This window comes from Ursus arctos, unplaced genomic scaffold, assembly GCF_023065955.2.
Source record: "Ursus arctos isolate Adak ecotype North America unplaced genomic scaffold, UrsArc2.0 scaffold_24, whole genome shotgun sequence".
Lineage (NCBI taxonomy): Eukaryota > Metazoa > Chordata > Mammalia > Carnivora > Ursidae > Ursus > Ursus arctos.
Window position 1 is genome coordinate 823,705 of NW_026622919.1, and position 68,564 is coordinate 892,268.

The 68,564-nt window shown below is 58.2% G+C and overlaps 3 protein-coding genes across 7 annotated transcripts; all 3 read left to right on the plus strand.

Moving 5' to 3' along the window:
* Positions 1–3,700: 3,700 nt before the first annotated feature.
* On the plus strand, positions 3,701–5,051 carry LOC113249807 (testis-expressed protein 19.2). Its single transcript, XM_026491251.4, has one exon. It carries the CDS (start codon positions 3,739–3,741, stop codon positions 4,828–4,830), a length of 1,092 nt encoding a protein of 363 aa, XP_026347036.1. The 5' UTR covers positions 3,701–3,738; the 3' UTR covers positions 4,831–5,051.
* A 20,110-nt stretch (positions 5,052–25,161) lies between these two features.
* SECTM1 (secreted and transmembrane 1) lies at positions 25,162–41,204 on the plus strand. 5 transcript variants are annotated; one of them, XM_044378768.3, is made up of 8 exons: positions 25,202–25,267; positions 26,443–26,516; positions 35,254–35,405; positions 37,563–37,664; positions 37,996–38,307; positions 39,070–39,126; positions 39,342–39,505; positions 40,508–41,204. In XM_044378768.3, the coding sequence occupies exons 3-8, from the start codon at positions 35,321–35,323 to the stop codon at positions 40,739–40,741; spliced, it is 954 nt and encodes a 317-aa protein (XP_044234703.1). In that variant the 5' UTR covers positions 25,202–25,267; positions 26,443–26,516; positions 35,254–35,320; the 3' UTR covers positions 40,742–41,204. The 5 variants fall into 5 exon arrangements, with proteins under 5 accessions (XP_026339608.1, XP_026339605.1, XP_044234704.1 ...); XM_048211729.2 differs by having other exon boundaries at positions 25,212–25,267; positions 39,851–41,204; XM_026483823.4 differs by lacking the exon at positions 26,443–26,516 and having other exon boundaries at positions 25,162–25,267; positions 39,851–41,204.
* Positions 41,205–41,616: 412 nt separating this feature from the next.
* Positions 41,617–45,324, plus strand: CD7 (CD7 molecule). The gene is made up of 4 exons (XM_026483826.4): positions 41,617–42,369; positions 43,353–43,667; positions 43,909–44,039; positions 44,827–45,324. The coding sequence occupies exons 1-4, from the start codon at positions 42,294–42,296 to the stop codon at positions 44,932–44,934; spliced, it is 630 nt and encodes a 209-aa protein (XP_026339611.1). The 5' UTR covers positions 41,617–42,293; the 3' UTR covers positions 44,935–45,324.
* The last annotated feature ends 23,240 nt before the right edge of the window (positions 45,325–68,564 follow it).

A 68,564-nucleotide genomic window follows, 5' to 3' on the forward strand; every position in this document is an offset into this window, starting at 1 on the left:
ATTTGTTCCATTTGCTCCACTTCTGACGTCTGTGCACCCTGTGAGGGCGGCGAGCATGCTGTCCTTGCTCCTTGTCGAGCCTTCGGGGCCCCAGGAGTGCTCAGTTAGTACCCGTTGAACAGATGCGTGGATGGATCAGTAGAAAAGGAGGGAGCAGATGGTGCTGGCTCTGCCCTCTGGGCGATGGGACTGTGGGCCCGTGTGGGCCAGAGTGCAGGAAGGGGAAGGGGGCTGCCCCTTCTGGGGTCTCAGTGTCTTCCCTCTTCCCGGGGTGATACACTCCCCTCACAGCCAAGCCAGCAGGGATGGGCAGTCCATCCGCACCCACACCCAGGATGTCATCTCGAATGGTCAAATCCTCGAGAACTCATGACTGAGAACAGGCCCCTCGACACATGAGCCCCAGGGTGAGATAGCCGAGGGGGACCTGGGCACATGGGTGGTAGTTCAGACCTGCCAGGTTCAGATAGCAGCTCTGCTAGACCTCGCGGTGGGGTACAAGGCAAAGTTTGCAGGCACAGCTTTCCTAGTCCTCAGCACTGCTCATCCGCTGGAGGGGGGCAGGGGTGCAGGTAAAGGGCGGAGGCATGGGCTGTGCTACAAAGGTGTTCCTGGTGGGCAGAAGCCTGATGATCCCGGGTATTGAGAAGGGAAATGAAAAGATGTCTACCCAGATTATTCCTTTTTGTGCCCTGAGTTTCTCTCTGTGTCAAATCGAGACCTGAGTCTTATGCTCTGGTCATCGGTCAGAGGGGAGCTAGAAAAACAAAGGAATGACACGTGGTGATAGAGGCAATGATAAACGCGTATATCGACAGCAGAGCAATGCAGGGAGCTGATGGCTGGCTAGGTTAGCAGACAAGCAAGAATGCACCAGAAGGGCCACTGTTGTTCGTTAGTGCCCCAGCCCTGAGAAGAGCCAGACAGGGGGACGTTGCATCCCTGCAGGTCATGGAACGTCCCCCTACCCCACTCTCCCAAGGCAGCCACCCGCCCCTTCCAGTCACTGACCAAAGGCTCCGATCTCTACCCAGTGTACACAGCCTGGTTCTTTCCTTCTTCAGGGCCGGAAGGCAGAGCAAGAATAAGTCGGCTTGGAGTATGTTTATGTATGTGTGTGCGTATAGGTCTGCGCACATGTACGTGATGTGCTAATGTATAAAAATAAATCAATATGTGATACTGTATGTACATAGAACATAACGTAATCGTAAATTATGTACTATAAAAGCAATAATGTTTGCAAATATAATGTAATCAAGAGGGTGACATCCATCAACTTTGCTACTTCTATTGGTAAGAAACAAGTTAGTTTCCACCTTCAATCACAGGGAGGGGATGACTGACTGGGGGTCACTCGGGGTGTCTGCCACATAGTGTGACATGGACACTGGGGCTTCTCAAATGCCTGAGACAATTTGAATTGCAGCAAATTGAGAAAATGATCCAAGGAACTTTGCTGTCGGCTAATGACAGAAGCAGGTTGTGTCTACTCCTGCAGGCGCTGCCCAGTCCAGGCCCAGCTGCGGACTTGTTCATCTGGGAACACTCATCAGATGTCCTGGGGGAGATGTGCCCGGTGCAGCTGGGTGCCCTGACTGGAATTTTGGAAGAAAGGGACGAATGACCTGATTAATTTAGTAAATTATTTAAAAAGTCATCTATTTCTACTCTTGTATTATACATATATATTTTTAATATGTATATATTAAAATATACATATATTTTTTTTTTACAAAAGCAACTTATGTTTAAATAAAAAATTATGAAGAAAAGGAAACAAGCAAAAAAGTGAAAGAATAAGGTGAAAAATATAAGAAACTGACCTACGGTCTTGGGGAACTAAGGATATTCTGTATAAAGACCAAAAACATCTTTTTTCAGAGAGGAGACTGACACATCAGATCATATCTACTGAGTCTAAACAAGTGAGATAATCCACAAATGGGGGAAATGTGTTTAAAACGTAAGCAACTGAGACTCGATCAGTTTCCAGAATTCATAAAGAAACTTTAGTCAAAAGACAACAAGAAAGAATCCACTTTCAGCCGCAGGACGGGACCCGTGACCAGGCAGGTCCCCCACGAAGGGACAAGGGCCATCAGAGAGACACTTTCAGAAACCTGCAGATGGGAAGCACCCTGAGGACAGGTTTGCGGGGGGCGGAGGCACACAGGGGAAGGCACGATGGTGCTGGGGGGGCAGAGGGGGACAGGCTGCCCCCCCTGGGGGGCCACACAGGGCTCTCCTGGGAGGGAGGTGGTGACTCAGCAGTTTCATTTCCTGGTGGGCTGAGGCTCATGGGAGATATGCAGATGAGCCCAGAGCACCATGGGAAAGGGCCCTTTATATTCCCAGGTGGGCTGCTTCCCCTCCTTTCTGGGGGGCGCCCGCAGGAGGGTGCCAGGCAGGGTGAGAACCCCTTGGGCTGAGGAGAGGGTCTGGGGGACACGGGCTGGGGGGCGGGGAGGGGTGAGAGGCTGACACGCCCAGGTGGTCCAGTGTGGCCTCAGGCCAGGTGGTCAGCTCGGTGGGGGGGGTGGGGCTCTGGGGGCGGGGGCGGTTCCATGAGCTTCCCTCAGCTTCTTCAGTCAGCTTCCCTCAGGTTCCCTCAGCTTCTTCAGTCAGCTTCCCTCAGGTTCCCTCAGCTTCTTCAGTCAGCTTCCCTCAGGTTCCCTCAGCTTCTTCAGTCAGCTTCCCTCAGGTTCCCTCAGCTTCAGTCAGCTTCCCTCAGGTTCCCTCAGCTTCAGTCAGCTTCCCTCAGGTTCCCTCAGCTTCAGTCAGTCAGCTTCCCTCAGGTTCCCTCAGCTTCTTCAGTCAGCTTCCCTCAGGTTCCCTCAGCTTCTTCAGTCAGCTTCCCTCAGGTTCCCTCAGCTTCTTCAGTCAGCTTCCCTCAGGTTCCCTCAGCTTCTTCAGTCAGCTTCCCTCAGGTTCCCTCAGCTTCTTCAGTCAGCTTCCCTCAGGTTCCCTCAGCTTCAGTCAGCTTCCCTCAGGTTCCCTCAGCTTCAGTCAGTCAGCTTCCCTCAGGTTCCCTCAGCTTCAGTCAGCTTCCCTCAGGTTCCCTCAGCTTCAGTCAGTCAGCTTCCCTCAGGTTCCCTCAGCTTCCGTCAGCTTCCCTCGTCGGCTTCCACCAGCTCCCGCCAGGTTGTCTCAGCTTCTGCCGCGGAGGCTGACTGGGTGTCGGGGCCTCGGGGAGGCTGGGTGGGGAGCGCCCGTGTGCCCCACAGTCCCCATGAGCCTGGGAGCAGCTACACGGAGCAGGGCAGGGCTGGAAGGGCCAGGCCTCAACCCATCAGCCCCTGCCCCTGCCCCTTCCGGTGACGGTGAGTGACCGTGAGTGACCGTGAGTGACGGTGAGTGACCGTGACCGTCCACCCTGCCGGCTGGGGGACACCTACCCGCACTTGCTTGTCCTTTGCAGCTTCCCGGAGAACAGAGCCATCGCATGAGCTGAAGAGTTTTCCAGAAGTCCGACCCTCCCGACCTCTGCGGGTCCCTGTTGAATTGGGACCCGGCTCCTCCACTGCACCCCAAATACCCGCACAAGGAACCCCTTTCTTTCTGTCCCCGGTCCCCGCATCCTCGCCCTTCCTGCTCCTCCTCCAGGTCCTTCTCCTTCAGCCCTCCCGCCCCCGCCCCCAGCCCCGGCCCCGCCCGTGGGCCAGACCACCCGAACCCCCCCCCCCCCGCACGTCCCAGTCTCGCTGCCCACCCCGGCCGGAGGCAGGCGGCGTGGCCATGTGCCCCCCGGTGAGCGTGCGGCACGGGGCCGAGGGCATGTCCTACCTCCACGCGTCCTGGATGTACCAGCTTCAGCATGGCGACCAGCTGGGGCTTTGCTTCACTTGCTTCAAGACTGCCTTTCTGGAACTCAGAGACTTGCTGGAGTTGGAAGACTGGGAAGATGAAGACTGGGACCCTGAGCTGATGGACCATGCCCAGGCGGGGCCTGAGCAGGGGGGGTCCCCGGAGATGGGGCTCGGCTGGGAGCAGGGCCCGGGTCACCCCGCACAGGGGGGCACTGTGGACTGGGGGCCAGGCACCCTGGCGGCAGCCCCTGCGGGGTCTGAGGAGGTGGGCCTGGACCACCACTTTGTGCCCACGGAGCTGGAGCCTCAGAACGCAGCACCCCTGGGCCTGGGTCCTGAGGATGCCGACTGGACCCAGAGCCTCCCCTGGAGACTCGGGGGGCCCCCCACCTGCTCGCACTGGCCGAGTCTCCCTCCTCCGTGGCAGGGGTTTCTCAAAGTGGACCTGCCCCCGGGGGAGCCCATGGTGCTGGAGCTGGGCACCACCCGGGCCGTGGACCCTGCCGAGGCCGAGGCCTGGTTAAGGGACCTGCAGGTCATCTCCATGGTGGGCTGCTACGATGCCATCTACCTGCGGAAGATGACGCCAGGTTGGGCCCGGAGGACCCCGGGCCAGGGCTGGAAGCTGCTGCTGGAGCCCGATGAGGTGTGGGTGGTGAGACTGCAGGACGCGCCCCAGGAGCAGGACCTGCACCGGTGGAAGCTGAGCATTCTGGAGTCCTGCCCTCCGGGGCAGACCGAAGAGCTGGTCCCTGCGGACTCGGCCCTGCTTAAGAGGGGATTCACCATCCTCTCTTATTCACCCTGGGCCAAAAGGGAGGCAGAGGAGGGGGCCTCCGCATCCAGGCCACAGTCCTCATCCTCCCGGGGACAGGATCCCGGCACCACTGAGCCCTGGAGCCTCGGGCCCAGTGGGCCCAGTGGGCCCAGGGGGCCTGGGGAGAGCCCGGCTGCCATGGGAGCCTCGGCCCTGGGGGAGCTGCCCTCTTTCCAGCACTTCCGCCCGGGGCCCCAGAACTGAGGGACCGAGGCCCAAGTGGCCACCGTTGTCCTGGCTGCCCCCCTCCCCACAACAGTCGGGGGAGCGGCGATGGGTAAAGAATAGGGGACTTGTGCCTGGGGAGGAAGAATGGGGAGCTGCCTAGGGACTGAGAAATGGGACCCGTCACTGGCTCCGTGGAAGGGACCCAAAGGCCTGTACCCGGGCGAGAAGTTCTTCTCCGGCAAGTGTCACGGAGCTCGGACTGTGACGCTCTCCAGGACGTGCTGCGCGAATGGCTGCGGCGCAGCTTGTGAAGTGGGTGCAGGACACGTCTGTGTGCACCAGCCCTGCCCTGGCCACACGCAGGGACGTCTCAAGTGGGGCCCGTGCTCCCGGAGCACATGGAGGTGGGGGCAACAGGGCTCTGGGTGCTTCCTTTGCCTGGACGGTGTCTGGGGCCCCGGGGACCCTGTCAGCAGCAGTGGGGACTGTGGTCTGCACTGGGAGAGACCTCGCTTCAAATGTTGGCTATTTTATGCAGGTTGACCGTTTAGTACCCGTTTCTTTGTGTGTTGTTTTTCAACTAAATAAAGTCAGAAGAGTTTTGCATCAAGCTCTTGTCCGGAGCTCTTTCTCAGAAAATCCCTGTTGGTTTGCCTTGTCCTCTCCCTTTCTGGGACAGATCCATCCTGGCAACACCAGCTTCTCCAGTCACAGGTGAAGTACATAGCTTCCAAGTTAGTGACGATGGGAAGCATGAGGGTGACCTGTCTGGGCCTTCCTACCATAACTCCTGGGAAGGATGCAGTATTGGGCTAGAGAACGTGTCCTGGGAAGAATGGGAAGCAATGCCTGGCAGTGTGTTCCCCCCACCCCCATCCCCAGCCAGACACCCCAATAACTCAATAAACATCCAGTCGAAATCCCTGGCATGGTTTATGGGGCTTGGGACCTAACATATACAACACTCACATTCACATAGCTCACGCCAAATGTCCAATGTGACATAGGCACACGTCACACAGCCCTTTGGTGTATAGAATGTCAGCAAATTGTGCCATGGTGCTGAAAACCATCAATCGTTAAGCATTTATTGAGCACCTACAGTGCACAGTGCCGTGTTCCAGGCATCAGGATATGTCAACACACAAACATGGAGCGCTTCCAGTCCGTGGAGGAGACAGACGATAAAAGATGTGGTTGCAGATGGAGAAGGTAATGACGGAGGAGAGTCAGGTGTGCCAAAGGAGGTGCGGCCTCAAGAATACAGTGTCCAGGAGGCGACTTCTCATCAGGTCCAGCCTACTTTCCTTGTCTTGTTTGCCTTGCGCACCTACTGAGTCCATGACATGTTGGGGGCCCTGTCTTCCCAAAGGGCCAGGAAGCTGAAGTGTGGAAGTGTCCAGCTGGGTCTCAGCGGTGCTGTGTGAGACCAGTGCCCCCAGACACTGTTATCAGAGCCGGAGTCATGATGCTCTTAGAGGCTGTCCTAGAAATGACTTCCGATATTGTTTGCTTATTTCAAAATAATGCATATTTATTGTCCACAATTTAGAAAACAGATATGCAAATTAGAGGAAAATTAATACCGTCAGAATTCCAACCCTCAGAGAGAGTGCTGTCACTATTTGGCATGTACTGTTGTCGTCTTTTTTCTGTGGATAGTTAGAATTTTTTGTTTAAAAATTTCTTTTACAGTTAGTGTCTGTTTGTTAGTGTTGAGTAAGAACAACAGCTGCAGGTCAGGCAGGAAGGGGAGAGCCTAGGCACTGACATCCCCTGCGGCCAGCACGGTCCTTAGCCCTTCTGGGATGGGGTCTAGGTGAGGTGGACCCTATCATCTCCCCTAGGCAGGCCCAGGGCATGGCAGAGGCCCAGCGTCCCCTCCTTTCCCTCATGGCCAGGTCATCCCCCCTAAATCCAGAGTCCGTGACTTCCCCAGAAGCCCCAGGGGTGTGTGCAGGAAATGGTCCCTGAGCAGGACAGGGGCGAATGTGTGCTGGGGCCCCAGAGCCCTTCCCCTGAACGGGCCTGGGGGTCTCGATACCATGTACGTGTCCTTGCATTATAGCTGGACACGTCTGCAGACAACCTGGCACCGTTTGAAGATGGGTTTCCAGGCATCTGGGGACCACGGCAAGGGCAGAGGCTGCCCCGTGGAGGCAGCAGAGACCCCCCCCCCCGGCCCGGGGAAGGGTCTTGACACAGCTGCGGGCAGCCGTGGGCAGGGTGTGGGTGGGGTGGCATCGGCTGGGGACGGGCCTGAGCCGGGAGGTCAGACCTTCGGAAACGCTGCTCCCCAGTCAGTGACCAGGGCGGGGTCCGCAGGCAGCAGGGCGCCCCTCACGCGTGTCGGTCCGGGGGAGACCAGTTTTGGCCCCGCAGCCACACGGCCCTCCTGGGCTCGCAGAGCGTCGTGTGTCATAGAGTCCTCTGTGCGGCGGACTCAGTGTGCTTCCCTCAAGTGCGGCCACACGGGCTTTTCTCTTCCAGGCGGTAAGCAACTGCGGCCGCACGACTGCAAATGTCCTTTGTCGTGTCCTGGCTGAAGGCCGCCTCCTGCTGGTTTCAGGAGTGCTGGTTTCAGATCACCTTCCTCCCGAGTTCTCGCTGAGAAATGCCCGCCTCGGCGTGTGGGGTGTGGCTGTGGGCGCGCCCCCTTCTCTCGGGGGCGCCCAGAATACTCCAGGCGGAGGAGGCAGGCAGGGGGCGGAGGGCCGAGCAGCTTCGTGTGAGAAGGAGGAAGACCGGTGCGCAGGGCAAGTGTGGGGGCGGAAGGGGCTTGTCTCCTGTGTCCACTGTCCCTGGACGTTGGTCGCCAGCCTCGGCTTCCTGCTCCTGCTGGTGGCACAAACCTCAGGGTTGTCACCCCGGGGAAGACGCGGCTGTTATCTCCCCCAAACCCAGTGTGTCCTGGCGGTGTTGGGAGGGTCCCCCGCCACACTGGGCCCACAGCACTCTGCCTGCTTCCTGTGCCAGCTCTTTCCAGAGACTCTGGAAGTCTGGGTGCCTTCGGGATTGGGGCGGCAGGCTCCCGTACTGGAAGATTCCAGAGGACAGGGGCAGCACCAGACAGCCGGTTCACATTCCCTCTGCTCTCCCCTCTTGGGTAGATTCTGCGGATAGATTCGCACTTCCAGGCCTCTTTGTCCCCCCACCACAGCCTGCGGAAGCCGTGACTGGCAGTGGGGCTGCCCTGGGGCCCCTCAGGTCACAGACTGCCCGGCCCTCCCTGCCAGGCCACCGTAGCCAGGGTGTCAGGGCTCATGCTTCCGGGCTGCATGGATTCGAGGGAGGGTCCCCATTCTAAAGGTCTGAGCAGTGCTGATCTGGACAAGCCTCCTCCTCTGCCCCCCCTCCCGGAATGGGTGTGGGGACGTTAGCCACGGACCCCTTTACTTAAATGCACCCAACATAAAAGACCCTTCTGGTCCATCTTCTTCTCTCCCATCATCCAGTGAAAGTGGCATCTCCTTAAAAACACATATTGGATGAAGCTAAGGAGGGAAAATACCAAGGATTATGATTCGGGTGAATCAGGGGCACCCGGCTGGCTCAGTCAGAAGAGCATGTGACTCTTGATCTCGGGGTCATGAGTTCAAGCCCCACGTTGGGTGTAGGGATTACTTAAATAAATGAATAAATAAAAACTTTTTAAAAATTCTGGAGTGGCGTTACACTGGCCTACCCTAGCGGCTGGCCAACGGGCCTCCAGGAAACCGGCTTATCACCGTCTGTCTTCCGTGCTCAACGAATAACATCCTTTCTGGTTAAAGACAGCTTTACTTCAGTTTACTTGCTGATGTTGAAGTAAGAGCAAGCAGACCAGGGCCAGGGCCACAGCCACTCAGCAGCTTCTGGTGAGGACCCCGTGAGCAGGCCGCGAGCCTCCCTGCTGCTGGGGAGAAGGCCACCAAACCCTTGGGGGTGGCCCTCCGGGCAATCCCACTGCCCTCATGGCCACCACGGACCCTGCAGCTGGACCTGCTGGGGGCGCCATCAGGGGACACCGCCGGGCACACAAAGGGAGCACGGCATCCCCTTCTTTGCGCCAGTGGTCAGAACCCAGCTCCGGTGGGTGGGCTCCTGGGGTCCTGTCGCAGGGTGAGCTCCGCTGGGCCACCAGGGGGACACGCAGCAACACGTTCACTTCTTGCCCAGCGGAGACCCGCACGCAGAGGAGGCCGGAGGTGGGTGTGACACAAACCCATACACGTCTGGGTAGTGACAATAAGACAGTGGAAACTTGGCCTGGGGATCCCAGAGGGCACAGATTTCCAGGCCCAGGACGCGGCTGATTGTGCCAATGGCGCCCCCTGGTGGTCATTTCGGGCTGGGTGGCCTCCCCAAACCGTCCACCTCCTGCAAAGGAGGGCCAGCCACACGCTCAGTCCAGTCTCCCACCAGCAGCCTGTCCTCGGAAACGACCTGGGAACGCTCAGCTCTGCAGTCTGCTCTGGCCTCCCTTTCCTGACCTGTGAAGTCAGGACATTTTACGTGGGGTCCTGACAGCTCTTGGGGTCCAGGGTCCTCTCTGGCAGAGACTCTGGCTGCTCTGCTTCCCTGCTCCAGCCCTGGAGACCCGCTGTGAGTGTGCACTTCTGAGCGTGTGAGCGCCTGCAAGTGTGGGCAGTGTGTGGCGTGGGTGTGCGGTGTCTGAGTGTGTGCACGTCCTGAGGGCCCCTCGGAGCAGGTGGCTTGGCGTCTGGGTCCCATCCCTGCCAGGCCATGTGTGGGGAAGGCCTGACCCCAAAGACAGAGCCACAGAGTTAGAGGGCTGAGACCCAGATGCTGGCAAAAGTCTCCTTTGGGGGCGGATGCCACAGGACACTGACCCTTTCTGCTCGTCTGTTTTCCATGGCTTCTGAAATGAGCGTGAACTACCAACGCAACCAAACAGCCATAAGGTTCTCATGCTGCCCACAGTCCAGGCTGGGCGGAGCCGCAGAGAAGCTTGGAAAACAGCCAAGGAGGAGACTGGTGCAACCCTCCCTTGCAGACAGAAAACCCAGGCCAGGGTGCCTGGCACCAGGGCCGACATGGGCCCAACCCCTGTGCTGTCGTCATGGATGTTGACAAAGTCGACCTTTCCTTGCTCCATTTCACCTGTGACAACCTGGATTTTGTCCAGTAAAGAGCCGCGTGGACTCCTACAGCACCCCCTGTGGCCCTGTGCACAGGGGACACTGTCTGGGACTCCAAGTCGCCCCAAGCCGGTCTTTCTCACAAAGCTCCAGGGAAGGTCACACTGTCCAGCACGCGCCTGGGCAGACAGCCGAGCACATACAAAGGCGTGTTCGTCCCCAAGACAGGGTGAGGCCAGTGCCCCTGTCAAGTGTCTCGGGCCTCTAACAGCCAAGCTGCCGGGCCCAGGGCCCTGAGAGCTGTGTGTGCCCCCTTGCTGGGCCCCAACCCCAGTGAAATCCCCTGAGGACTGGTCAAGCACAGGGCCCTGCGTCCCCTGCCAAAGGTCACCCTTGTCTGCAGAACTTCCGTGCGGGCAGTTCCGGCCTGACGTGGACTGTCTGGAGCTCTGGCATCTCGTCCTGAAAACCGCGCTCCGTCGGGCCCACTGGAGAGAGGCCCTGGGAAGTGGGCAGTGCTCCTGTCGCCATGAAAGGATTTGACCCCAAGGTCATGCTGGCACAGCTTAAAACACCAACTCCTTAATGTCCAAGGCTTTCGAAAATGCTGGGTAGCATGGGAAAGTGACGCGCTGTCCGTGCGGCCAGGGTGGGGCCTGCTCGTGCAGGAGGGGCCACGCCACGTGGCGGACACCCCGTCGGGGCCCTTGCTTAAAGCCACGCCCCGCGCTCCCGTGTGGAAAGCCCGACTCTCGAAGTGTGACTGTGAGGACGTTTGGGAGAGCCACACCCAGGCGGTAACGGACTGAGAGGTCTGGAGGCCTTTGCGCCGTGGCGTGCGGAGCAGGACAGACGTTCTAGGAAACGTCAGCCGGGTTCTAACGGTTTCGTCATCAGGAAGACTTGTGAGAGAAATGCTGTTAGTGTCGTGCATATCAATCAGGCAACTCGGTCTCCCACACGCGGGGGGCCTGCGGGCGAAGGAGGTCATGAGCTCACTCGCTAAGTGAAACCAGCCATTTCCCGTCCCGGGCCCCAGACCTTGCTTCCTCACGGCTGCAGGGAGGACATGGAAGAGGCTGGGGGCTGAAAGTGGGTGAGCGGTGACTGGGCCAGTCCATACTGTCGTTGTAGCTAAAACCTGTCCGTAATAAACGCTGCTTGGACATCAGCCTCTCTGAGGCCTCTGCCTTACCGCCGGTGGCCCTGGGGCGAGGACGGTGAAGCCTCCACGTCACAGTTGCAGGGAACCGTTCCGAGTCACCTGGCCTCTTCCCGGTGGGCCTGGAGGACCGAGGTCAGGATCCCATGGACACTGGAGGGCACGTGTGTGACCCCAGCCAGAGCTGGGCACAGGGGCAGAGGGATCACCCCTAGCACCCCTCGGAGCTGGCACAGAGGATGGGAGAGCGGACCGTGCTGAAGGTCAAAGTCAAGGGCAGCTGCCCGTCAGCCCGATGGACTTTCTTTACGGACACAGTCCTGTGGCATTTAATGCGTTCACAGCACTGCGTCAGCCTCACCTCTGTCTGATCCTGGGCCTTTCATCCCCCAAAGGAAACCCTGCGGCATCAGTGTCACGCCCTCCCCTCTCCCAGCCCCCTCAGCCACGAGTCTCCTTTCTTCCTCCGTGGATTTGCCTGTTGTGGTATTTAGTGTAAATGGAACCCACCTGTACAGCCTTCGTGGCCTGCGCTCACTCAGCACGAGGTCACGCGCCGCATCCACGCGGAAGCCGGTGTTGGCGCTTCACTCCTGTCTGGGGCTGAAGGACAGTCCATCGTACGGATGACCACGTGTATCCGCTTGTTGGCTGGTAGACACTGATTGACCTTTCGGTGGAATGATGAACGATGCTGCTGTGAACGTTCTTGTACGGATTTTTGTTTGGGTGAATCCGGGGTGGGACGGCTGGATCGGACACGCGGTGCTTCTGTGTCTAACCTTCCCAGGAACCGCCGCACGGCCGGCCGCAGGGCTGCTCCGTCTTACACCCCCACCGGCGTGCCCGCGGTTCCGCCTCCCGGCCTTTGCTCAGCACACATTCCCTCGGGGGTCCGAGGCTCCGCTGGAGCCGGGAGAAGAGCACGCGGGGGGCGGGCGCCGAGGGGGAATCGGGGGTCAGAGAGGCCACGAGCACCGGCAGAACACACCAGCCAAGGCCAAGCAGTCGGGCGTCTGGTTTGAGAGACGGAAGGGTGTGGGGGGAGCGGGTCCACGGATCAGGACCTGGTGCAGGTGACCACGGCGCCGTCCACGTCGGCTTGCACACGCACACTTCAGAATGGCGGATGCTATTTCCCAGCCTGCTCTCTTCGCTGAGTGGGATCGTGGTGAGTGCGACATGCCGCGTCTCCACTGATGCTGCAGGCGGTTGTTCCAGAACCTTCCGTTTCTGGTGCCGCGTGGGTGCTTCGCGTCTCCCAGGCGCTCTGCCGATGACGCACCGAGGAGACACCGTCACAGTTCAAGGGGACGGGTTGCTTGGTGCCCACTGTTTTACTATCAGCTACTTCCCTCCACCTCAAGGCTGGGTTTCTGGGTATAAGGAAGAACATTTCCATTTATTTCACTTGTACTGTCAGTTGACCGATGTGGTCTATATTTTTTGAAGAATAAAAGTGTTGGTTTGCTAACCAACAGTGAGCTTTAGGAAGGTCCAGATGCGGGTTCAGGCGAGGTGGGGTGGAGAGCGCGACCAAGCAACAAGGGGGTGGCCAGGGCAGCGCAGGCCGGCCCCAGGGATCTCATGAGCCGTTTGTGGAGGGGACCAAGGGGACCTCACCCTGACTGGCCGGTAGGTGGGGGCCGGACCCTCCAGCTCCAGGTCCCTGGCAGGAGGCCTCAGGCCTCAGGCTCTCGTATCTTCCATCCTTCCAATCCGTGGGCCCCAGAAGTAAAATAGAAACCCGGATGCCACTTCCCGCTACAAGGAAACACGAGATCAGGAAGTCAGCTCTCATGAAAGAAAAATGATATAAGCATCCTTCGGGAACCACACGCTCGTGCTGTGACGCTGCATGTGTCTGGGTGGTGACCGAGGAGCTCTGGTCGCCAGCGAGCCCTTGAAGCTGGGGCCCCTCTCCCCCTCCGTCTCCAGGCATCCGTGGCGGCCTGCAGAGCCGGTCGTACCGCCCGAAATAGAAATCTCTGACATTTCTGTGGCTGCCAGGTGTGCAAGGTGTGGGCAGGTGGGAGGTGGGTTCGCTCTCGCCGGGCTGTCTAGCTCGCACGTCTCCCACCAGCATGAGCAGGGCACCGCTGCGTCCCCTCAGCAGGGGCTCATTTTAAAAATAAGTTATTCTGACAGTTTGTATACTAAACCTGTCACAGAGTTTATTTCTAGTTTGGCGTCAGGAAAGCAGTGATTGCCCCGTGGTTCCAGTGTGTGAGTGTGTGGGTGTCCACTGGTGAGCACATGTGAACCCACGTCTGTGAATGGGCACGTGCGTGTCACAGGTGTGCGGCTGTGTGCACGGGTGTGCACGGGGAGGGGGCACTGAGCACGTGGTGCTGGGGGGACGCTGTGTCGTCCAGGGCACGTGCCTCCTCGCGGCCGTGCCGGCCATCAGCTCGGCTTCCCCTCCGTGCCAGCAGCAGCTCTGGACCAGGGTCTGAGGAGCCAGCTGCCCCAGCCCACCCCAGGGGGTCTGTGCCGCCCCCCGCCCACCCTTCCCACCGTCTTCTGAGGTCAGAGCTGTCCTCGGTCAGCAGGCTTGTGCCTTTGGGATATTCTGCCCTTTCACGTCTCATTCAGAGCCCCTTCCCGCTGGTGGATGGGCATCCCACCCCAGGGACGGCCACGCTCGCACACGCCTCCCCATACTCACAGGCGCACACCTGCTCACACCCACACAACCGAGATGCCCAAAGGTCAGAGAGCTTCACCCAGAAGATGTCACACACCCCCGCTCTGGTCTGAGGGTTCCTCGCAGCTTCCAGTCTTCTGGCCCCTCTCACCTGACCAACTTTGCCCGGAGGGGGCCCTGCCTCACCCCCTCAAATGGGCCTGGGGACGGTGCAGCGGGAAGTTCTATGGGCCCCCAAGGATCAAGCCCACTTTTTTGTCCTTCAAACATCTTGGCTGCTCCAGACCCTTTGCTCTTTCATATGAATTTTTAGAACCAATTTTTCTAATCTTATAAAAAGCTCTAAGAATGACCTTGAATTCTATTAATTTCGGGACAATGGGTGTTTTTGGGTCCCGCCTTCACAAAGAGGGCTGGGAAATGCAGTCGCCCAGTGGTGTCCACGCAGAGGCCACGCACGCTGCGGCCCAGCTGGATGGCTCTGCCTAGCAAAGCTGCACCCAGTAGACTGACGGATGTGGGTGGGCCGTGGCTCCAGGACATGGCCCACGTGGCTGTTTGACTTCACGCCAAGGAGGCTTCATGGGGACAAACAGCTGCAGGCTGACACGCAGAGGCTCAGAACTTTGCCTGTCCCTGGTGCACACGACCCTGCGTGTAACAGAGCCCACGAGAGCCCCATGTGGCCAGAGCCTGGGGAGGGGAGAGCTGGCAGCTCACGGGAACCAGGTAGGTAAGGAACAGACCTGGAGCCGAGGGAGGGAGACCGGCAGCACGTTCCCGGGGCGCAGAGGGCACTCCCCTGGCCGCCGGGAGCAACGTCAAGGACGAGCCTGTCACCAGCACGGTGCACCCCTTGGACGAGGCGGTCAATTGCGCCACTTGGGCTTTTGTCCGGAAGCCGCACTCGTGACCTGGAAAACAAGGAACCAGCATGTCTAGCATGCTAACTTGTGGTGACCAAGGCGGGAAATAGGCCCAAGGCCCGCTCAGCCCACGAGAGCGGGTGCGCCCCACCTTTGCCGGGCCTCTCCAGGAGAGCGGGCGCGAGCTCAGCTCTCCACGCGGGTTCACGGGCTGCCTTTGTCAACAATGGTGGGGGGAGTGGACCAGAACACATTTTTCTTTGATTTTCTTTGCATAAAGAAGGTCTGAAAGGACCCTGAAGAACATGGCGGAAGAACGTGGCCGCATTCCTTGTCACTCCCTGCCTTGTGTAGACGGCTTAATCACCGGTCCAAACCCCAATCCGGAATGAATACAAGTCTCCTCTGGGCTCCCTAAAGTAACGTAAGCAAGTGGCCCAGGGCCCCTGAGGCCCCAGAGTCCCCGTAAGATGGGCTGGGTCCCCCCATCCTGGGGGGACAGTCAGGAGGGCTGGGCGAGCCTGGGCCTTGTGTGAAGCAGGGCGGCCAGGAGAAGGCAGGGGTCCTGGGGGAAAGCAAAGAGGTCCTTTCCCGAGGGGGTTTTGTCAACCCTAAAAATAAAATAGCCAGTTATTTTACCAGCAAAACAGGTTTCCGCAGGGACATTAGAGGAAGTGCACTTGGGGCCGGGCATAATAACGGGCTTAGGCAAGTCGGAAGAGAAGGGGAAGGTTCGCTTGATGAGGGTGTAGGAGGAAACTGGGAAGGCTCGTTTGCTGGAGGAGATGAAGGGCTGGCTGCGGGCAGCGGTCAGTGCGTGGCTGCTGGGGGGGATGGGCAACGCTCCTCCTTCCCTTTAAAAGTGGGAGAGGAAATTCCTATGTGAGAATGTCCTCCTTCCTCCTGTTGGTTGGGGGCCGCAGCGAGGGTCTGTCCTCTGTGTGAGGGTCTTCTCCACAGCTGCCCCGCTCCGTGGCCAACGTGGGAGCTTCGCCGGTTCTCCCGTCCTCACCTGGCCACTGGCAGTGGTGACCGTCACCGAACAGGCAGGCCGTTGAGAGTCTGAGGTGAGGCCCGTCCCCAAAGTCGTTCAGGCAAAGATTACACAAGGGAAGGAATAGACAGACAAGGTTCCGTTGGTCCCTCTTAGGAGCACAAAGCACCCATGTACGCCTGCTGCAGGAGACGGGGTGTTCCCAGGCAGAGCCCTAGCCGGCCCTACAGACAGGTGACAGGGCCCTGGCAGAAGTGATGGGGCCTTGCAGCCGAGGCAGGTGAGCCCAAGTGGGGGTTCCCCACAGCAGCTGCGGGGGCCACAGCGGACATGGTGCTGTCGCCCGATGGAGGGGTCTCAGTCGGCCTCCCTGATTCCATCAGAGTCCCAGTAACCATGTGGAGCAAGGTCCCCCCGTAGAGGCTGTGACTATAGTTCCCCTTCTCTGAGCAGAGCCCCCGTCCCCAGCTCCCCTTCTCTGATCAGAGCCCCCGTCCCCAGCTCCTCTTCTCTGATCAGAGCCCCCGTCCCCAGCCCCTCTTCTCTGAGCAGAGCCCCCGTCCCCGGCTCCCCTTCTCTGATCAGAGCCCCCATTCCCAGCCCCTCTTCTCTGATCAGAGCCCCCGTCCCCAGCCCCTCTTCTTTGAGCAGAGTCCCCAACCCCGGCTCCCCCTCTCTGAGCAGAGCCCTCGTCCCCTGCTGGTTTGGCTGTAGAATGAACACAGAGCCCGCCACAGCCATCACAGGGAGCCCACCCGCTGCCACCACGATCCTGCCACTTGCTGCTTATGCGGGCCTCCATGTGCACACGTCTTCCAGGGCAGAGCATGGCAGCAGCCAGCAGAGGCCCACCAGTGCCTTCATCCTCTTGCAATGTGGCTCTGCTCAGTGCAAGCTGGCCCCCAGGCCCAACACTCCCAAGCCTGAGACTCAGACCTGCCAACAAGGGGCCATGTGCAAAATGAGCTCCTGAGGGCCTGCCTTGATGGGCAGGGGCCTCCCCTGACCACCTGGTCCCTGTCTCAGCCCTTGGCCTCACACCCAGCAAGCAAGGATGTTTCCAGCTCTTTCTGATTTAAGGATTGAGGGTCACAGACGTCCTGACGGACAGCCAGCCAGCCATTGGACCAACCCTGAGCTCCCAGAAATCTGGGTGCCATTGGGGGCTTCGTGATGGGCCCACAGTCCAGAAGGGACAGCAGGAAGCAGATGGCTGGGCTGACTCTGTCCTCTGGGCACCATTGCCGAGGTTTCACTCCCTTGGAACCTGCAAGGGAAGGCCTGGCCTGGGAAAGGACAGGAGCACTGACCTCCCTCCCACCACTACCCCATTGCCCCCTGACTATCTCGTCCACCTCCCAGAGGCGTCTCAGGGTGTGTGGGGCAGAAGGCTGGGCTACCTGTGGGCCGGCCGCTCTGTCCAAGCTCCGCCCGTCTCCAGCTTGGCTTCCAGAAGGGACAACCCCCCACCCAGGACCCTCACCCCCCCACCCCACATGCCAGCCAGGAGTGAGCAAGAGTGGAGATTCCCTCATCCGAGGTGACTCCTCGCCCCTGGCCAGGCGTCTCCCTCAGGAGCAAAGGTCCACCCATCCCTCTAGCCTTTGAATCTTGTCAAACGCCCCGTCAGGTGAACCAGCTAGGTGCGGGACCCCTACGGCTTGCAAAGCGCTCAGAAAATCCAGCGGCAAAACAGGAGCTAAGTGGCAGACACTCCGCAGGGAAAGGGAAGGAAGGAGACGCACATTAAGGTTCTATCTTAATATAAAGTAGAGATATAAATTCTGGGTCAGCCTGCACGCCTCCAGAAAGGCACATGTTCTAGATCCTGGGGTTCGGTGTCACGGGCACGGCCAAGCATCGCCGGCGGGGGCCCCGCGTGGCCTCGGACCAGACTCCGAGCTGGCAGGCTCAAAGCCGTCACGTGGTGAACACACTCAAATACCTTCTAAATATCATCGATTGGACTTTGTTAGAAGGGTATGTGCTAGAGGTGTAGAAACAGCAATATATAAAATCCAGGTAACCATGTAATGAGATCGATTTCCTTATAATTATACGGAGGATGTCTTCTCTGGCTAAAACAATAAATCACACAAAGAAAAATCTGCTATGCACCATCTCTAAGAAGCACATTTAGGGGCCCCTGGGTGGCACAGCGGTTAAACGTCTGCCTCCGGCTCAGGGCGTGATCCCGGCGTTATGGGATCGAGCCCCACATCAGGCTCCTCCACTAGGAGCCTGCTTCTTCCTCTCCCACTCCCCCTGCTGTGTTCCCTCTCTCGCTGGCTGTCTCTATCTCTGTCGAATAAATAAATAAAATCTTAAAAAAAAAAAAAGAAGCCCATTTAAACTAAGACACACATAAAGGTTGAAAATACCAGATTCCTTTAAAATGCAGGGGCAAATGCTCACAGAAGTGCGGGCGTCACTGTCACAGCGTCTGAAGGGCTGAGAGCCGGACACCGTTCGGAGGGGGTCCCGGAGATGCCAAAGGAAGCCCGGGGTGCAGGGCCACGGCTCGCACCCCGACCGTCAGGTCCCCAGATGCCCCGACAGAGGAGACATGCCAGATTCTGTGACGACTTTGTGTGTCTGATGAAGCAGACCTGAGTCAGAATTCTCCAGAGAACACACTTGCCTCTGCTGACAGAGAAATGGAAAAGAAAATGAAAAAGAGCACGGGCTCTCGGGATTGCAGCTCAGGGAGTACGGCCTCCGGGGTGACCAGAACATCCCGCGCACAAGGAAGGGGTGTTTACGACAACGACACGTGGTTTAGATGAAGAACAGAAGAGAAAAGAACCGCTAATTTGGGGCTGACGGGCGGAGCTGCTCCTGATTACTATCTTATTGGTTATTTTATTGGCGATCGCAAACAAAACTATCCCTGCTACGTATTAATTTACTGTCCTAAGTTACTGTAATTTACTCTGGCCTGTTCGGGAGCTCATTAGTCAGAAAGGAAAATGCCGTCTGTGGGTCAAGAAATTTCCCGCAGTCCCTCACCTCCTTTGCACGGGCCGCCCACCCCCAGAGGGAGAAGGGACTGTGGGAGGTCGCCCTGCACAGATGCCCCCCACACACGGGAAAAGGGTTGGAAACCCGATCGCCTGGTAGCCCGGTGGCTGCATTCCCTGAGCACCCGCCGTGGACAGAGCAGGCGTGCGTCCCTCTGGAAGAGCAGGACGGTGGTCGGAACAGAACACCCTTGGTTGCTGGCCCCTTGCTGAAGGAACCGTGCCGGCTGGCAGCTGCCCACCTGGACCGTGCACCCCCGGGCTTCACCACCCTCTGCGCTGCACCCCACGCCCCCGGTGGTCCCCAGGCCAGCGTGATGGTCTCCCTCAGGTTTCTCCGAGACCAAGCAACAAGCCGGCCCAGCTGCTCTCTCAGCTCTGCCCCCAGCGGCTTGTCAGCACGTCCAGGCTCAGGCTCCAGGATGTGGAGACCACCCAGGGCGGCCGGGGTGCCCAAACCTGCCCCTGGGGCCAAGGACTGCCTGTGCTTTCCCAGGGCTCTCTGACCACCTGCCTCAGGCCTTCTGCTCAGAGCCCTCCCGCCAGGGCCCCTTCTGACCATCTGGCCTCGGGGAGCACTCCCTGTTCCCGACAGCCACCCCGTCAGCCTCAAGCCCAGTGGCCCCAGGCCTGTTTAGTCGAGCCAGGAGGGGAGGTCAGGGGTCAAATGCAAAATAAACCACCTGTGGGACTGATAGACAAGGGATGGCCAAGAGGTGTCTTTCCTGAAATGTCCTAGAACTGAGGGTTTATCCACTCAGGCCAAGGTGGCCAAGTCCTTTTCCCAAATTGTCCCCCTGGCCACCTCCGTGGAGTCTAACTCCCACTCAAGGCTCCCTGTGCCCCCGAGGGGAGGGAGCTACGCCCACCCAGGTAGCAGCCCTCAGCTGGGCTGGGCGAGTCCAGGAATGCCTTGGAGCCCCCACCCCTCCGGACGGCCTTGAGGTGACCCTTCAGCCAGGAGAGCCAGGGCTGCATGCCAGGGCCCCACGACCCTCCCCTGAGAAAGGCTGGAGGTCAGAAGGGCGGCCTTCAAGGATCCCCATGTTTGCACTCAGAGCCCAGGGCCATCTCAGCCTGTCCTGCCCCCCACACCACCCCGGGCCCGGGGAGAGGCCTGGTCAGCCCGAGGGTGCCCTCAACTCCCCTCTCCCCAGTCAATGCGCCTCTCTTTCTGATGTAACAAAAAGTACCATTTATTCTTAAAGAACATGGTTCTCCCTGTTGCCTGGAGTACATGTCCATCGCAGACATTTTGGAGGACAATGAAAAAGTACAAGAAACTGCAAAAACCCGTAGTTCCCTGCCTCACAGTTAATTTCTGACGGCATTTCACATCTTTCTAGCTTTTCTGGAAATATATGTTTGTGTGTTTGTTTATTTATGCATTTTTATGTGTGTGTGTGTTTTCAAAATGAAATTGGGGCGGGGCGCCAGGGTGGCCCTGTCCGTGGAGTGCCTGCTCTTGATTTAGACTCAGGTCATGATCTTGGGGTCGTGGGATCAAGTCCCACGTTGGGCTCCACGCTCAGTGAGGGGTCTGCCCGAGAGTCTCTGTCTCCTCCTCCCTCTGCCTCTGCCCCTCCTCCCACTCCTGCTCTCTTCCTCTCTCACGAATGAATGAATGAATGAATGAATGAAATGAAATGGCCTGAAATCGGGCCAGTGCTGTCTGCACGGTCTGGGTCTGGCCCCTGGGGCTGCCGACCCCAGCACCACCGCTGGACACACCCTGGCTTCCACACCAGATACTCGTGCATCGTTCTTGCAGCCGATGTCGGGACCCTGTTTCTCCCCAGACGTGGGTGGTGCAAGAGGTGCCTCTCCAAGTCATGGCCGGTGGGTCTCTGGTGAAGTCTCCAGCCCCCTCCCCCTCCAGCGGCATGCCCTGGGGCCCTCCCCGTGGACCCCCCCTCAAGGAGACCCTGGAGAAGGTCTGTGTCTGTGGTCCCCAACTAAGGAGTTTCCCTTTGTCAGAACCGCTCATCCAGAGATGCTTCTCACAACCTCCCTTGTCTTCCCACGGGGCTCGTGGGGGAGGGGGGCTCCCGAGAAGGGCTTTGGGTCCAAAGGAGCCGCTGTCCCTCATCCTGGCCCGAGGACCTCGGGGACACTGGCCCTGCCCTGCCTTCTGGTTACTTTGGGGTTAGAGTCTCCCCAGGGAAGTGTCCTAATTCTGGGGTAATTCTAGGAATCGGAGGCCAGCAGCTGAAGGGGGAGGATGGGGTGCAGATGTGGGGGTTCCTTGAGCGGGTCTGGGGACTCAGGGCTGGCAGAGACTCTGAAAGGCTCTGATCAGCATGTGTTTGGAAATCCCCGCATTATCTAATCCCACATGCTGGTCCTGCCGGACTTCCTGGGGTTGGGTGTGGGTTAGGGCAAGTGTCCCCGGACTGCCCCTGCTCAGCCCTCCACAAAAGTCAGCCAAGTAAACAGCCGATTAGAGGGAGGGTCCATGGTGTTGGAACAGAGCAGTTAAAGACACCAACAAATACTGAGGACATCAAAAGAGATGCTGTGCTGTCAGAGGGCCGTGACTTGCAGGGTGAGGGTCCCAAGGTGCAGGTCTGATCGCCCCGCTCTGCACCACCTACACCCTGGCAGGGCTCACGGAGGGCTCCCTCGGGGTCTGGGGGCACAGGGGAAGGCTGGGCTGGCTCAGGGCTGGGCCGGACTCGCACTCCCGCCTTCCCCAGGGGCCCGTGCCTGCCTCCTGTAGCCCCCACACCCCACAGGTCAGGCCGGGAGTGGTGGGGTGAATGCTCACTCCTGCACGCCCAGCTGCCCCCAGTCTGGGACAGGATGCCCGCGCTGAGCTCAGAGGGACTGGAACAAGGGGCATCTTGCTATTTGGGGACCAGCTGGAGGCCAAGCAGGGGGCAACAGCTGGACAGGGTAGGGGGCCCTTTGTGCCCTGAGAACAGCAGGATTGACTTGACCTTCCCACAGTGGTGGAGACCACAGCCCAGAGTGGGGGAGGGGCTGAGGAGATGGGGGAGGGGGGGTCCTTGCGGGGCACAGGATGGTCAGAGCCACAAGCGGGCCTCTCACAAGATGGCCCAGGAACTCCCTCAGGGCACACAGGGGACGGAGCCCACCAACCCTGTCATTGCCGCCCATGGCAAGAATTGCGATCCCTATGCACGTAAGTACCAGAAGGTTCCCTCCAGTGCTGGCATCACAGGTGATTTGGGGCGTTCTTACCTATGCTTTGTAAATGTTCTATAATGAACACCTTGTCTTAACTGGGGGGAGACAGTGTTTTAATTCCTAAAATCACCCGAGGGTGGCCAGCTGGTACTGGTGAGCCCGCCCCTCCTCCGCACCCCTTCCAGGCAGAGCCGCCGCCCCAGCTCCATTCCTGGCGCCACCTCAGGGGAGGAACATCCCTTCCCCAGAAGGGAAGGACGTGGGGAAGTCAGGATCTCGTCCCTGGTCCAGTCGGCTGTGGCCCAGCTGTGGCTGTGTGGGTGTCTGCCCGAGGCCCAGCCGTGGCCCGACCTGGACAGTGAGGCCCTTCAGGGTCTCCCATCCGGGACCCGCGGCCGCTGATGGGGCCCCAAACACCTGCGCTCACCCTTCCCTTGGATCGCACGCATCTGAAGGGCTCACAGCAGGGGGGGGGGGACCCAGGGAGGGGAGAGGACAGACGTGTGAGGCCTCGTCCTGCAGCGCACACGCATTCCCTAAAGCAGCAACAAAAACGCCCCCAAATTTAGTAAGAAATGTGAACTGGTTATACAAATTATGTCATAATCTGAAGAAAATAAAAGAGGATTCAGATAAACAGAAAAGTGTAGCTTGGCCTTGGCTGGAAGGATCCATATTAAAAACAGGATATTTCCAGGGTCCCTGGGTGGCTCAGTGGGTTAAGCATCTGCCTTCGGCTTGGGTCATATCTCAGGGTCCTGGGATCAAGTCCCACATGGGGCTCCCTGCTCAGCAGGGAGCCTGCTTCTCCCTCTCCCTCTCCCTCTCCCCCTGTTGTGCTCTCTCTCTCTCTCAAATAAATAAAAATCTTTTAAAAAAATGTGAGTCTTTCTAAAATGAAACTATAAAAACGAAAAAATCTCATGGGGGCTCAGAACAAAAATAAACAGATGTTTGAGAAAAGAGATTTCAGAAGAAAAACAACACGCCGAGTTGTGGATTCCACCAGAAGCAGAAACAGTATGCGAGTCAAGAATTTACAATCAGTCTTATATTTTATAACTTCAGGATTTTCTAAAGCAGGTACATTAGATTACGTTACATGAACGAGAGCAAGACGACGAAGAACGAAGCAACAATCTTGGGTAAGAAGAAGAAGGGGACAGAGAGCAGCCCAGGGGTGCTGAGGGGTGAGGCAGCCATTGATAAAAGTGAGGTATCGGGGCGCCTGGGTGGCTCAGTCGGTGAAGCGTCTGCCTTCCGCTCAGGATGTGATCCCAGGGCCCGGGGATCGAGCCCCAGGGCGGGCTTCCTGCTCGGCAGCTCAGAACATCTGCTGACCTGTGTTTTCAGTTCGATACGAAATCATAACTGAAACCACGAATTCCAGGAAACCAAAGAAAGAAAATGAAACCCCACATATCGTATGATGCGGCAGAAGTTGTGATCCGAGGAAATGGAGGGGATAGGACATCCTACAGAGAAGGAGAAAGGGGAAAACGAAGGAGCCGAGTGCCGGTCTGCAAGCCAGATCACAGGACTGTATGAAAATGGAGAGGATACGGGGGTGTCTGGGGGGCTCAGTCCGTTGAGCGTCTGACTCTTGATCTCAGCTCAGGTCGTGATCTCAGGGTCGTGAGTTCCAGCCTGGCATTGGGCTCTGGAGCCTGCTGGGCATGGAGCCTGCTTGAAAAATTAATAAATAAAAATATTTTAAAAGGAGAAATGGGAAGGATACACACGTGGGATATGTGTGAGTGTTTGTACACACACAGAACGTTTCTGGAAAGTCGTGAGGACGTGTCCACAAGCATCACCTCTGGAAAACGAAGCAAGAGTCGCCATGAGACACACCAGCTCCTTGCATTGTTCCTTCCTGGAACGTTTGAGTGGTTTTGTAAGGTTTCTGTACTTCCAAAGTAAACAAACTTGTTTCACTTTCAAGATGCGTAAGTGCTTTACCTGGGTACACGTTTACACCCAGCTCCCCAGGCAGCTCATCGCAGCCCTCAGCTGACGCTCAAGGTCCCTCACCGTGTGGGACCCTCCTTCCCTCCCACCGGAACAGGCCCATGCCTCCGGGACTTGGCGGCCTCCAGCCGCTACCCAGGAGCCCCTGCTGAGTTGAGGGACCCCGGGCAATGCTGGATGTGATGGGAAGGAAGGGCTGACTTGGGAGGTGGCCTCAGGGACAAGCCCCTCCTCCAGGCCCAGGAGCAGTGCTGGGGGGTTTGCGGGAGCAGGCGCAGAAGACTGGGCAGGGGCATTTAGGTCCCAGGCTGGGGGGTCATTTGTGGGGCCTCCCTCAAGAGCTTCGTTGGCCTCCAGGTCGGGGCAGGGGCTTCTGGCCTCTGTACCCCTCCATGGAGGTGCCATCTGCCTGTGAGGATGACCAGCCCTGAGCTTTCTCTGCCCACCAGGCAAAGGTTACTCCTTCGGAACATATCCCTGGCCCAGGTGTAAGCTCCCAGGACAGGGACTGTCTGCAGGCCAGATGCACACACCAGCCCCTCTGTGAGGAGGAAGCTGTCGCTCGCGGAGTTTGAGCGCATTGGTCAGTGGCAATGAGTGGATGAAGGGCCAGCGACCACCTCTGGGTCTGTATTCGCTGAAGCTGGCCCCAGGCTGGCCGGCCTCAGAAAGCTGGGCCAGGGTCCAGGACAGCACAAAGAACAAACACCTGGACACCAGCAAAACTTCCGCATGCACCTCTGTTCCCACTTCCAAGACTTACGGAGAAACTTTATCTTAGTGATTCTTGGAATAACCACCAAAACCATGTGTAGGGGAGAAATGAACAAATCCCCACTTCCAAAGGTTCTCTTTGGGACTGACCTCACACAGGTGCACCTCCGGGACACCTGAGCTTGCCCAGGTTGAGTCTCCCCACCCGCAGCAGGACCCTCAGTGGGGAGAAGCTGGAGGAGGGCCTCCTTCTGGCCGAGGGCTAATAAAGAGCAGTTTGACCTTCTAACGGTGAGCCCCGCTCCTGCTCATTCCTGCCTGCAGCGCCAGGACTACCTCCAGCTGTAGTCTGGACCCCATTTGCATTTGAGACAACTCAGCCCTCACAGGCTCCTGCGGGTTCTCCGCGGGCACAGCTGGCCCCGCCCCGCGGGTGCGCCCATGCGCAGAGGGGCGGGGCACACGGGCGAGGACTGGCGGGGTCCCCTGGTCCGTGCGGGGAAGCGAGCCCACCCGCTCCGAAGGAGCATCTGGTCAGCTTTCTTGGAAAGACGCCCGCTGCTGTTTTCCTGTTTTCTTTAGAAGGAACATGTAGGGAAGTGTTTTTAAATAAAGATATAACAACTACCAAGAAAGTCAGCCATTTCTGTGAATTCAGGGCAGTTCCTAAGACTCGAGTGACTTCCCCGAACTCGGGGTTTCCTTCCTGTATCCAGGACCTGGGTGCGGATTCTGCACCCTCGTTCCCGCAGCCTCCTCCCCTGGCTCCGCCCCCGCAGCGCCAGACTTTCCTCTCCGCGCGCCGCGCAAAGACGAGCGGCAGCAGCCAGTGGCCTGGAGCAGCGGCGCGCAGGGAGCCGGGGCGCAGGTGAGGGCGCGCTCTCGGAGAGCGGGGACGCGGGAAAGGGGCGCACGAGCCGGGGACGTGGCGGGGGTTCCACGGTCGAAGGGCTCCGTGCACTGGGGATGGAGACCCCGGAGCGCTGGGCTGACCCTCCCCCGCAGACGTGCGGCCCCGAGTGCCCCGCCGGAGTCGGTGGGCCAGGGAGTGGGGGGCGAACGGTGCGCGCCGCGGGGAGAGGAGGGGGGACAGGGGCCGCAGGTCTCAATGGGGACCTGCCTCTCCGCCGGGCACACACAGGCTGGGCTCTTGAGAGGGCAGGGAGGTGGCATCTCGGGCTCCCGCAGACTCACACTTACGTGTGTGCGCTCCCATTCGTGGGCTCACACACCCGTGATACACTCACTCATACACACCGGTACAACAGAACCGAGCGGCCTGCGACTTCCGACCCGGGAAGGGATACTGTGCCTGGGGAGCAGGGAGAGGAGCCTGCTTCCCCGAGAGAAGTTCTTAGCTGCCCTTTTCACGCTCCTGTCGCCGTTCGGTTTGGCAGCCGTCGTCTCGGAGTGTAATAACATCCCCACTGCTGGTTAATGATCTGCCTCAGGAAAACCGCTCTCCGGGCCTGTGGGTAGAGAAGCCAGAGCTCCTGGGAAGCCCTCCCGTCCCCCAGGATTGTGACAGTGGGGGTGGGGGCGGATGTGCTTTTGGCCCCAGGGGCCAGGGGTGGGGGCTCACAGGGCTGGCAGTGGGGAAGAGAGTTCTTGGAGCAGGCGGCTGGTGAGCCCAGGGGGTGACTGCCAGGCAGAGGGGAGACGGGAAGTACTTGCCCACCCAGCACCCAGGCCTGGAGGACTTTACTGCCCAGCTGGGGACCCCTCCCAGTCCCAGCAGCAGGGACCATGACGCCACCGGGCTGGGGCGTTCCCTCCACTGCAGCTCAGGTGGGGGGCCACAGCTTTGCAGGGTGCAGCTGTCTCTGGGAGGTGGTCACCTCCCTTACCGTGCTGGTGAGAGGCTGGCCAGCTCAGCCTCGTGCACAGGCTTTTGGTGTAAAGCCTGAAGCCCCTGCCGCAGGGGAGAAAGTGGCACCAGCCACTCCACGGCGCTGTGGGAGTGGAGGACCGCCACGCACCCGGCTGGCCTGAGCCAGGCTTCCGCAAGACTGGCTCTCTCAGTTTTCCCTTTTCCCAAACCAGGACAAGCTGCTGGCAGCAGCCTGCACTTTCCAGATCATGTCACTGACTCCCAAGTGTGACTCGCCCCAGAACCCGTGAGTTATCCTTGGTCAGGGACCCACAAACGCCAGCTGTATCGCTCCCATCCCGGTAGCCAGACGCTGGTCCTGGGGTGATAATTGGAGAGAAAACTGCACTGGCGTTTCGTTTCGCCCTCCAGCTTGCGGCCCGCACTCGGCCCTCCCGCTCCGCATCACGCTTCTGTCTTCTTGCCTGTCCCTTTCCCCGTCATGTCACGGTCTCCCTCCCTCTGGTTTTTCTCTCCGTTGCTGTGTTGCGGGCAAGTGAGAGGGTTCAGGCATGGGGAGTGGAGCCGCCACAGTTAAAAACATTTGATTTTGAAAAATGAATCATTCTTCACATGTATGTCCCCAGTATTGCTCAGAACACGTACGACAAGTCTGACACTCAAGTGTGACTGGGCGTCTGTATTGTGCCTGCGAAGCCCAGAGAGGCTGGTTCACCGGAGTGAATTTTCTCCTGATAAATTCCCCCGGAACAACCGAACACCTGGGCTTGGCTGCTCTTGAATCTGACGCTGGACGACCACAGAGGGTTGGGTAGGCCAGGGGCTGGCAGCAGGTGGACACGGCCACCACTGGGCAGGAGGAGCTTGGCTCAGTACCTGCAGCTGCCCTCAGGGGCCTCCAGGACCCAGTCACTGAGGTCTGGAGGCCCAGCTGGCCTCCCCAGCAGTGAGTGTTGCTGGCCAGGGGTCCGGCTCTCGTGCTGGGTAAGGGCTGATATCCAGAGATGGCCAGGACCGGGCTCTGCTTCTCACACACAAATGAACGGACAGAGCCGGCACGCCAGGGGCAGGAGTTAGAGATAGCATTCCTGGGACGTCTGCTGCCTTGGGCTCCGTGCCCAGAGAGTGGCCGCCTGTGACTCGTGGCCGGAAGCGTGGAGTCCCTGGAAGCACATCCAGACTGGACTCAGACGGCCTCCCGACCTCCCAGTAAAGATGGGATTCCCAGAGCTGGGCGCAGGAATCCAGGAGAGGTAGGACAGTGCCGTGAACAGCGAGGGCGAACCCCGCCTGGCTCCCTGCCCTGCCCTCTGATCTCTGGACTGTTCCAAGGGCACCAGCTAAGCCGGGGACTGTCCTCACAGATAAGCCTGGCATTCAACATTGCATCCATGCCTCTGGCCAGCTGAGATCTATGCCCAGGTCCAAAGGGAGGACCACTAGTCCATGGTAAAAGCCAGGTGGAGCCCAAGACAGCTGAGGGAGCCCAGAAGGGCTCAGGGTGACAGGATGTACAAGAGGACATTGGAAGTTTCCTAATCTCCAGTCCATATCCCCCATCTCTAGTCCGGATCCCCCTCTCTAGTCCGGACCCCCTCTCTAGTCCGGATCCCCCTCTCTAGTCCGGACCCCCTCTCTAGTCCGGATCCCCCATCTCTAGTCCGGATCCCCCTCTCTAGTCCGGATCCCCCTCTCTAGTCTGGATCCCCCATCTCTAGTCCACATCCCCCTCTCTAGTCCGGATCCCCCTCTCTAGTCCAGATCCCCCATCTCTAGTCCGGATCCCCCATCTCTAGTCCGGATCCCCCTCTCTAGTCCGGATCCCCCTCTCTAGTCCGGATACCCCATCTCTAGTCCGGATCGCCCTCTCTAGTCCGGATCCCCCTCTCTAGTCCGGACCCCCCTCTCTAGTCCACATCCTCCATCTCTAGTCCGGATCCCCCTCTCTAGTCCAGATCCCCCATCTCTAGTCCAGATCCCCTTCTCTAGTCCAGATCCCCCATCTTTAGGCTGGATCCCCCTCTCTAGTCCACATCCCCCTCTCTAGTCCGGATCCCCCTCTCTAGTCCGGATCCCCCTCTCTAGTCCACATCCCCCATCTCTAATCCGGATCCCCCATCTCTAGTCCGGACCACCCTCTCTAGTCCACATCCTCCATCTCTAGTCCACATCCTCCATCTCTAGTCCGGATCCCCCTCTCTAGTCCGGATCCCCCATCTCTAGTCTGGATCCCCCTCTCTAGTTCAGATCCCCCATCTCTAGTCCAGATCCCCTTCTCTAGTCCGGATCCCCCATCTTTAGGCTGGATCTCCCTCTCTAGTCCAGTTCCTTTTCTTTTTAACTTTTTTTTTTTTTTAAATAGGCTCCACACCCAATGTGGGGCTTGAACTCATGGCCCTGAGATTGCATGCTCTACTGACTGCCACCTAGCGCCACAGGGGCTGTGATGGAGGACGTGGCCCCAGCCCAAGGTGGGCACAGTTTGGAGGTGAAAAGGGGTGCAACCCAGGTGTCCCCTTAGCCTAAGTCTGGAACCAAGGATTTCACAAAGAGGCAGGACCTCTCCCACATAAGGAGTGTGAAGAGCGACTGATAGATGCCTGTGGGTGAGGGGAGGGCCATCCAGAGCCTGGGGGAAGGTTTAAAGGAGGAGGGGGCTTTGAGCAGCGGGAAGAGAAGCCTGGAGCCCCAGCCAGTGCCCATCCCGAGCGCACGCCCTCAGTGGGCACCAACTCCAGCCTCGCCTGGACGACACAGCAGAAGATGGCCGGGGGCCAACTTTACAGACATTGCACCCCCACAGGAGGGTGCCGGGGGCGGTAGGGAGCCCGTGACACTTCCTGGCTTGTCTTGTAGCCAAGAAAACGTACATATAAATATGTATAAATATATGTATGTTAGAGAAGCATGCATGTAAATGGCACACCTAACAATCCCTACAGATGTATTTTCTTAAGGTGGGGCTAGAGTAGATACTAAGATTTTAAAAATTAGTCAGTGTAAAATAATTGTTAGGATTGGGGGACACATGGTGTGTTAGAAACTGCAGAGGCTGGGAGCCGGTGAGGCTGGCGAGGCCTGGGAGGCTGGCGGGGCCTGGTTGCGGGAGGTCACCATCTCCCACGCCCCGCAGCCTCATGTGACGAGGCAAGGCGGCCTGCCTCTCGCTTTCCTTTTGCTCGTCAACACACCCACGCCCTCTCAAAGGCCAGTGGGAGAGGTCAGCGCGTGCGATGGAAACACACCTTCACGGAGGTGACCATGTCGCCTGGTCCAAGGGAGGACCAGAGGGGAGGCCCTGATAGGGAGGCCGCTCGGGTCCACAGGGACTGAGCCCCTGAGGGAACCACAGAGAGGGTGTGCGTGCCTGTGTGCACCTGTGTGTGCAGGGGTGCAGCGGTGGGGCAGGGGCTCAGGGAGCCGGCGTGAGATCACAGAAGACCCTGGCTCTGCGTGGAGTGAGGCCCTGGTGCGGGTTGTCAAATAGCCCGTTCATGTATTTATTCTCCGTCAACATCCCAGAAAGTTTCCTTGGAACTTGAAACATGACTCCAAGTTTACTGAGAAGGGTAAATACCCAGCAGCAGTCAGGACAATGTGTGAAGGGGGAGGTTTCAAGGGAAGGGCCTGCTTCCGAATCCTGCAGACCCGGGGTACCGCCTGCCTTTCCTGCTGAGTCCTGAGGTCGCACCGGACGAGTGGGGGAAATACGTGCACGTCTGGACAGAGGGCACAGCCCACATCCACTGGGCATTCCGTGCACACCAGGGCACCGACGGGAGGCCCTGCTGCTTCTTCAGGGCCCAGGACGTGGGGCTGGCCGCCCCAGTGGCGTTCTGTTCCCGCGTGAATCCTGCACACCACGCTGGGGACACCAGCCCGCTGGCTCGGGTATGCCTTCACCGATCCATGCAGGGCTGGAGCCTGGGTCAGCGGGCTGTGTGTGTTCTCTCACCTCTGGCCGGAGGAAAGCTTGGCCTGCCTCCTCCCACCCCAAGACCGGGGCACCCTGACCCACATCGGAGCGCCAGGGCAGCGTGGGCACCAAAGGCTGTGCTGAGGTTGGCCAGTGGCAGCAGAGAAGAGACAGGCGCTCCAATGGCCAAGAGGCAAAGCTGGTGTCTCCTCTGGAGACCACTGGGTGGGAAGCCCTGGCCCCCGTCACAGGAGGGCGACCCTGGGAAGCTCAGGGAAGACTTGACGGAACTGCAAAGGCCCCTGCGGACTGTTCTCGAGGCAGGAGAACAGAAACACTGCGGGGCCTGCCTAGGGCCTCCTCCACGGCCGGGCCAGAGGCGAGACGCCACAGACAGGGCTGGTACTCAGCTCGCACCATGACCCACGGCTCTGTGGTAGCTCGCGCACGACCCCAGCTCGGTGGTAGGGCAGCGTCCACGCAGAGCTCTCCCTCAGGCTGACACGAAGCGCTCTGGCCACGGGACTGGGAGGGGCCACCGGGATCAGCAAGATGCCTGTGGGCCACTGGGCGCCATTTTGTGTCTTCCCATTGAAGAAGATTTGTGTCAGGGAGTGAAAGAAAGAAAAAAAGGTGTGTCTTCCAATTCAAGAAGTTATTTTGTAATAATGTTTGGGAAAAACTGAGCAGATCTTGTCTGAGGTGCCAGGAAAATCCCAGCACAGGAAGTTTCGACTCCTTTTTCTAGAACCTTCCATCCATGTAAGCAACATTCAGTGGTAATGAGCTGCTCGTGCCTGATCTTGGTGATTGCTGACAGGCACTGAAACCAGCAAGGCTGCCACTGGATTGCATCCAGCTGTGAAGTCTCCACGTCTTTCATTATTCAGAGCAGACTCACTGCAGCAGGATCTGGGCAGCTGTCCCTCTTCCTCATCAGCAAATTCTGGTTCTGTGATTAACGATCTCATCTAATAGGCTTCATGGCTGTGCGCAGGGAGACCCGTGAAAGGCAGGCACGGAGCAGCCACAGCTTCTGCGGGGGAGGGCATCCTTCCCGAGGCTCTTTCTACCTCAACTTCTCTCTGTTGCTCTTACAAATGGGTGCACATGTAATGAGAAGATGAGAAACTGTCCTTGCCTTACGTTAGAACTACAAACAAGTTTAGAAAAATCAAGCAAAGGGGTGCCTGGGGGCTCAGTCAGTTGAGCGACCGACCCATATCTCAGCTCAGATCTTGATCTCAGGGTCGTGAGTTCAAGCCCCGAGTTGGGCTCCATGTGGGGCATACAGCCTACTTTAAAAAAAAGGGAAGAAAATCAAGCAAAGGGAGGAGGCGGGACAGCAGCCCCAACCCCCACCCCAGGCCCTCCTGGAACGTGACCACGCCTGGTGAGGCCTGCGTGACTCAGCTCGCACATCTTCCAGGGCTGGGCCTGGCAGGATTGCAAAGAGAGGTCCGCCCACCAGAAACAGCCCCTGTACCCTGTTTAACCACCAGAAACCACTGAAACAGGGGCGCCTGGGGGGCTCAGTCGGTTTAGTGACAGACTCTTGATTTTGGCTCAGGTCATGACCTCAGGGTCGTGGGACCGAGCCCCAACTGTGGCTCCACGCTCAGCATGAAGTCTGCTTCTCTCTCTCGCTCTCTCCCTCTGCCCCTTCCCCTGCCCATGTGCGCACACTCACTCTCTCTCTCTCTCAAATAAAATCTTGAAAAAGAAAGAAAGAAAGAAAGAAAGAAAGAAAGAAAGAAAAAGAAAAGAAACGAAACTACTGAATTAAGCTTCTCTGTGTTTTAGGAATGAACAGAGGGGCAAAAGCAGTGGAAAGCCAGGGAGTGATTCCCAGGGGCTCGGGAAGGGGAGTGTGCTGGGTGCACGTCAGAGTCCAGGCAGAGCTGGCATGAGCCTCCCGGGCGCCGAGTGCTGGCCTGGCCTGCTCCAGGCCTAGGGACGCCACCCGAGGACCACAGCGAGCTGCTCTGGGCACCGGGCGCTGTTACATTCAGCAGATATCCATCCACGGATGGACAATGGCCCGGTGGGTGGACAGCAGCTGCCTCTAACTTACGAAACTTAGGGATACAGCTGCTAGAACATTCCTAAGATATCAGGCACATTTAGCACATTGGCCAAAACCCTCGGTCACGGGGACTCAGGGTCTGTGTCCCGGGAGAAGGGCACATACCCACACAGGGGCCACTCAGCTCAGCACAGATTCTCGCCCCCAGGAGCCCAGAGCACCAGGACCTGCGGGCAGGGGGCTTTGTTGTCTCGGGCACACCACACCCTGTATGCAACCCACCCCAGGACCCTAGAACCCCTTGTGGATTGAGTGAGAAGGAAAGCCTCCATCCACCAGCCTGGCCGTCTGTCTGTCTGTTAGTCCTTATCTGTCTCTGTGGAGGACAAGCCAGCTCGGGCCAGCCCTGGGCCCGTGGGCACAGCCTGTGCAGGGTCCTCTCCCCGCCCGCCCGGAGCCCCACGGGCTATGCCATCAGGAGGCCCGGAGTGCAGGACATGGTTTGCGTTTAACATTCTTGAAACTCTCTTCCTATCTCAAATCAGGTATTTCTTTCAAAAGCTGTTATCTAGCCATTTTTCTTTTGTCCTGAGGTTGTGCAAGGCCGGGTGGGCCCTCCTCTCTCACGGCTCCAAGGCCCCCAGATCAGTGGGTTTTTACGTAAGACCCTGCCAGGAAACCCGCCAAGGAACCTCGGGGAAGACAGGCCCGCCTGCTCAGGCCCCCGGGGGTCTGGGGAGCTCCATGCAGCAGCACAGAATGGGGGTGCTCTGTGGCCCTGGTGGGGCTGGGATCAGTCCTCCCAGTGCGATTCCCCTTCCTGGGGTCAGGGCTGGGCCTGGTCACCAGTGGCCCCGAGTGCCTAGACGCCATTAAGTTCAAAGTTCCCTCTGCTCCTGGCCCCTGTGCCCCATTGTCCCCAAACAGCTGAATTCAAAACCAGAGTCGCAACCATAGAACATTCTGGAAAAGAGAAAACTATGGAGACACGAGGAAGACCAGAGGTTGCCGGGGGCCGGGGGAAGGGGATGAACAGGTGGAGCCCAGGGTTTTAGGACAGCTCTGTTGGGGGCATAATGATGGATGCATTTGTCCCAACCGGCCTTGCGTTCAACACACGAGCGAGCCCTGAAGCATGCGAAGTACGGACTTCAGGCAAGAACCGCGTGTCCGTACCGGCTCACGGATCGTGACGAGTGCGCCATGACCACGCTAACACGGGTCGACTCTGCACTTTCTGCCCGATTTTTCTGTAAATCTAAAATGCTCAAAGACAAACCAGAAGTCTATTATTATTATTTCTTTTTTTTTTTTAAAGATTTTATTTATTTATTCGACAGAGATAGAGACAGCCAGCGAGAGAGGGAACACAAGCAGGGGGAGTGGGAGAGGAAGAAACAGGCTCATAGCAGAGGAGCCTGATGTGGGGCTCGATCCCATAACGCCAGGATCACGCCCTGAGCCGAAGGCAGACGCTTAACCGCTGTGCCACCCAGGCGCCCCTATTGTTATTATTTCTTAATCAGAAGGTCAACAAATGGTCTGGCAAGCCATTTTTTAAAACTTTTACTTTTTTATTTTTATTTTTTAAGGGTATAATATACTCTTGCAGGGCGACATTGTCTTTATTATAATTCTCAGCTGTAGCTCTTCCACTTAGAAACGAGAAACCATCTTTTCAGTAAATTGTTACTCCCTCCTCTTTTCCCAGCTTAGGGATAGTTTGAAAAAGGCGTAATTTGTACAGTTGTTAGGAAATTAAACTTACATTGATACATAATTCAAGTGTTTATAAAGCACTCGAAACTGTAGCTTATATGTATGCGACTTCTGAAATACAATGACACTTTTAACAATATTTTTGTTCTTTAAAAATATTCTACATACATGCATAAGATCAAAACAATGCTTTCTTTTTTGGGAAATTTCCTGTACGCGGTAAGAAAAAAGCAACCATAGCAAGGTTTCCGCGTCCAGAGGACTGGGTGCCGCCTACTGTTCCATTCCTGTAACTACTAACCTTACAGATCAAAAATCGCTTTTGAAACCCACGTTCTAAAACCTGCCTTTTGGAAACGCTTCGGTGCTGCTACCTGTAAGTGGCCAATTCAGGTCATGCGAAGAACGTACATGATATCAAAAGTGGTACAAAATAGCCACATGCTACCTGGATATGAAAACCAGACCTCACCGTTTTTTACCTCAAATGCAGGGTTCCGCCTCCCTTAACTTGTATGGAAATCTCAAGGGAACACGGAGGTAACTGGAAGATACAGAAAGTCGCCATACGGTTGACGGGCTAGTCAAAGTCGGGCTTGATCCGAATCCTTAACGAGCGTAGAGCCACTGGTGCGTTCGGAGCGTTGGTTCACTCACGGGAAGCGGTCGGAAAGGCGGTCATGCGCTGTCCCCTCTTTTAAAAACAGTACGTGTTTCACCCACTAGCTCCAATACATCAAAAGAACAAAGGGGCGTAACTTCTCACGTAAGAGAATTCAGCATTCCCAGTTTTTAAAGAAACACCTTAGAAACAAATCTGTCCGCTTCAACAAGTTGCACTCGTGCTAGTGACATTGTAATCTTCTTTAACGGGTCACGGCCCAAATCCAAATTGTTGGGAACAGTCCTCAGACAAACTGGAACATAAAGTGTTGAATTCAATTTCGGTGTCACTGATGTCTTCATCACCATCCCCAACCGACGGCATCGAACGGAATCGACATTCATCTCCAAGGCCGAATGGATCGGTTTCCGTGGTTCTAGAGCGATCTGGAAGCTCGCCGTATGCCCTCGACTTCCAGCTCCGTCTGCATTGTAGTTTAAAGTTACATCGGCTTTATTGTCTTGGTCACCCCGGAGACCGACCAATATAATGTCTGAAGTATTTTCCCAAACCGTTTTCTCGATTTCCTCTGATGTGACCTAAGCTCTTGACACCAGGTACAGAGAAGGTGCGGGAGAGGCAGGGCGGGAGCTCTGGCATCCAGGCGCAGTGGTCAGGGAGGAGCTCAGGACCCCTGCCCGCCCCTGGCCAGCCTGCAGCCCGGGAGACCTCTGACCCTGTGGCTTTCCTTTCTCCAGGGACTGTCCCAAGAACCAATGAGGAGGACACAGGACCCCTGAGGCCCGCCTCCCTGTCCTGCTGGCCATGCTGATCTTGACGTTCCCCCTCCTGCTTCCCCAGATGCTCTGGGCCGTCCTCCTGGCCACCTCCCTGAGTGCTCAGAATGGAGGTAAGTCCCAGGATCCCACCCTGTCTGCTGGAGGGCCCAGCGAGGGGGTGGGGAAGGGTGAGGCAGGGGTGGGAAGAGCAGATCCACGTCAGGCCCAGGTGGGACCCAGGCCCCAGGTAGTGATCATGACCCTGAGGTGAGAGGGTGGTCCAGCATCCCTGGGCCACGATGGGATGAGCCAAGTCCCCCCGTAGATGGCAGACAGGGGGTGCCCACTCCAGCGCCCAGTGGTGACGGTCAGAACACGTATGGGGATGGCTAAGAGCATGGCCAGGTTCCAAGGGAGAGAGGGTCCTGGCCAGTTAGTGACAAGTGCTGCGGCCAGAGGAGGGGCAGCAGGACAAATCCGAGGATTCTCGGTCCCCGCTCTGGTCCCCACTCCATCGTTGGGCCAGCAGCTCCAGCATCACTGGGGCACTTGTCAGACATGCGGACTCTCAGGACTTGCTGGGCCCTGCAGAATCAGGATCAGTCCCGGGCACACGGCTCTAGGTCGGGGCCGTGCCGTGGAACCACCCGAGGGGCTCCTCAAAGATGCGGGTCCCCAGGCACACCCCACACCGGTAGAATGCAATCACAGGCAGAGGGAGCTTCGAAACTACTCCAGCAGTTCCTGGGCGCGGTCAGGGTGGGGCACCCCCAGGCTGGATCATTAGCACATCTGGGATTGGCAGGAAACCCGCGAGCCACAGAGGCCCCTCCTCCTGGGAGCCCGCGGCCCCTCCCAGGGCACTGGACAGATGACGGCAGCCCTGGCCGGCCCTCCCGTGTTCCCGCTCTCTGCCAGACTCGGACAGCCCCGAGTCAGCCCCCTGTGTGGGCGTGGGGGCAGCCTCCTGCCACCAGGATGGGGAGCTCCGTCCCAGCCTGGGGGCCCGCCACCCACAGCCCCTCTGTAGGTGGGGCACGGGGTGCTTTAGGGTCGTTTGAATTTTTATGACAGGTGTGTGTTCATACAGCACTTTGACAATGTTGTAAAGATGCAGAGAATGCATTTTGTTTTGTTTTTTTTAATTTAAATTCAATTAGTTAACATATAGTGTATTATTGGTTTCAGAGGTAGAGGTCATCAGTCATATACAACACCCAGTGCTCATTACATCACACGCCCTCCTTAATGCCCATCACTCAGTTGCCCCATCTCCCACCCCCTCCAGCAACCCTCAGTTTGTTTCCTATGATGAAGAGTCTCTTATGGTTTGTCTCCCTCTCTGATTTTGTCTTATTTTTCTCTCTCTTCCCCTATGATCCTCTGTCTTGTTTCTTAAATCCGCACATGAGTGAGATCATATGATAATTGTCTTTCTGACTTATTTCACTGAGCACAATCCCCTCTAGTTCCATCCACGTCCGAGCTTTCATGTGTTTTGACGGCTGAGTACTAGTCCATCGCGTATAGACCACGTCTGCAGAGAATGCATTCTAAAACCCTTCCTCAGAACAAACACAGTGGCCGGGGGGACAGTGGGGAGATTCTGGGCAGGTTCCTGCCGCAGACTCGCATGTGGAGGTCTTACATCCACGGAGCCCTGACCGGCCCCGCGGTAGCCCCCTTCCAGAACAGTTTCCTGCTGGCGCCCACGGCCTCCCTGAACCGAGCGGTCTCTCTCCACTCTGCTGCCCACTGGCTGAGCCGCCCTGGTACAGACTTGTGACTGCGGCCTGGGAGGGGCCCCCTGTCCCCGAACACTCCGGGTTTGCTCAGGCCTGTGCCTGCCTTGCAGAACTTCCACCTCACACCCTCTCTCTCGTGGGCACCCAAGGCCCCTGGCACATGGCCACACGTGGCATCTGCCATGCTGTGTCGACTTGGTGAAATGTGGGCTCAGCCAGCACACGGTGTGCCCAGAGCTCGTGTCGCTGTCTGGCGTCTGTCCAGCTGTGTCCAGTCCGCGGTGGAAACTGCTGCAGCAGGACAGGAGGACATCGGGGCCGGCTCGCTCATGTCGCCTGGGGCACCCACTGCCGTGTGCCGGCGCCCCAGGGTCCCCATCAGTCAGAGCTCGCCCCGGTTGTGCAGCGAGGCTGGCGATGGGTGAATTTGCTCCAGGACTCGGCCTCCCAAGATGGTGGGTCCGGTTCCACAGCCGACAGGGGAGGTGGAGGTGGGGGTCCGTGCTCGTTGCCTCTGACGTTGGCGGGGTCGGTGTCCTGCAGGAGCCGCAGACCTGCCCTGTGGAGCTGAGTGTGCACGCCTGGCCCAGGACCCTGGGGACGGTGAGGCGGCTGCAGGCCTGGCCTCAACGCCCCAACACACACGTGAGTGGGCCGAGCAGCCCCCCAGAATCCACCTGCAAGGAAGGGCGTCTGGGGGATGTGCCCAGGCACCGGGACGCCATACCGGCCGCACGTGGGGACACACGCATGCGCACGCACAGCCTCCCTGCTTCTATTTCTGTGTTGTTTTCCCCCTTGAGGCGCACGTGCTGATCTGTCTGACCAGCTCACTGCCTTCTCCACCGCCCTGGCCGGGCCGTGTGTCCCTGGGGTCTCGCCTCGTCACCGTCCCTCCCTCGGCCCCCGGGAGGGTGGCCAGTGAACGTCCTGAGGCCCAGCCATGACCCGGGTGTGACCTGTCCCCTGCACACAGAATGGGACAACCCCACCTGCACCAGAGGAGTGGTGTCCGTGTCCAGAGGGCAGCGCGCCGTGATGGCCTGCAACATCTCCAACCCCTTGCTCAGCGTGGCCATCTACCGGAGTGCCCACGGGGAGGCCTTCGAGCCCGTCTTCAGCGTGCGGCCCCCGGGCTGCTTCTGCCGGGAAGGGTGGCAGCTCCAGGTGCAGGGAGGCATGGCCCAGCTGGTGATCGAAGACGCGAACCACACGCAGGCGGGGTGCTACAAGTGGTACCTGCAGGGTCTGCAGAGGAATATCGAAGTCACCACGCTGAACGTTTCAGGTGAGGGGCGGCGTCTTCATGCCTCCGCCCCACCCCAGGCGCTTTCCTATGTGGGAGGGGCGGGGGGAGCAATTCTCTGCCCCCCAGAAGTGCCCAGAGCCCCGGGGTTGGGGCCCAGAGAGGGCAGGCCTGGGTTCCAGCAAAGCAGAGTGAAACAAGACAGGCCTCCGCTCCTCCAAGGCCCTGCGCCACAAGGGGGCCCAGTCTGGGGGGTTGCCCTGTCCAGGGAGGAGGCGAGGCCCGTGCACCTCTCTCCCACTCACCAGCTGTGGGGCGGGGTTCCACCTGCAATGCCAGTGCTCCCTGAGGCCCCGACGGAGCTTGGTCTGCCCCCGAAGGTCCCGCCTTCCTGCACTCACCCGGAGGCCCCATGACCCCTCAGCTTCTCCAGCTGGCCCCACCCCCCAGCCTTGCCCTGGACACTGTCCACCTGAAGAGCCCAGCGGTCCCCCCAGACCAGGGCATCCCCTCCGACCAATCCACGCCTGCTGACCCCTTTCCACTGCCCTCACGTGAGCAGTTCCTCACTTCCCTCCATTTGGAGTAGAGCTCACTGTCCCCCCGCCCCAGGACACGGCTCAAACCCACAGGGCACCGCACCCCCCCACCCGGTTCCAATCCAGTCTCGGTCACCCTGAGCTGTGGCATGGCTGAGAATGGTGCCCCCAGCCTGGCCAGGCCCGGGGAAGGGACCCAGAGAGCCTTTGTGGGCTCCTGGTACCCTGGTCTCATCTGATACCTGGGGCTGGGGGGCTGCATCAGGGGCAGAGTCCCAAGACCTGAAGGAGGGAGGACGTCTGCTCGTCACATATCCCTGCGGTAGGTGTTTTTACCCTACACCCAGGTACCCCCCGGAAGCCCCCTCAGGTCCCCCAGGCTGTCCCCCTCCTCCGTGCCAGCACCCCTGTCCATCCTGCACAGCCCACCCCCTGCTCCCTGCGCGTGGGCGTGATGTCTCCCTCAAGGGTGCGCTCAAGGCAGGCAGTGCCTCCTCATGGGTGAACAAGTGGTGTCCCCCACCCTGCTTCCCACAGGCCCAGAGATGCTATGCCCGCCCGAGGCCGCGGACCAGTTCAAGGTGGTCCTTGCGGTCATCGGCGTCACGGTCGGCCTCATTTTCCTGGTAGTCGGCGTGTCGGTCTGCACCAAAGGCACAGCTCTCCTGCCCTATTCTCTCCAGAAGTGCTCAGGACCCCAGGTCTGAGGCCCTGCACCTAGTCTGTGGGCTGGGGGGGGGGGTCATCCCGGGCCCAGAGAGCACACACGCCTCCCTCAGAGGACCCCCCTGGGCTGTGGCAGGTGCCTCCCTCCCAGTCAGGCCCACGGGAGCCCCAAAGCACTCATTTGTCCCAGGACACCCTGGAGGCAGCACAGAGAGGCTGGACTTCCTGCTCCTTCCAGGAGACCTAGGATGTGTGGCCCGGTGGGCGTGTCTGCGTGTGTGTGTGTGTGTGTGTGTGTGTGTGTGTGTGTGTGCGCGCGCACGTGACCTGAGTGCGCACACAGATTCCAGCACGGCTCTCATCCCTCCCTCCCTCCTTAGAAGAGCTGGTTCTGAGCTGGAGGACAGAGGGCCTAGGAGGAGGGTGATGAGCGGGCCTGAAACCCAGAACCAACCCCAGGAGCCCTGCCCCATTCTGAGGCCACCAGCACCCATCCTCGCCCCCCAGGAGTGGAGCCCGGCGTGTCCCACCTCCACCTGGTTGACAGATGCCCATGAACCACACAGGGTGGCAGACAGAAGCAGGCCCCTGTCCCTGCCTGCTGGCACAGGGACCTGCTCAGCGCTTCAGCCAAGGGGCGAGCTCCCTTTCCACGAAGAGGGGGGAGGAGCGGAAGGAGAGGGCAGGACCCAGGCTGGCAGCTGCTTTTCCTGGGACTTCCCTCCCACCCCTACCCCAGCCCCCCACCCTGGGCAGCGGCTGGTTGCTCACCACCTCAGCCTTCCGCAGCTGTCTCAGCTCCCCCACCCTCTCCCCTCACTGGACTCTGTGGTCAAAAATAGGAAAATTTCAGGGGTGCCTGGGTGGCTCAGTGGTTTAGTATCTGCCTTCAGCTCAGGTCATGATCTCGAAAGTCCTGGGATTGAGCCCCATGTTGGGCTCCCCGCTCAGCAGGGAGTCTGCTTGTCCCTCTGCCTCTCCCCCTGGCTTATGCTCTCTCTCTCTCTCAAATAAATAAATAATCTTTTTTTTTAAAGGAGAAATCTCAAGTTCCAAAACGTTTGACCTCCAAGAACCTGTCCCTTCTCTGCCCCATCAGGGCTTCCAGCCTCAGGTGCAGAAGGGACACGCTGCTGTACCCGTGGAGATGCCTCAGCTTGGGTCTTAAGTTGACCTTGGGCACACTCCTATCTTTAGCCCTGAGCAAGAACAAGTTTGCGGTCCCTCCTGTCAGCAGTCCTGGCGTGAAGCTGTGGGGGATGGAGGCTTGAGGTGGAGTGCCGGACCCACCTCCACCACGAGGGGGAGCGGTAAGGAGGCAGGCAGGTGGCACCTGGCAGTCAGGTGTCCACACAACCCTCCCCACCCCCGGCCTCCCAGCCCCAGGGCTCCCTTCCCCCGCCTGCCCAGCTGCCGCCCCTTCCCCATCCCAAACCCCTTTTGTCAGATGTCTTCATAATCACAACTGTGTAACGCCATGGAGTGCATTCTTAAGAGGGACACAGGTTTTTTTCTAAAGTACACATTCAGGGGATGCCTGGGGGGCTCAGTCGGTTAAGTGCCAGACTCTTGAGCTCAGCTCAGATCTTGATCTGGGTCATGAGTTCAAGCCCCACGTGGCTCCACGCTGGGCATGCAGCCTACCTAAAAAATGAATGAATAAAGTACACATTCAGTGCTCTGAAAATCCATAACCCTAATCCCTACGATGAATAAAATATATCAACCAAGAAACCATCGAATAACCTGAGAAATACATATTTTTTAAGTGGGGAAAAACATAAAAAACTGAAAGAAGCTGCTTCCTGTCCTAAAGCACTAAAAAGGCAGACGGCATCCAGAGATGCTGATGGGGGGGTCCTCCCTCACCGCGGAGAGCCCCAGACTGGAGGCCTAGACCTACAGGGAAGTCCTGCGTCTGGGTCTTTGTTTTCATTCCTTCTTGTTGCTTGTATTTTCACTGGTTTCTCTGAGATTGAATCCCGGGGCGTTTCAACGCCCTCCCTCCAGGCTCCGCCCCGGCCTTCGGCGGCCCCACCCCTGCCTCCAGGCCCCGCCCCGGCCTTCGGCGGCCCCGCCCCCTGCCTCCAGGGCCCTCCCCTCCTTCCTGACCCCGCCCCCGCAACGCCGGGCTCACTGAATTGTAGGACGTGTTTCTTCTCTCTCTCTCTCTCTCTCTTTTCTTTAGTTTACCTCCGCATGAGCGTATATTGCACGTATACGGACTCCGACATATGCAGATTGAATCATACTGCTGCTTCTCAATCCTGATGAGTGGGGATGAGGGACAAAGGGAGAGCGAGAGAGGGACAGAATTTATTTTTACAATGACAGGTAGAAAAGAACAGGTGGCTAGCAGATTTCTGGGCATAAATCAGGTTCAGCAGAAAGTGACCCAGCGGACCCAGGGCATCTGGATCCTGAACCCAGCCCACCCAGGGACTCCCCTGGCTTTCTCCTGGTCCTGTCCCCCCACCTCGGGCCTGTGCAGACACAGCAGGAGTGGGGGACCAGGACAACTGGTCACCCATTGGGCACTCAGGACAGCGCGGAGGGGTGGGAGAGGGTGAAGACTACCCCTCCCAGCCTGGCCCTCAGCACCTCCCCTCACCCATGGCACCACCTCCAGGAAGCCCTCCTGGAGTGCCTGGACCACCAGTCACTGCCTCCTGCCCTTGCATCATTGCTTGGGGTTTGGGGCGGTGCCTCAAGCTGATGGCACGCAGTTGAGTGCTTCAGACAGGAAGAGTCTCAGCCAGCCGTGAGAGAGGGCCCTGCCTTTCCCTTGTCTCTGGGTCTGTGGTGGGCAGGGTGGTAGTGAGCATGGCCCCAGAGCTCCCACTGCTCTCTGTGCTCCTCACACTCACCTGTACCCTGCTCAGGGCTCCCGCCACCCAAGGTAAGCCCTCCCCATGCCTCACCACATCCCCCACTGTGCTCCCCTAAAGTGGGCTCTGTGCCCCAACCTGGGGATGTTCCTTCCCGGGAAGGGGGTGGTCTGGGATGCTGAGCGTGACGTCCCCGCAAAGCACCCCTGTGAGTGACGTCTGGGTGCAGAATCACCACGGCTCTGGTCTTTTTCTTTACTTAAATGTCTGGGGATTCTCTTTTCCGTAATTAGCAAGGTTGCCTTGGTTATGAGAGAATGTTGGCCGTTAGTTTGCTTTTTAAAACAGATACATGTGCAAAGTTCTGCAATAAGATGGAAATATCAGTGGGGCGGGGGGGGGGGGGGGAGGCGGGGAGACACTCAGCAGGAAAAAAAGAAAAGAAAAGAAAAAAGAAGCTCCAGAATTTAGCTTGCTGAGAAGCTGATGTTGGATTACATTGAAGAGGGTTCATGTTTGCACCAGGAAGCCAGTCCTGCTGGGCCTCAGCTGGGCAGACAGGGACATTTCTGAGTGTCCCTCAGACAAGCAAAGATGTGCCCACACCACAGAACCACCAGCTCTAGGTGCCTGGAAATGATGGGGACAGTGAGGCAGCCAGCAATGGAAGGAGAGGAGACAGCACAGCCCCTCCGGCTGTCTTGGGTGCAGTCTGTTAAGAGAGGGAGAAGGGGCAGGGGCGGGGAGAAGTGATAAGAGCTGCCCAGTGAAAAACCAGCTGCTTTGGAAGGAAGAAGCTGCAGCCTGAACTTCCCCTGGGACCCAGCGTGGGGAGTGGTCACAGACAGCGGGCCCCCGGTGTGGCCCCATCAGCGTTCCTGTACGGCCACTGGGGTGGCCGCTGGGGCTGCTCCAGGGCAAGATGCCTCACTGTGGTGACACGGCCACAGTGGGCTGTCCCAGGGCCCCTCTGTCCCGCCACCGTCCCCTGCAGAGAGGAGGGCTCCTCCCCTCTGGCCAGGCCCAAGGTGACAGCAGGGGGTCCTTCCTGCAGAGCTGTGGCAGTCCCCCCCCTACACTGTTGCCCCAGAGGGGGGCTCCATCAACATCACCTGCTCCACCAGCCGGCCGCTGTCCGGGGTCTACCTGAAGCAAAGGTGGCCGAAGCCCACGAGTGTGATTTACTATGAAGACAAGAAGCAGCCCACCGTAGATGAGCACTTCCGAGGTCGTATCAGCTTCTCCGGGCTGCAGCACAACCTGACCGTCACCCTGAGCCACCTGCGGCTGTCTGACACTGGCGTTTACGCCTGCCAGGCGGTCATGGACGACGTGGTCTGGGGCCCTGGCACCTTGGTGGTGGTGACAGGTAGGAACGTGCCTACCCTGGGACCCACTGCACCCACCTGCTGGGCAGGCCAGGCTCCACCTGCCCTTGTCTGCCCAGAAGTGTCCTCTACACCTGCTTGAGTTGTTCCTTCCAGCCTGAGCCCACTGCCTCCAGGAAGCACCCTGGATTGCCCACCCCCCACTCCAGAGCCCGTCCGTGGACCCCGAAGGCTCTCCTGGAACCCATCACCTGCCACGTGCCTCTCTACTCCTCTTCACAGACAAGGTGTCCCAAGAGGTAGACTCGTGCCAAAAGGCTCAGCTGGCCTCTGCCCTCCCTGTGGTCCTGGCTGTGAGCTGCTTCTTCCTCGGGCTGGGGATAGGGGCGGTATGTGTGCTGAGGAAGACACAGGTCAGTGTGAACCCCCAAATTTCACCTGTGTCCCTATAAGCCAGCTCCTCTAAGAAAGCAGGGAGGGAAGGAGAGGGTTAAGCTCCAGAGAAACCGCAGGACCCACCCATCCCCTCATCAGGGTCCCTGGGAGTTCTGAGGGCTCAGAGGCAGAGTCCAAGGTGGGAGGGAAACCCAAGAACCGGAGCCATGAGCAGGGACGGGCATGGGCCCAGGTGGATGCCAGACATTGAGGGGCAGGAGGAGGGTCCAGGGAGGCGTTCAGAGAGCACGGAGAGGCATGTGTGTGAGCATGTGAGCATGTGTGTGCTTGTGCAAGTATGTGCACATGTGCGTGTGAGTCTGTAGGTGTGAGAATGGTGTAAGCAGGTGTGAACATGCAGTGGGGGGTTGACAGAGACAGGTGCCAGGAAGTGGTCAGCTCTGTCCTGGTCACTCAGCTCTTTGGAGCCGACTTGCCTTTGCCGAACTCCACGTCCCCTTGAGAGAGCCCACCCACCCCCAGGTCCCTGCGCGAGGTCCCTTTCATCCTCCACCTCCCTGCCACTGCCCCCTAGACTCTGTTCCCATGCCCCATCCTACCCCCCACCCCCACCCCCGGCCTGGGGCAGCTCAGGAAACCTCAGGGCTGCCCAAGGCCCCTTGTGAACTGACTTCACGCAGGCCCCAAAGCCCAGCAGCGTTTCAAAGTGGAATCAAAAAGCTTCCTAAGGGGTATGCTTTGAAGAAAGAGGGTGCCCCAGCATGAGCTGGACCCTGTGCAATGAGGATAGGCTTTATCTTTCAGGTCAAGAAACTGTGCTGCACGAAGGATAAGAACTCAGCATGTGTGGTGTACGAGGACATGTCTTACAGAAGCCAAAACAGGATGTCTACCCCCAACGAGTACCAGTGAGCCTGGCAGCCCCCCCCACCCCCGCCCTGCCAGGTCTCCCTCTGCCCCGGCCAGCTCAAAGAGGACTGCCTGACCCAGAGAGGTCACACAGGCAGCTCCCTGCAGCCATCAGGCTCCTGGCATCCCAGCGCCTCCTCCAGGAAGCCTTCCTTGCCTACCTCCTGCCTTCCAGAAGCCCTGCATGGCGGTTCTGGCACCCTGGGCCCACCAAGGAGAAAGCCTCTGTGTACTGCTGCTTGCTGCCCTTCCCCTCACATGGCAGGAGGGGCTTCTGTATGGATGGACTTGGACTCAGGGCCTGGTGGAGGCAAGAGGGAGGGGAAGCCCAGTCCCCAACCCAGGCTTGCCAGAAATAAAGTGCTTCTCTTCTCCCCTTTCCGACTCCAGCATCTATTTCTAGACCAGCTCGGAGCCGAGGGGGAGGGCTTGACTGAACCCTCCCCAAACATCTTCTAGGACTTTTGCAGCCGGTGTGATTATGTGTGAGACCATTGAGGAAGGAGAGGAGCAAGGGGGCGCTTCCACACTCCGGGCCCCGGGGAGCCCCTGGAGCTGTGATGGGCTGCAGAAGGGGCACATCGACTGGAACCCTCCCCCACCTCTCAGCCACCCCTCAGCCCGTCACCTGCCCTCCCCTGCCTCCACCTCAGAATAAGGGGGGATAGAGGAAGGGGGGCTGGCTGCAGTGGCCTCTCAGTTAAGAGCCCCTCCCGAAATGTGCTCATGCTGGATGGGGGGGCAGTGGGAACTTGGGGAGCCATGCTCGCTGTCCGGGGTGGGGGGAAACAAGGCACCCCCGTGTGGGTGTGAGCTGTGGTGTGTCCTCCTAGACTCTGGGCTGAGAAACTGCAGACCATGCTGTCCACCCCCGCCCGTCCTGTGCCCTCGAATGTCCCATCAAAACTGCAAAGACAAAACTAACACAGTCCACTGCGTGGAAACCCCCAATCCCGGCTCTTAAACACTACAGACAGGGGGGCACCTGGGTGACCCAGCAGCCTCGGACTCGGTTTCCTCAGGGGTCGTATCTCAGGTCTTGAGATTGGGCCCTTTGTCAGGCTCCCCCTCCCCCCCACACTCTCTCTCACATTAATACATCAGTAGGGGCCCCTGGGTGGCTCAGGTGGTTGAGGGACCGACTGTCGATTTGGGCTCAGGTCATGGTCTCTGGAGCATGGGGCGTGGGATTGAGCCCCACCTCAGGCTCCCCACTCAGCAGGGAGTCTGCGTTTCTCCTTCTCCGGCTCACCTGCCCCTCCCCCTCCACAGGCTCAGGTGCGCTCTCTCTCAGATAAATAAAATAGATCCTTAAAAATAAATAAATAAAATCTTCAAGAAAAACACTACAAACAAAAATACATGATAAGCATCCACAAACTGGGGGGGGGGAATAAATTACAGAACAAGGGTTAATATGCTTCGTTTATAAAGATGAATCAATAGAAAAAAAACAAAAACTTGGATAAAAATGTACAAATAGCAAAAAATGAGTGATAAGCAGGAAAAACAGGAAACCATTCAAATTGCTAGCTATCAATGAGATATCAGTTGAAATGAGATAACCCTTCACCCACTCTCTGGGTTTGCAAAGATCAAAGATCAAAAGTAGCATGTTCCTTTTACTTGGAAATCCCACGTCTAGAATTGCGTCTTCGGGAAATGATCTTTGGGCAAGAGACACAATCACAGTCATATCCACTCCTTGCTTTTGATACGACGCAGAGATGGTCTGCATGTCCAAGAAAGAGAAGTGCCGTATGCAGCACGGTGGGTGCAGCCATACAGCGAGCGTTAAAGCGGCGTCGGGTGTGGAAAGCACGCGTGACCCCGTGTTGAAAAAGCACAGACGGGCATGTGCGGTTGTTTATGCTCATGTCCAGAACGGAAGAACAGACAGGGGTTTGACACTGGTTCTCTCTGGGTAGTGGGATGTGTGTTCTCCAAGGCGTGGAGTCACCAGGACACCTCGGGCTTGGGGTAGGCGACTTGAAACATGATCTCAGTGGTGTTTGTGGAGGGCACCAGGGACCTGCCTTTGGGACCCAAGTGGCAGTCAGGAAGACCAACAGAGACACCACGTCCTGGTGTCCCCGCATCCCAGGGATCGCCCAGAGGAATTGCAGGCGGCCCTGCAGCCCCAGATATACAGCAGGTGTCTATCAGTTGCCTGCTGGCTTCTGGTCCCCACTCTTGACCACTCATCAGCATGGCCTTGGACAAGTGCCGCCTCTCTGGGCCTCAACTTCCCCTCCATAAATGAGGGGTGTGGGGTCCACACTCTCTTCAGGAGTAGGGCTCTGTGGTTTCCAGGCCAGGCCGGACTGGCTTCCACTGCCCCTGACCGTCAGCTCCCAGGTGCCTCCGCCCTTTCCCCACTCCCCACCCTTCTGAAGCAACTTCCTGTAGATGAAAGACATTGCCTCTAGCCTGCCCCCAGAGGCCCTTGTCACCTGAGGCAGTCTCGGCCTGACCCCACCCCACCAACCAGAGGCTGTGCCCCTCGGACCTCCACCCTCCTCACCATCCCCCTCCATCCTCCACGCTCACGATTGTCCCATTACCGGCGGCTTCTCTCCCCACACTCCAGACTGTGGGGATGTGAGGGGCAGGGCTGGGTTCCCCTTCCGTGTCCCTCACGGCTCCTGACCCTTATCGAGCATCACTGTGTGCTGGGCGTGTTAGGTAAAGACAGACAGACAGATACTTAAATATGCCTGGTTTATTCCTCTCAGGACAGATAGCCTGAGCGTTGTCTGAGTCCTGGTTCCCCACCGTCTTCCTCTGTGCCTGAGCCTCTTGGGCTTCAAATTCCTCATCTGTAAGATGGGGACAATGGCTGCCCTACCTGGTAGGGTGCCATGTGGACAGAATGCCACAGATAAACCCTCAGAATAGGCCTCCGCAGAGCAAATGCTCTGTCAACCATGCAGGTGTGGGCTGAGCCCACAGAAGGTGGAAGCAAGGACCCTGACAGTGAGAAGCAAAACTTGAAGGAATAGCCTCCATCCCCAGGCCACAGAGGGGCAGGGAGCTTTGACACTTGGAGAAACAGGATGGCTGAGTGCAGTGGGAAACAGTGGAAACATGCACCACAGGGCATTGGCTCCTTCCCACACTGGCCTCCAAAGCCAGAGGACGGCCACTGAGCCTCCCGTGAAAGCTGTTCCCAACACAGGAGCTAGCCAGGGAGGGCAGCCAACAGGGAGGGGGTTGACATGGCAGGAGGGGCATCTTGAGGGGTGGGGTCTCAGCCTGCCTATGGGCTCACCCCTCCGCACTGCAGGTTGGCCTGCCCCACAACCCTGGACCAAACCAGACCACCTCGAGACTCGTGGCCTGATACTCGTATCATTAGGAGACACCCGGCCAACTGGGCCACGTCCACCTCTGGGGACAGGGCCAAACAACACCAGAGTCAAGGATAGAGTAATGGACGCCCACAGAGGACAGTCATCAAAACATCTACTTGGGAAGATCAGGAATAAAACCATAATTTTGACCCAAGAAATAACAGATAGAATGAGCAGCAGGAGAGGGAGGGGAGATCCAGGGGAGGAAATCTCCAGAAGGAGAAGAGAAGGAAAGAAGCTCTCAGAGACACGGGCAGTAGAGGAGAAACTTACCCAAGGAAACCCGAGAAAGGGAGACAGGGCAGTGAGAGCCCTAGAGGCAGAGCACGGTGAGACTCTCAGTAAAGGGGCTGCAGACAGCCCGCCAGCAGAGGGAGAGGGAGAAGGCAAGCCTGCACCCACACATTCTGGGGGCAAGAGAGAAATCCCAAATCTCAGGTGACATCAGATTCCTCAGAGACAACTCCGAATTCAAGAAGAAAATGGAATAATACCCTTAACTACTGAAAGAAGATAACTTGTACTTGAAATGTTAAGTTACCGTGTCAGTGTAAGGAGGTAATAAAGATCTTCTTGGGCACATAAGGTCTTAAGACACTCCATCAAGAACTGACTTTGGAATCACTCTTGGAGGCAGTGTTCAAATAAACAAGACCCAAACACAGGAAACATTACATGAGAAAAAAAGACGGAAATAACAAGTGAGTTTACTTTTGTCCAAAAAACAATGACTAAAGAAAATAAGCTTACAATCTACAATCTACGTGCGATCTATGTAACAGTCTAGAACTAAAACTGTAGATAATACCAGCGCAACGAGATGGGGAGGGTGGAGATGAAAGGCCATGAGAACACAATGAGACATCCATCTCGTCAGAAGGAGGACGCAGACGAAGATAAGGTTAAGAAATCAGTCTGTGTAAGTGAACAGGAAGGGGGTCCAGGGCAGCCGCAGTGAGAACCCAAACAGAACATAGTACAGAAACCAGCAGAAAGAGCTGCCCAGCAGAAACAGGAAAAGAGAAAAAAATGAATTCAAAGAACGTGCAGTAAATAGAAAACATGAAATGAGGTGACAAAATAAACCAACTTAACAGCAAGTACAATTAGTCCCAATAGCAGGACTTACACCTAGACTAATTATATCAGGGCACCTGGGTGGCTCAGTCCGTTGGGCGTCTGCCTTTGGCTTGGTTCATGATCCTGGAGTCCTGGATCAAGCCTCACGTCGGGTTCCCTGCTCGGCGGGGAGTCTGTTTCTCCCCCTCCCTCGGCTGCTCCCCATGCTTGTGCTTTCTCTCGCTGTGTGTCTCTCTGTGAAACAAATAAATAAAATCTTTTAAAATAATAATTATACAATAAACACTTTCACAATAAATGTAAATGGGTCAAACTCGCCAATTAAAAGATAGTGTCAAACTGGTTTTAAAAGAAAAGATTCAACAACATATGGTCTGCAAGAGACAACACTTTAAACAAAAAGACACCAATAGGTTGGAAATAAAAGAGTGGAAAACATAAAAGGCAAGCATGAACCAAAAGAAAGCTGGAATTATCAATCGTATTTTCTGACAAAATAGAAATACCGGTAAAAGCAACAGTAGAACGAAACTATAGAACCAATGTGGATACATAGGAACCTAAAAATAAACAGAAAAATATGTAAAGCCAGGAATGACAGCACTGGGAGAAGCTGACAATCAACCATTTCAACCTGAGGTTAGTGCGCCCCTTCGTACCTGAATCGTCCCACTGATCAATACTCCACACTCATCAAGTACAAACCACAGGTGAGACTTTGTTTTTAATGATCATTTACTGTCATCGGGTTCTGAGCAGAAACAGAAACAGAATGAGGCGTACAGGCCCAACACTCTCTCCACGAATTACAAACACGCACCCACAAAGTAGGAGTGCACATTTCACCTTGACTGGATGCGTAGGATGGTGCGTTTGAACCTCAAGACGCCGCCGGTGGGAGAGCAGGGAGGGCACGGGTACACGCCAGGAGAGCGTGCCCTGATGAGCTCGGCCCTGCACACTGAGAAGGTGCAGAGAGGGTTGTGAGGTCCCCCGGACAGTCTGCAGGGACCCCTATCACGGCCCAGCCTGAGGGCCATGTGGCCACATGCCTGCGCTCCACCCGAGTCCTCACCCTGTCCCCCTGCACCCTGGGTGTGGTTCGGGAGACAGCCTTACACATGGTCCTGGGTACAGGTGGAAACACAGGGCGGTGTCAGTGCTCCCAGGGAAAAGCAGCACGTCCAGCCCAGTGGAACCTGAGCCGGTGCAGACTGAGAGGGGCTCCCTCCAGAAACAAACGAAATCACGGGTAAAATTCAGGTACCAAGGTGAATATTCAGGATGAGCAAAGAAATCACAAATTTCAAAAAGCATCCAAACCATCCAGGAAATCATATTTTTAAATTAATGGACACCACCAACCACTGTGTTTCTTGCTACGTAATTTCACTGCCTCCTCTTTGGCCTCCTCTTCAGATGACCAGGGTTTTGTGATGCCATTTCGTGAGAGAGCACAGAGTTTAAATGCCGTCTTATCTAAAGCAGGGTACGGGCCAGGACGTGCTTGGCCCGCTGAGCATGCACAGAACATGTGCCTTGGCTCCCTACAAACACAGGCATTCCGGGAAATTCTATTTTTCAAGACTCTCATCAAGAAAAAGGGAGATGGCAGGGTTACAATTGTGCCAGGCTCCTCGTGAAGCATTGTCCTGGACATGGAAATGTGTTTTCACAGGCACGGTGAGCACCCAGATTTCGCCAACAACGTCCCACCCCATACACTTCACACCTTGCTCCTCCGCCAGCAGGGCGGCACTCTGGAGGACACAGGCACCTCTCAGGCAGCCCTCCTGCCCACACTCTTCCCACCCGGGTCGCAGAGCTGGCCCAGGAGCAGCAGGTGTGCCTGGGAGAAATCAGTGTTCTTCCCTGCCCCTGCCGAAACACTATCCTACAAACTTGGTGGCTTAGAATAATGGGAATTTAGGGGCGCCTGGGTGGCGCAGTCGTTAAGCATCTGCCTTCGGCTCAGGGCATGATCCCAGCGTTCTGGGATCGAGCCCCACATCAGGCTCCTCCGCTGGAAGCCTGCTTCTTCCTCTCCCACTCCCCCTGCTTGTGTTCCCTCTCTCGCTGGCTGTCTCTCTCTGTCAAATAAATAAAATCTTAAAAAAAAAATAATGGGAATTTATTTTCTCACAATTCTGGAGGCCAGAATATCAAAATCAAGACAGTTGGCTCCTCCTGGAGGATCTGAGGGAGCACGTGCTCCAGGCTTGTCCCGCTGCTGGCGGCTGCCGGCGATCTGCATTCCGTGGTCTGTGGCCTCTGTCACCACGTGGACGTCTCCCCGGCGCCTCCTGTGTCCACATGTCTCTCTTCTTGCAAGGACACTGTTGTACTGGATTTAGGGCCATCCAACATGGCCTCATCCTAACTTGACTATGTCTGCAAAGACCCTAATCTCCGAATGAGGTCCCATTCACAGGTTCTGTGTGGTCATGGATTTTGGTTGGAGGGGAGCACCATTCACCCCAGTATACCATCCCCCTCCCAAATAGCAAAAACTTCTTTGCTCTTGGAGAGACTGCATGCCCCTGAGTAGACCCCACTAAAGCCAAATCATGTACGCCCAGATCAAGTTGGCCCTAGCCAGGCTCCAGAGGGGCTCCAGGCCAAGCCGAGGCCGCCTGACAGCAGCACAGTGGAAGGAGACGGGGTCTGCAGCACTGCGGTGCGAGCGTCTTCAGCAAAGTGCACAGCACGTCTGAACGGCAGGGCTGAGGCCTGAGGGTCGGGAGCTGCACGCACGCCTGCCTGGGGCGGCGGCGGGGTGGCCTCTGGAGACGCTGCCCCCACGCACAGCCTCTAGGCACTGTAAAGCGGGGTGGTCATTTCTGTGGCAGGAGGCGAGGTGGGGTCCAGGGGGCTGAGGGGCAGCACTGACCCCAGGTCGCAGACGTCCCGAAGCTTCCCTGGGGGTCCGCTGTGGGGTTTGAGCTGACCCCCCACCGTGGGGGTCTGCAGCCTGCTACACAGCAGATTTGCTGCGGGGTTAGCTCTGGGCCCCGCAGGGACGGGGACACCCAGTTAAGGGGCACTGGGCGCACCGCAGGAGCCACGGACTGGGCCGTGCCCCGTGGATGACCGTGTGGCCGAGACCGGTGTGGGGGTCCACACGTGGAACCGTGCGGTTTGCTGTCCTTCTACGTGAGTGACTGACTTTTACGTCCACCCAGCAATGCTGACCCAGTGGCCACTCTGCGCAGGGTACGGGGGCAACTAAACGAACTCCAGTCCCTGTCCCCGAGGAGCCGGCATTCCCGGGGAGACGGGAGGGATATCCGAAGGGAATACTCCAGGTGTCAGAAAGCCAGGGTGCAGGAAGGGCCTCCAGGGGCAGGGAGCAGAGGGGGCTGCCGTGCTGAAGGGGCTGGTGTGGGGACACCAGGAGACAATGTCCAGGCAAGGGTCGAGAGGCCGGAGGTGCTGGGTGGGAGCTCGTGTGTCTGGGAACCTGGCTGGAGGTGAGAGGCGAGGGTGCAGGGACAGGGGAAGGTAGGACAGGTGGCGCAGAGGACGGGGAGCCAGGCCACACATTCAGTCTGGGAGGGCCGGGAGCACGTGACCCGACCGAGAGGATAACAGGGTCCCTCTGGCTGGGGACGGGGGCAGCGGGCTGTGAACCAGCTCAGGACAGCAGTGCATGGAGCAGGAGGCCGAGAGCCATGGGCAAGCTCTGTCCTGACGCTGTGGCCGACCTGTGAGGGTTAAGCCAACGTCAAGGCTGGGCTGGCCTGAGCCGAGAAGAGAAGGGGGTGAAGGTCGTGGCCCTCTGGGTGTGAGAGCCCAAACCAGACGTCCTGGAGAGGAGAAGGACCTCAGCTGGACACTGCGGTGGTGCTCAGCCCTGGCCAAGGGCTCAAGGGCTCAGGGCTGCTGAGCAGTCCACCCGCCCCGTCACGGCCTGCCAGGCAGGCACAGAGCTGAGCTGCTGCAGACACCTGGCCCCCCCAAGGCTGTGGCTCCCGCCTGGCTGGGGGCTGCTGGGGGAGCCGGAAGGAGCTGTGGGACTGCAACTCCCCCACCAGCCTAACCTCTGCCCCCAGTCCTGGTCAGGCCTGCAGCCCCGGCCTCCAAATCCTAACACCCACATAGGCAACAGCAGAAGAAGCACCCGCATCCGGGTGTCTGTGAGTTTCACACCAAAATCAGGTAACAGCGGGTAAATAAAGCATCTTCTCCCCACCGCCAACACCACCACTTTGGCAAACAAACGCCCACGGCCACCTGAAAGCCAGGCCCAGCTCTAGTCCCACCCCCACCCCCCCGCAGTGAGGGCTCAGCCCCAACATAGGCCGGGGGTTCCTGTGCGTCCAGCCACCGGTGCAGCTGGGGTCCCAGTGGGCCCAGGCCCCCCACCCTGGCTGCTGCTCAGGCCGCTCAGGCCTCTAGAGCCCTCAGCCAGCCCTCCCCACCTGCCACTTACCTTTTTTTTTACCACTTTTCTTTCCCTCCTCCCCCTTCTTCCCCTTTTCCCTTCCTGCCCTCGGTCCCCTGGCTGAGGGCCACCATCCCTTTGCAGACTTTCTGATCACCCGGCTATTGGGTGGACCTCGTCCAGGACCTCCCCAAGCCTTCCTGGTCTCCCAGGGGACGGATTGGCCATGGGCAGGTGGTCTGCCTGCTCGGGGGACACCCCTCAGCCTGGGGCTCCCATAGCCCCTGGGGCCCACACCCCCGCCCCGCACCCTGCGCCTGCCCCTGCTCCTTTCTGTCAACCACAGGGCCCTGCCACCCCCTTTAACAAAGCCAACCCTGCCACGGAGAAGTCAGTGAGGCGACTGGATGCATGGCCCGGGAAGGAGGGACCCTAAACACCCGGGGAAGCGGGGAGTTGCTGCCGGGTCCTACAGTCCCAGCTGGACAAGCATTGGGAGCACTGCCCCCACCGTTCAGACCAGAGCAGCCTCAGGGCTTGTGGAGGGTTAGGATGAAGACCTGCAGGGGGGTGGCATCTTCCCATTTGACAAAAGGGAACGGGAACGGAGAAAGCCAGTGACACACAGCAGATGGCCAGGGCAGTCCGCACACTGGGCCTCAGGTCCCAGGGCCTGCACGCAAGCAGCCGCCTGCCCCCCTCTCTGTGCACGCAGCTCAGAACAGTCTCAGGGCTTCCTGAGTCAAAGATAAAGCTTCCCTGGGGACCACAGAGGAAGATACCAGAAGACCTGGGGATGGGGCGAAGAGACCCCGTTGTGGGCTCCTAGGAGCCATCCTGTCCCCAAAGCTAGTGCTCTGGGGGAGAGGGAATGTCTGCTATGACAAGAGATCAACCAGCTGGACACTGGGGTCCCCAGGCACTCTGAGCAAGATGGGGCCACCTGGGACCCATGGGTCTCTGAGGAGACTTCCAGGCCACAGCCTAGCCAAAGCCAGGAGGTACCCACTGCCCCCAACATGCCGCCCAGCAGCCAGCCTCCTGGCCATCACCTACGGGCATGGAGAGGGCTGCTGCGGGATCTGGGAACAGCTCCCAGAGGCTGAGGGAGATGGCCTGCCTGCTCTGTGACCCTGAGGGGCACCCCATGGCACTGGAGCACTGCCCGCGGGGAGCTGGCCCAGACCCACAGCTCCTCAAGGCCAGGTCCACCCTGCAAGCCCGGCAGGCTGACACCACAGGAGGCTGAGCTTCCTGTCTCTCAAAGGTGGGCAGAAGGCATGTGACATCCTGTCTCTCCTCTCGTTCTACGAAAACACTCAGCTCCGGGACAGTGTTCTCTCAACCCCCAAAACCATCTACCCCTGGTCTGGGGCCTCCATCAGCTGCCCCTGATGCTTGGGACAGCCTCCACCCCTTCGAGGACTCCCCATCCTATAAGACCCTCACCCCATCATGGTGGGATGGAACTTTCTGGTGCTCCTAAAGTCTCAACCACCCAACAGCTGCTGGGCAACTGCCTTGAGCGGGGGCTCCAGATCTCCCCACAGTCTGGGCCGGGAGAGCGAGGCCCAGAAGATGCCCCACCTGGTGGAAGGCCCAGGAAGGAAGACCCTTTTGGGGGGGACCCCAAGCCCCACAGGAGTGATCTCACCAGGTGAGGTGAAGCTGTTTAAAAGCAGGCATGCTGCTACAATCCGAGTGACATGGAGGCCTGGGGTATGGGGGTCACAGTACTGACCCTCAGCTCGGCCCTGCAACGGGGGTTCCTGGGGGAGGGGCAGAGGGCATCAGGGCCCCCCCCACCACATTCTCTCCCGCACATGGTACATGGCAGGGAGGTCCAGACTGTTCTCAGCATGTTCAGAGAGAGACCATCTCGACCACGGGGTCCCCCACCCGCCCTTCTCACTCCCCACATCTGCCTGAGTGGGTCTCTTTCCACCTGGGCCTCCAGGCTGCAGCCTCTCAAGGGACCAGTATGATGCCCATTGTCCCATCTCTGTCACCTTAACCTCCCCCTGCCAAGGGGCTGTCACTTGCCAGGCTTCAGGGCCCCAAACGCAGGGGTAAGCCCCCGAAGTTGGCTGTGGTCCTGTGATCTTCGCCATGGGGGTCCCAGGGATGTCTCACCTGGTCCTCATCAGCGTCATCAGAGAGGACATCTGGTCCCGGTCAGTAAGCTTGGGCAGGGAGCCCTGATGATAAGGCTGGTCACATCTTCTCGCCCGCAGCTGGGCCACTTAGAGGAGGGGTCGTCTTTCCCATCCCCCCTTCAGGACATTGTGTGTCCCAGGTCGGTTCTCAAGATGCGGGACCCCTGCCCAGAAGCATCTCTTGGCTCCAGTGCCACTGTCACATGCTACCCCCCCCCCCCACTAGGCCATTTCTCTTCAGGGCTCCCTGCAGCTCCAACACCAGACTGAAAAGCCTGGCTCATCTCCACCTTGCTCACATTGCGGGGGGGGGGGGGGGGGGAACACCCACCCTGAGCTCAAATCTGCCCCAAGATGCCACACTGTCCCTGGCTCCTTGGTGTCTGGGCTGAGCCCCGATGGCCCCATCCCAGCCATTTTGGGTACCCATGGCTGGGTGGTCAGGCCCAACACCTCTGTGCACATGGTCCAGTCCTGCCCACATGACCTGGCCCCTGCCTTCAGGCCATCCCTGCCCGTCTCAGCCAGCCACCCCCCACGGCCTCTAGAATCCCCTGCCAGGCAGAGCTGGTCTGGTGGGAACTCCACTCCCATCTACTTCCAGGGAGCCAGGGGAAGGGTCCAAGCAGAGGAGGGGCCCTGAGGGGGAGCTGCGTCCACAGCCAACACGCACACCCCTCCACATCTTTGCCCTGCCCCACCTACAGCTCGCTCTCCCTCCCGTCAGCCTGCCTCTGACGGCCGGAACTGCCCCGGGGGACAAGCAGCCCTCGGCCTTGCAGACGATGGCCAGGTGGGGTCCCCAGCCCTCCATGCACGCGGTGGAGCCGCATAGCAGCCACCTGCCTTGCTGTGGGGCCCCGCGGAGCACGGGGCGGGCGGGGGCTCAAAGGAGGGCCGTGTGCCCTCTGGCGGCAGGACTCGGCAGCGGCGGGGAGCCAGCCCAGCTAGCGTCTCCTGGCTCCCCCCACCAGGCCTGGAAGGGAGGGCCACGTTCATGGACTCTCCTTGACAGCTGGAGAAACTGAGGTCTACCGGTGGCAGGAGCCTTTGACAGAAATGGAGCACCCCCAGCCTCAAGGAGGATTCCCCAGTTTGCAGGGCGTGGGCTGTGGACCCGCCAGAGGGTCTCCCCACGGCCGTCCACGGTGGTTCACAGCTTAGCTTCCTGCAGGCGTTTGGGCCTTTTGATCTCCTCTCGGTGGACCCCCTGCAGGGTCTGAGGCTTCGCCAGACTTGCCATCCCTGGGGCCTTGGGTCCGGCCTTGAAACTCCTGCAATTGTTAAGTCCTGGGCTTTAAGCCTAGTCACAAACGTCGATGTGGGGAGGCCTCTCTCTACCCCAATTCAATCCCATCTCCTACATGGGGCGACTGGAGGCTGGCAGCTCAGGCAGGAAAGGACTCACCAGGGCAGAACAAAGGAGGCACGGGAATGTATGGAGGGGTGAGGGGACATAGGAATGTAGGGGCGGGGAGGGGACACGGGAACGTTTGGGGGGGTGAGGGGACGTGGGAATATAGGGGCAGTGAGGAGACATGGGAACGTTTGGGGGGGTGAGGGGACACGGGAATGTATGGGGGGGTGAGGGGATATGGGAATGTGTGGAATTGTCCGTTTCCGGTACCTGTGCCTGTTGTAAGCAGCCCATTGGTCAGCTGGTGCCCGTGGCTATTTCCAGGTAGGTCGCCTGATGAGCCTGTGTGCACTCAGCCTGGTGGTCGCCAGAGGCCCTCTGCCTTCCTCATGGTTCCGTTGCTCAAGCCTACTGCCCCAGAGCGGCCTCTCCATCCTAGACCCCCAGCTTGTCCCCAGGCCCATCACCGTTCGGGAGTAAAGTAACTGCAGTGACCGGTGACCGTCTCCCGAGACCACAGCCAGCATTCTCCAGAGTGGACAGTTGCCGTCCCTCCCACACTCCCCTTCCAGGGCTCCAGGGCCCCCCTGACCCTTGCCTCTAACTGCCCGGCCAACATGGGAAGAGGGGGCTCTGTGGGAGGGCAGGAGCCGAAGTCCCGTGTGCAACGGTCAGCGGCCTACACCCTTCCCGGGGCTGCGAGCTTCCTCTCCCCAATTCTTCTGGCCGACCCTCCTCCTTCCGACTCTCCTCTCCCCTCAAATGTACCCACCTCTGCACGAATCTGGATCAGAACTCAGCACTGCCTGCCACCCCCCACAAGCCCCACAAGCGGTCACTGAACAAGATTGGCTTTCACTGCTGTGACTAACGTTGGGTTGTGTCGACCTTTCGAGGCCCTGGGTGCCTCTGACACACTCAAAGGCCTCCAAGATAGCTCTCCGTGGGCTTCGGCCCTGCCTGCAGACCGGCCTGCCTACCGCTCCCCTCCCGGGGTGGACACCGCTCTAGACGGTTGGGGGTCACACTGGGCAAGGTCGCCCAAAGAGGCCACCCCTACCTGGGCTGGGAAGGGGGTGCTGGGCACACTGCTCTGCTAAAAACTCCCTGCCAGCCCCAGGGGGTGGCCCCGCGGGGGGAGCGCAGTCCTCGAGAACCGTGGCCCGCTGACGTTGCCTGGGACTCTGGGTCACAGTCAAGATTCACCGCTGCTGGGTTTAGTTCACGTGTTATCATCTCCGTGCAGAGGGCTGAGTGTTTCCATCGCTCCATTCCCTGAGCCGTGTCATCATTCCCAGCCCACGGCTTCCTGGTCGAGGCCGGCCAGCACGCACTGACGCACACCCGCCACGTCAGGGTATCTAAGGGAGCCTGCTCGCCACCATGAGCGTGCGGGGATGACGACTCAGCACACGCTGGAAATACAGCACAAGAAGCCCTCCTGTTGGCAGGAGACCACATCCCAGCAAAGGTTCCTGGGTCTCGGACCCCGATAAGCCTGCTGCGCGGGGTACACACACAGCCTGTACCCCCCACGCACAGCGTGCTCCTCCCCCACACGAGGCTGCTACACACACCCCTGCTCCCCTCCCATGGTGCTCCCCAGTCCTACGGGACTCTCCCCCAGCACCTCAACCCCTCAGCTGTTCCAGGCCAGCACATCCCCACGGTCACCCCCGCTGTGGGCTCAAAGGGAAGGGGCCTGGACGGTCAGGTGTTTCCCATGCTCAGCGCAGCACAGGTCCCAGAGGGGAGTCCTCACCCCCCCATCGCAGGAAACAGAAAAGGCCTCTTATTTATTATACTTTAATTCGGATTACAAATAATTTATAAAAGTAAAAATAAAAGGATAATAGAAGTCTTTAGAAGTTTTAATAAGAATTTAAACAGAACTTCTTTGTATTTGTATCAAGTACGTTTGGAAGCACAGACATCATAAAAGATGACAGAATACTGACCTGGGTCCGTGTAGGCACACGAGACGGCGCAGGCGCTGGTCACAGAATACTGTGATCATGCCCGCCTGCTGAAGGACCACCTGGCTGGGAAACGCACTGTTCACTCACCGAGCCCCTGGTGAGTGCTTCGTCTGGAACCTCATCATCTGAGGACAGTTGTTCTCCTGCCATCGGTGGGGCCGCCAGCTCTTCTGTCCCTTTTGTCTTCTGATTTGTCGTCTGTCGGGTTTCTCCTCTCTGCCTTCTGGACGGCAGCCGGAAGAGACAGACCCTCAAGGGCGTGGGGCGGGAGTGCACCGCAGCTGGCGCAGTCTGTGTGCAGGCGCCACCTACACGGTCCTGACAGAGGACAGCACCCAGGTCAGCCCCACACGCCGGTGTCGCTGTCCCCCTTCCGGGTGATGCCCTCATGCTGTGCTTTCTCACTGTTTTAGTCATAGTGGGCGAGGCTGGGAAGAGTTGTGAGTAATGACGAAATAATTCCCAGGATGATGAAGCAGCAAAATGTCTGCGGACACAGGAGATTAAGACCACTGACATGGCCTCGTGGGGCCGGTGGGACGGGGAGTGGGGAGTAATAGCAAGCAAGGGTGCACTTACTCTGTTTAAGCACAAAAGGGCCTGCGGGTTCTGTCTGTACTTTGGAAATGCCAACCCCTTGGTCCTGTGCAGATGATGGCTGGGGGTGGCCAAGGGCTGGTGTAGATGGTGACCAAGGGTGTTTGAGGGTGGCCAAGGGCCAGAGCAGATGGTGACAAAGTGTGTCCAAGCGTGACCAAGGGTGACTGAGGGCCAATGTGGATGGTGACTCCGGGTGTCTAAGGGTGACCAAGGGTGTCTGAGGGTGGTCAACAATGGCCAAAGGCCAGAGCAGATGGTGACCGAGGGTGTTTGAGGGTTGCCAAGGGTGTCTGAGTGTGACCAAGGATCTGAGTGTGTCTGAGGGTGTCCGAGTGTGTCTGGGGGTGACCAAGGATCTGAGCGTGTCTGGGGATGACCGAGGATCTGAGGGTCTCTGAGGGTGACCGAGGATCTGAGTGTGTCTTGGGGTGACCGAGGATCTGAGGGTCTCTGAGGGTGACCAAGGATCTGAGTGTGTCTTGGGGTGACCGAGGATCTGAGGGTGTCCGAGGGTGTCCGAGTGTGTCTGGGGGTGACCGAGGATCCGAGGGTGTCTGAGGGTGTCCGAGGATCCGAGTGTGTCTGGGCGTGACCGAGGATGCGAGTGTGTCTGGGGGTGACCGAGGATCCGAGTGTGTCTGGGGGTGACCGGGGATCCGAGGGTGTCTGGGGGTGACCGAGGATGCGAGTGTGTCTGGGGGTGACCGAGATCCGAGTGTGTCTGGGCGTGACCGAGGATCCGAGCGTGTCTGGGGATGACCGAGGATCTGAGGGTGTCTGGGGGTGTCCGAGGATCTGAGGGTGTCTGAGGGTGACCGAGGATCTGAGTGTGTCTTGGGGTGACTGAGGATCTGAGGGTGTCCGAGGGTGTCCGAGTGTGTCTGGGGGTGACCGAGGATCCGAGGGTGTCTGGGGGTGACCGAGGATGCGAGTGTGTCTGGGGGTGACCGAGATCCGAGTGTGTCTGGGCGTGACCGAGGATCCGAGCGTGTCCGGGGATGACCGAGGATCTGAGGGTGTCTGGGGGTGTCCGAGGATCTGAGGGTGTCTGAGGGTGACCGAGGATCTGAGTGTGTCTTGGGGTGACTGAGGATCTGAGGGTGTCCGAGGGTGTCCGAGGGTGTCCGAGTGTGTCTGGGGGTGACCGAGGATCCGAGTGTGTCTGGGCGTGACCGAGGATCCGAGGGTGTCTGGGGGTGACCGAGGGTGTCTGGGGGTGACCGAGGATCCGAGTGTGTCTTGGGGTGACCGAGGATCCGAGGGTGTCTGGGGGTGACCGAGGATGCGAGCGTGTCTGGGGGTGACCGAGGATCCGAGCGTGTCTGGGGGTGACCGAGGATCCGAGTGTGTCTGGGGGTGACCGAGGATCCGAGGGTGTCTGGGGGTGACCGAGGATCCGAGTGTGTCTGGGGGTGACCGAGGATCCGAGTGTGTCTGGGCGTGACCGAGGATCCGAGGGTGTCTGGGGGTGACCGAGGATCCGAGTGTGTCTGAGCGTGACCGAGGATCCGAGGGTGTCTGAGGGTGTCCGAGGATCCGAGTGTGTCTGGGGGTGACCGAGGATCCGAGGGTGTCTGGGCGTGACCGAGGATCCGAGGGTGTCTGGGGGTGACCGAGGATCCGAGGGTGTCTGGGCGTGACCGAGGATCCGAGGGTGTCTGGGGGTGACCGAGGATCCGAGGGTGTCTGGGGGTGTCCGAGGGTGTCTGGGGGTGACCGAGGATCCGAGGGTGTCTGGGGGTGACCGAGGATCCGAGGGTGTCTGGGGGTGACCGAGGATCCGAGGGTGTCTGGGGGTGACCGAGGATCCGAGGGTGTCTGGGCGTGACCGAGGATCCGAGGGTGTCTGGGGGTGTCCGAGGATCCGAGTGTGTCTGGGGGTGACCGAGGATCCGAGGGTGTCTGGGCGTGACCGAGGATCCGAGGGTGTCTGGGGGTGACCGAGGATCCGAGGGTGTCTGGGGGTGTCCGAGTGTGTCTGGGGGTGACCGAGGATCCGAGGGTGTCTGGGGGTGACCGAGGATCCGAGGGTGTCTGGGGGTGACCGAGGATCCGAGTGTGTCTGGGGGTGACCGAGGATCCGAGTGTGTCTGGGCGTGACCGAGGATCCGAGTGTGTCTGAGCGTGACCGAGGATCCGAGGGTGTCTGAGGGTGTCCGAGGATCCGAGTGTGTCTGGGCGTGACCGAGGATCCGAGTGTGTCTGAGCGTGACCGAGGATCCGAGGGTGTCTGGGGGTGACCGAGGATCCGAGTGTGTCTGGGCGTGACCGAGGATCCGAGGGTGTCTGGGGGTGACCGAGGATCCGAGGGTGTCTGGGGGTGACCGAGGATCCGAGTGTGTCTGGGGGTGACCGAGGATCCGAGTGTGTCTGGGCGTGACCGAGGATCCGAGGGTGTCTGGGGGTGACCGAGGGTGCCTGAGGGTGACCGAGCGCCCCGGGGGTCCGCGTTCTGGGACTTCAGGCGTTTCCGCCATAGGTCAGTCTGCGCCCCCAGTTACATGGTTTGAACCTGCAACATCTGCAGTCCGGGCGCTGAAGGCCGGGAGCGCTAAGGCACAATCTGGGCGGTGCTCGCTGCGTGTTTGAAATGTCTCATTAAACAAAAGCCTGAAGGGCAGACGGCAGGATTTTTAGCCCTTCTGGGTTGTCCACACTGGACGACCAGTTTGCCAGGGGCGAGAGGGTCCCCGGAGCTCGGAGCAGAGCCAGCCAGACCGAGGCGCACCGCACCCCAACTCCCAGAGCTCGGCCCCGCCCCCGTCCTCAGCCCTGCCGGCCGCCGTAGCGGAGACTGCCTGACCCGGCCGGGCCAATCACAATACAAGCCGCGGCCTCGACGATTGGGCCAGCAGTGGGCACATGACTCCAACCCACCAATCAGAGCCCGGGGGTGTCTATTTAAGGCAGAGCCGGCGGCTGTGGCCGGGCGGGGTACTTTCGGGCTCTGGTCCTTCGGTCCGGGACGGTCACCTTTCTGCCTCTCCCGGAAGGGCGACTTCCAAGGCGGGTCCCGAATCAGCACGCGCCGGTCGGACCCTGTCCCGTGTCTCGGGAGGGAACCGGGGGGACACGAATCCGAGGCTGGGGCGGGGTCCTTGCTGGTGGTCAGCCCCGGCGTTCGCCTGCCCCGGGCGGTAAGGTCAGGTGTGGGTCTGGGGGCGAAGCGCCCGGCTCCGTGGCTGTCGGTACGCTCAGAGCGGTGCGGCCACCCCCACTATCTTGCAATGTTTCCGCCACCCCCGAATGACCCCGAGCCTAGGCAGCCAGCAATCCGTGGTCGCTGTACGGTTACCGGTATCACGTGGGACATACTTAGCCTAAAACCGCGTTCCTGGTTCGTCTGAAGTACAGGTTTCAGTGCGCGCCTTGTATTTCTGTTTGCTAAATGTGGCCCCTCTAAGGGGGGTACCCAATAACCCTCACCCAGGGGAGCCCTGACACTGACCGGATCCCAGCATCGTCTGCCCGTAGGGCAGACTCTCACGGCTACCACCACCCTCAGATCAAGAAAGCGAGCTCCGACGCAGCAGGCGCCCCGGCCACGGGCACGGCCTCTGCGGAGGGTTCGGGGTGCTCGTGCCATGCTGGCGCGGGGACAATTAGGGTGGCTTTAGGTCCAGCAGGTCCCGAAGATCTTCGCGAGTGTATTTTTTCTGAAAAGTCCCTCTTTCCATTCATTCTACTTCTCTCGGTGTGTTTTAGAATAGTTGTATTTGCTTGTTTGTTAAATCACAGCATTGCAGTTTTGCTGTTTTTAACCATTACCCACAACGCCACAATCATGCGACTGGGGTCTCTGGGCAGCTCTGCACTTCCTTCCCTTCACCTGGCAGGCCGGGGGTGGGGTGGAGGGACTGCGGCTGGCTCCTCCCCTCCCTGGCCCCTTTAACAGCAGGGTAAACTGAGGCTCGGCGGCTTCACCAAGCTCACCAGAAAGTAAAGGAGGCTGGGCCAGTTTCCTTCTTACCCTGAGGGTCAAGTTTCTCGCACACCTGGGGTCATGGAATAAACTCATGGCTCATAAAGTGCAAGGCTCTCTCTTGTTCCTGCTGCTTGTATTGTACTCACTTGTTATCTGTCCCCCGACCCCATAGGCAACCTTTGGGATGTGTTTTGGGTGCCTGTGTTTTTTTCATGTCAAGGTCTTACAGATTTAAATACTCATGAACATCATAAGAATAGCGGGGAAGATCTGTAACTTGTTACAGTTACAGGAGCCTACTGCAAATATGTTTTTTTTTTCTTTTTAAATCAGTTTTTTATTTTAGTACAGAATTAGATTTACAGAAAAGTTACGAAGTTAGAGTTCTCATCCACCCCACATCCTCACCATTCATCAGCCAATGTCGATACATTATTATTATTATTAACTAAAGTGCACACTTTATTCAAATGTCCTCAGTTTATACCAAGTGTCTTCAAGTGTCCTTTCGCTGCTCCAGGATCCCACATTACATTTAGGCATTGCGTCTCCTCACGTGCCTCTTTGCTGTGACACGTCTCTGACTTCCCTGGTTTCAGGTGACCTGTCAGTTCTGGGAAGTGCTGGGCAGAGATTTTGCAGACTGTCCCTCCGCTGGAATGTGTCTGATGTTTTCCTCATGATTAGTCTGGCCTTGTGGGTTTGGGGAGGAGACCACAGAGGCAAAGTGCCCTTCTCATCACGTCACGCAGAGGTCGGTGCTCTCAGTGTGACTCGTCACCCGTGGATGTGACAGTGACCACCTGGCTGAGGAGTGTTTGTCCGTGTTTGCATCGTGTGTTATGTGGGGAGGACCACGTGTGGGGTGGGGAGGGCACAGCCTCCCCACATGCCACTCTGGTTCTTGTGCATGGGTTTTCTCCCCACGTATTCGCCGCCGTGATCATTTTCATGTCGGTGCAGACTCACAGACGGCCATCCATTCCAACCCTGCTAATTTATGTATTGCCCGTATCAGTCCAGCTTTAGCGATTGGGGGCTCCTTCAGCTTGTGTCCCCCTAACGTAGCCCCTTCGTGTGGGACGTTGTTTGGTTTTGTTTGTGAGTGCTTCTGGACTTTCAAGCTGTATTTGCCAGGGCTGCCCTACGTAACAAGGCACGACAGACTGGGGGCTTAAACAACGGGCGTTGGTCCCCAGTCCAAGATCCAGATGACGACAGGGCTGGCTTCTCCCGAGGCCTCTCTCTGTGCCTGGCAGACGGCGCCTTCTCCCCTGCGTCTCACGTGGCCTTCCTCTGTGCACCCTGCTGTGTCCTCCCCTTCTTGCAAGGACCGCAGTCCCGTTGGGTCAGGACGCACCCTTATGGCCTCGTTTAACCTTAACTACCTCCCGGAAAGCCCCGTCACCAAATACAGTCACACTGAGGGGTAGGGCTTCACCTGTGACATTCTGGGGGGAGGAGACACAATTCAGTCCATAACACTCGCACTACAAGATGCTCCACAATCCTCTTGTACGTGCAACGTCCCCGTCCTCAAATCAGCTGTTTCCCCAAGGCGCCCCGGTTCCTTTTCTTGGAGAAAGGTATGAGAAACCAAGATGTGGGTGCTGGGTGTGCTTCGTGGTGTCATTGCTTCTCCACTGACAGAGCAAGGAGATACGTGTGTGTGTGCTAACCCACGTATACATACACACCTAGAAGTATTTCCACATTTCCCTATATTAAGCATGACTCCCACCCCAACTCATGCCGCACGGGCCCGTCTACCCTGTCCCTTGCTTCTCTGTCCACTCCCACTCCAACAGCGGGAAACCTGACCCCCAGCACCCACCCCCTCACTCACTGCATCCCAGCACGTGGGCCGTGGCTTCCGAATTGCTGACGAGGACCCCGTGGGAAGCAACTTCACCAACTGCCATGCAGGTCCTGGGACGCTCCTTCTGCCCTTCATCTTACAGACCCCGCTCATTTCCCGAGCGACCGGCTCAGCGCCCTCTCCCCACCCCCTCCGTCTGGGGGCTTCGGGCACTTATGACACAGCCAGATTCCTGTCATTCCACCCCAACGCCCTCCACTCCTGTAGGAATCTCTCAAGTGTGCATACATTAAGGCCCGTTCCTTCTGCTGGAGAGTCTATGGGTTTTAACAAATGCGTGGATTCATGTGTCCAGTGTTCCAGTATCACACAGAATAGTCTCACCGCCCAAGAAATCCCCTGTGTGTCAGCTGGTCCCTCCTGCCTCCCAGCCTGGCAACCACTGATCTTTTTACTGTCTCCATAGGTTGCTTTTTCCAGAATGTCAAAGAAAGGGACGCACAGAGCCCACAGCCACTGCAAATGCGTCTTTCGCCCAGCAACAGGCATTTACGGTTCATCTGTGCCTCCGTGTGTCTCGACAGTGATTCCTTCTTATTGCCGGACAACATTCCACTGCTTGAATGTTCCAGCTTCTTTACCCATTCCCTCCCTGAAGAACATCTTGGTTACTTTTAATTTGGGGCAATTATGAACCAACCTGCTAGAAACATTCTCATGGAGGTTTTTGTGTGGACATAAATTTCTAACTCCTTTGGATAAATACCTAGGAGCGCATCTTAGTTCAACAAATACCTCTTTCTCAGGGTGTGGGGCTGGAAGTCCAAGATCGAGGTGCTGACAGGACCCGTGTCTGATGAGAGCCCGCTGCCTGACTCACAGACTGCTGCTTCTTGCTGGGTCCTCCGGTGGCATGGCTGACAGCGGAGAGGGCAAGCAAGGTGCCAGACATCTTCTTAAGAGGGCACGAATCCCATCATGGGCTCTGCTCTCGTGACCTCATCAGCTCCCAAAGGCCCCACCTCCTCACACTATGAGCATCGGAATGGGGGTAGGGGGGCACTAATAATTAGTCAACCACAGAGCACGGATTGCTGGGTCACGTAACATCTGGGACTGTGGGAACATCAGCGTCACGAGGCAGCTTGTCCTGGTCACGATCTCGGCCACCAGTTTCTCCACTGCATACGTGGTGCTGCAGGCTTGGGTGTCTAACCTCCACCCTGGGAAGGAAATGTTCTTCTATTTCTATTGCGCTAAGAGAATTTAATCAGTGACAAAATGCCGTATTCAATACAAGGGTCAAAGGCTTTTCCGTACCTACTAAGTTAATCATAGGATCTTTCTTTAGTCTATTAATGGGATGAATTGCGCTGCTACTGTTTGACATGTGACTAGAGACGCCCAGACCCTGAGGTCGATTTCTCACTTGTAATTGTCAGTTATCTAGTATTTTATTTCAGATTTTTTGCACCAAAGCGTCTGAGTGAAACAGACCTCCTGTGCTCTCTTTTTGTTTGTCCTTGTCTGGTTAGGAGCCACAATCCGTCTTGCCTCTTTTCCACTTTCCGGAACATTCTGTCCAGGACAGGAGTTACTGGTCCCAGGGCTCAGGGCGGGACCCCCTCACCGAGCAGCCTGCAGCCCAGGCTGGGGAGGGGAGGGCTCCCACAACCACATGTCAGTCTATTCCTGTTCTTCTGTTTGCCCTTCTTTTGGTCATTTTATATTTTTCCAGGAATTTGTCTACTTCACCTAGGTTTTCTGTTTTATTAGTTTTTAGGTGTTTCTAACTTTTATTTTTTAGGTCTACGTCGGGTCAGTTGTTATTTCCTCTCCCATATATTTTGTTTGCGTTGTCCTGCTTATTCCCTTCTTTCCTGGCGGAGTGACTTCACGCGATTGTTCCCGCCCATGAACTCATATTCACCCTCCACCCTCCGTCCCCGTCCTCCACTGATTGCTGCTTTTACTTTTCTCCTTTTATTCTTGTGCGGGGGGGGCGGGGGGGTGTTCTGCATTCAGCTGCATTTCTGGAATCCATTCCTAGCCGCAGCGGAGCTGGTCTGGTGCCAGCTGCCTTTACCAGCTCGCCCCTTTCTCGAAGTCATTGCAGTTCTTTCCGATAATCACCAGGATCACGACAGCTGCCCTTTCCCAGTGCTCAGCATCCACACAGCGCCAGACCCCGCACGGCTCCCCCTCGACCCACGTCCTGTACTCCCAGGCAGGTTTGGTCGGCCCCGTTTCAGAGTGCCCCAAGTCTCACCTTGACCTGACCCCAGTACCCTCCGCTCCTGCCCTAGCGCCCAGGACGCCTCCCAACTAGGCCAGCTTACAGCTGGCCTGGGTCACCCGACCCAACCACCCTCTGCCTGCTGCGTTGGTGGGAAGTCCTGGCTAGAGGAGATTGCCAGGGGGAGGGTTCCTCTTTCTTCAGAGGCCCCAGCTCCCACCCCTGCAGGGACTGCTCCATGGGGCCTTCCGGGTGATTGGCAGGAGCCCCAAGCCTGCCTGGCGGTAGGCAGACCTGGGGGGGCCTCAGGGGAAGGGATGCTGGGGAAGTTCTTGTGTCCAGCAGCTCACGGGGGTGGGGCAGGTGGGGCACCCCAGCAGGCGCTGGAGCCTGGAGAAGCCCAGCCCAGTGACTCTGCCCAGTCACACAGCACAGCAGATACAGAGATGTGCAGGTGACCAAGGGTGTGAGCAGGAACTCTCCTGGCCAGCCTAGCTGCAGGGCACACTGTGGGCAATGAGAGAGGCAAGACCATCCTGAGGCCAGGGACAGGCATGACCCGCCCCCACCCCCGGCCTTGCCCTGGCAGGCTAACAGCCTGGTTCATCAGGCAGGGAAACTCGGGGGTCACCCTACCTTCCTTCAGGCCAGGCCAGAACCACAGATGCTCCAGTCGGGCGGGCGTCCCCTCCCACCTGCAAGCCACTGCCCCCGGCACCTGCAGTGGCATGTACGGCCCTGCCG

Excerpts from the sequence above, each read along its gene's own strand:
- LOC113249807 (XM_026491251.4), top strand. The coding sequence starts at position 3,739 with ATGTGCCCCCCGGTGAGCGTGCGGCACGGGGCCGAGGGCATGTCCTAC.
- SECTM1 (XM_026483820.4), top strand. The coding sequence starts at position 35,321 with ATGCTGATCTTGACGTTCCCCCTCCTGCTTCCCCAGATGCTCTGGGCC. Across the intron at positions 38,308-39,069 it reads CACCACGCTGAACGTTTCAG|GGGCAGAGTCCCAAGACCTG; the intron begins GTGAGGGGCGGC and ends GGGCTGCATCAG. Across the intron at positions 39,506-40,507 it reads AGAAGTGCTCAGGACCCCAG|GAGAAATCTCAAGTTCCAAA; the intron begins GTCTGAGGCCCT and ends TTTTTTTTAAAG.
- CD7 (XM_026483826.4), top strand. The coding sequence starts at position 42,294 with ATGGCCCCAGAGCTCCCACTGCTCTCTGTGCTCCTCACACTCACCTGT. Across the intron at positions 43,668-43,908 it reads CACCTTGGTGGTGGTGACAG|ACAAGGTGTCCCAAGAGGTA; the intron begins GTAGGAACGTGC and ends TCCTCTTCACAG. Across the intron at positions 44,040-44,826 it reads GTGTGCTGAGGAAGACACAG|GTCAAGAAACTGTGCTGCAC; the intron begins GTCAGTGTGAAC and ends TTTATCTTTCAG.